Consider the following 72,089-nt stretch of genomic DNA (forward strand, 5'->3'; position numbering starts at 1 on the left):
TTTATCCATTTGTTGATGGACATTCAGTGTGTTTCTACCTTTTGTCAACTGTGAATAGTGCTTCTTTTCAGGGTACAAGTGAATAATGTTTGTGTATAAGTATTTGTTTGAGTACCTGTTATCAGTTCTTTTGGATATTTATGAATTTTAACATTATCAAGTGTCTTTCCTCCCTCTGTTTAATTCCCTATAGGTACACTTGTTTGACCAGTGTCAGGATTGCAACCTACCGTATACTTCCTTATTGTTTCTACTTGCCTCAGAAATCGTTGTTCATCACTTTACTTTTAGCACTCTATTACTTTCCTGAGTTTGATCAACTCCTGATTGATTTCTGCCTTTTTTTAAATTTTGCATCTCTGTTCTTTTCATGACTCTATGAGGGTATCTAAATTAACGTGCAGTTCTATACGACAGTTTTCTTCAGCGTTGTGGTTGTTTCCTCTTTTAGGTGCATGACTTTCCTTAGGTAGAAAGTATTCTATTCACATTCTTGAACTGTTAAAAAGAGGTTTTTTATAAATGTAGTCTTTTTTTAAAAAAACGATGATTTATTTGTTGGCTGAGATTCCCGGTCAGAGAGCTTCCTCTTCTGTCACATCTGCCCTGTTCTGTGCAGTTTCCTCTATGGAGGTGCTGGTATGGAGCTGGGGAAGGAAAAGAAACACCTTTTTTCTCTTTTATGACTTTAGGATTCTTAAGTCCTCCAAATTATTTATTGGCTTTTACACTCACATCGCTAAGATGCAACACTCCTTTCTTACATGCTTCTCCTACAGAGAAAAATTTTTTTTCCAGTTTCTCACTTCTTATCTTACATTGCAAACCCTTCCTCACTTATACTACCAAATTTCAAATTATGTTAAGTATTTTGGGATTTATTGCAGTTTTATCTTCCTGACTGGATTACATCTGGGCTTCATCTATGTCCTTTGCTTCTCTTTGTAATAGGATATTTTAAGAACTACCCATTACCCCACAGCATAGACATTCAGTAGCAAGAGTTCAGTTAATCTGTTTTCTCTACTTACACATCATTTGTGGTGTTCTTTGTCACTGGAAGGCCTGAAAGGGCATGAGTCTTATGTAGTTTTCTTTGACTCCTTATTGATTTTATGGAATTGGGGGAGACAGGAAGGACATTTGGAATCAAGCAACAATATCTGCAATATGAAACTGGAGGTTTAGCTAGTACATTTATTAAAGTAACCTTTCTTTTAGATTCTTACTCTAAAATATATTTGCTACTCTTAACCAGTAAAATCTTGTATGGAAGACTCATAAGTTCTCAGTGAATTAGCATTCTAAAATATGAATCTGTGGGGACAGTGTTCGCCATGGACACATTTGCCTTATTGTTATTTATGTAGTGTTTTAACAAATAGCTATAGCCCATAATGGCTGAAAAAATGAAAGTCTAACCATTTTAATGCTGGACCAAGTAAAAGCATACAGAGAAAGAGTATCACATTGGATTTTACAGTATAAGTTGTATAGTAGCCAGAAGCATCCCAAAGAATGTGGTTCAGAAAATCTTGGCCGGTAATCAGAAAATATTGGAAGTGCTAGTTAGTGCTATATAGAGATGCTTTATGTTATTGTTTAAAATGCAATTGCTCTATCAGTCATATAATGGAACCTAGCCACAATTTCTTCCACTTACACATGGTAATATTTTGTCTTCACTAAAATTCAGTTAACATGAGTTTGATTGCCATCCAAATTCATTTTTATATAAATTAGAAATAGAGTAACTAAATATTTTTATGTTATATCCCTTAAGGATATAAATATATATATATATATGTTATGAATATGTAATATGCTTATTTATAATTGTACTTCTAAGAAAAATGAATTAGCAGAGTGATGCCAGCAAGATGGCAGATGAGGAAGCTCTTGAGCTCACTTCCAAGTAAAAAAATACTGATTCAACAATAATTCGTGGTCAAATTCCCCTTGTGAGAAATTCAGAAACCAGTTGAGAGGCTCCTGCACCTTGTATGAGTGCAAAGCTTCCACTTTAAAGCCAGTAGGGAAAATTGAGACATACTCTTGTCATAATCTCTACCCCCTGCAAAGCACCATGGAATCAGGAAGAAACTCCCAGCTCCCAACATTCTCTTGGGAGGGAAGACATAGCCTGAGTGTCCAATGCCCCACCTTTACAAAGGGCCACCCAAAAAGGTAACACTATATGTTGGCAAGGATATAGAACACATTCACATCAATTATGGTAAGATCATAAATAATTTATATATATATATATAGATACATATATATAATAGATAGATATAGATAGATGATAGATAGATAGATAGATAGATAGATAGATAGATAGATAGAGATAGATTTTTAAGCATCATCTACTATAACTAAACATATGCCAGCCTACAACTTAGAAATGTAACTCCTAGGCATATATTAAAGATAATTGCAGGCATGTTTCCAACAAAGAGATATACAAAAATGTCCATGGTAATTTTATTCATAATGGTCAAAAGTAGGAAAAAAAAAACAAATGTTGAACAGCATTAGAATATATAGTAAAATTGTGGCATAGTCTTATTAATTCTACATAACAATAAAAAACAATGAGCTACTTTTACACACACACACACACACACACACACACACAAATGAATAAATCTCACAGCCATAATGCCCTGTGAGAGAAGCCACAGATACATATAGTAAACTTCTGTTCATACTGAATTCAAGATTAGGCTAAACCAGTGATGGTGAACCTTTTGAGCTCGGTGTGTCAGCATTTTGAAAAACCCTAACTTAACTCTGGTGCCATGTCACATATAGAATTTTTTTGATATTTGCAACCATAGTAAAACAAAGATTTATATTTTTGATATTTGTTTTATATATTTAAATGCCATTTAACAAAGAAAAATCAGACTGACATACCTTGATGTGGGATTGGGGGGACTAGAAGAGATAAACCAAAAAAATTATATACTTATATGCCTATGGACATGGGCAACCGGGTAGTGAAGGTGGGGGGAGGTGGAAGGAGCCAATCAGTGATTGTCTCTCATCATCATTGTTGTTTCTATCTCTCTCTCCCTCTCCCTTCCTCTCTGAAATCAATAAATATATATATTTTTAAAAAAGCTTTTAATACTGTATTCTCCAATGTTGTTTTCCTTTTAAGTCCTTTGAACATGTCTTCAGACACTCTATTATCCTAATTTTTACTAGTATGTTAATTATCATACTTTTTACTGTGTTATTCAGATAACACACCAATAGTTGAATTTATACTTTTGTTCTTAGAAGAATAACTTTATTAGTATGGAATTAAAATATGGAACAGATAATCAGAATAAAATTCTTGAGAGTAGGGACCTTGATCTCTGATTAAGTATCTGGAAATACAATCTACCATTCATCCACATATAAGGTATGTCAGTCTGTTACATTCTTACATGCTTTGGGTCTTATTTTGTTGGTCAATTCATTTTGTTCATTAGATTCCACAAATAAGTGAGATCACCTGATACTTGTCTTTATCAGATTGGCTTATTTCATATAGTATAGTATTTTTCAGGTCCATCCATGATGTCCCAAAGGGTAACAGATCCCTCTTTTTTACAGCTGCATAGTATTCCACAACTTTTTTTATCCATTCATTTACTGATGGGCATTTGGGCTATTCCAAATTTTAGCTATCTATAATAATCTATATAAAGCAGACTCCCGAATAAGTTTTTCTTATTTATGTTGTTTATTTTTAAACATTGCAATATTACCATAGATGAACTTTCTTTGTTAAAGAAAGTCTTTTCAACCAAAAAAAAAAGGAAAAAGAAAAACAAAACACAAGGAATATGATTTTATTTTTCAGTTTCCATGAAAAGTTTTCCATCTTTTACGCAGAGTGTACATGGTTCTGATTTAAATTAACCACCCAAACTGATAAAATTTAAATTCTAACCAGAGAATGTAAACATAAAAATTCATTCTTCCAGACTTTATGTAAATCCATTCTGAGAGAGGTGATGGATCAATAATCATTTGCCAACTTGAAGTCTATTTGTTTTTAGCTTTCATGATGGACATCATTGAAGTAGCAAAAACTGCATAATTTTGCTTTTGTTGCCCCATGTAAAATTGCCTTAAGTAAATAGAATTTGCTCACAGACTTAGTTTTGAGATTATACAAATTTGTGACACAATACTTAACAGGACGGCTTTCGTTTGTAAGTTATTCAAAGTTTTCAGACTCATGTTTGGTGAGACTTATCTAAAACATTCTCTTCTTTTTTTAATCTTAGTTCACTGACTTAGAAATAAAAATTCATCAAGGAGTGTTCAATTCAAGAACCTTAGGCTCAAATCACAAAAAAAAAGATAACTAAACACACACATCTACAAACTCACAGAAAAGTTGTATATAAAATACTCCCTTTAATTCCTTCTGAACTGCCAACCTGGTTGGTTCTTTGAGTCCTTCTTGTACATAGGCACTTGGATAGTGTTTGTGCCAAGGTCCCTACCACTTATCTCCACTTGGAGCAGTGGTTATTATTGCCCTACCCACACCACTCATTATATGTGGTGAACTCTAGCCAACCAGTATCTGTGAATTTTTTTCTCCTAGAATAGCTGAAAGCTTTCCTGATCCCACACATGGCAGTTTGGACGTAATGACATATTATCATCTGGATGGGCTCCAACCAATAAGTCTCAGGATTTGGTGCAGTCAAGCCCTCAGCCCTTACAAAAGGCAAGTCTGAATATGGGAGTTTGTTCCATTCCCCACAGTCACTCAGCTGTGTGAACTTCCTGTTTCCTATGCTAGTAGCTACATTCAGAGAACAAGCTTTACTGCATTCCGCCTGCCCTTTCCTATATTAACACTCTCTTTCTGACCTTTATTCCCTGCACATCCAAATAAAATGTTCACTCAAAATCATTCTCAGGGTCTGCTGCCGAGGGAACCCAGACTGAAATTTCACTGAAATGTTCGGATTCAGTTATGTGTTTGGTTTTGGAATGTTCAGTATCCTTCCAGAAGATGCATCTCTCTGTGCAGGGTTTCCTCTCTCCCAGTGGCCATTGGAGGCAACCACACTTTTCTCCACTGTAATTTACTATAGTCCTTGTTCAAAGCAAAGAATGACTCCATTAACTACAACATTCAGACCAAAACAAGGAGGTAGGGAATATAAACTAATGTCATGTGAACAGTGAGGCCTTTTGTCTGCTTAGCAATTTCTAACTGAAATATTGCAGAACATATGTAATAGTATACATGCTAAGAGCCCCAAATTAGAAATTCATTTTGATCTCACTACTTTGAAAATGCATGCATTCTGAGTTGAAGGAAAATTGCTAGCATCAGGCTACAACTTATTCTCCTCAGAGGTGAGAGGGAAGACTCCCTGAGAAAGGCAGAAAAAAGGATTCTGGACTGACAAATTCTCCTGTGAACATGCTAGTGATAAAACTGCTAGAAAAGACTGGTGGGTTCCGCTTGTCCAAATCCTTATCTATTGACTATTTTATCAGGATGTATTAGAATGTCTAAAACTATTGATGGCCAAAACAAAAGGCAGGGTTAGAACCTATGGATCTCCAACTTCCTGGAAAATGTTGCATAAACTATATAGCCATCTCAGTATAAAATAGAGATGTATCCTGACCCCCAGGCACTGCCTTTTATGTACATGAGGCACTCACAACCTTCCATGAGAGACCTCATTTGGCATTCAGTGAGTCTGGAATAGAGTGTGTCCTAAGGTGGAAAGAAGGGCCTGGGAGGTGCATGCAGGCCTGGACCTCTCACTGCTTTGTCCGCACCTCACAAGCATTTATCAGTGAAATTTCTAGCAAAGGTTGACACTGAGTAAAATCTCCGAGAATGCTTGTGAGTTGGATTTAACAAGCTAATTCTTTGTGTTACTTTCTTGAGGAATTGGTAACTTCCGTCCACATAGGTCATGAGAAATATACATACTCTTTCATGTCCATAATCATACAGCCCATAGCACCCATCTTCACTTGCAGCTGAGTTATCATAGCCCTGGGAATGTCTGTTGTACCAGACAGATCTCTGCATCTCTGTGCCTGAAGCCTTCATCTCCCCCTAGATCTGTTAGAAGCTTAGCAGCCCTCACACCAATGAATCTCAAGACTTGATAGGTAAGTATCACAGCTCCTTTTGCCTCTCTAATATGCAGGGACTTTTGAAGATGCATGTTTTAAAAAAGAAACGTGTGAAAAAGGTATTCCTCTTTCTTAATATGAGGCTAAAAAAAAAACTCTCCTGCTGTGGAGAAAGACAAGTAGGCTAATGGGAATGATGGAGGAGGGTGAAAGATCAAAAAGAGAGGCCAGAGTGGCAGGACTGATGCTACTGAAGGGGGTTGGGGAGACATGCTGTGAGAAGAGAGAATGCTTTAGGTGACACTCAGGTAACACTCAAATCCCTATGTCCCTTCATCAGAGCCTTGAATCACAATGGGAAGAGACTAAACATCCCGGGGGGGGACCTCATCTTCCATGTGAGAGATTATCATGTACTTTCTACTCTCAAGGCATATTTTAGCTGTTCTTGTCATTATCTGGAGATAACTCCTGGTAGGAAGAGTTGGCATCATCCTGTTTAACACCACCAGACAACACTGTTTCTTGCAATCTCCAATAATCCTTGTAAGACCTCATGAAAAAAAGAATAATAGTAATTAGGAAATTAAAGAACAGGCTGGAACCTTGTGGTCAGGGAAAAGACTGTTTCCGAAACTTGGTCTGGTTAGACAAAAGAAGTCCAAGGTTCATCCTTGGCTGGAAATAATAAAACACCCTCTCTAGACTTTTACAGAGGAAGCTGATAAAAGTGGGAAACCCAGAATGAGAATTATTTGCCCTGTGGGGCCAACCAGGGTAAGAACAGTAGGAGAAAGAATCGTTGATTTTCAAAATAAGTACTTCTGTATTATGGATTTTTAAAGCATATGCATGGTTCCCTTTGGCAAAAAAAAAATAGATAATAAAATGAAATAAAAATCAAATCTCCAAGTATAATTTATGTTATTTTAGACTTTAAATATTTTGAAATATGGTCATATTCTGCATCTATTATCATATAACTTAATTTTATTTCTCTTATATATCACTTTATTCTAAAGTAAAATGGTTTTGGCTTGATGGTCACATTGTCCTTATACCTGAAAATATAAATGAAGGTGTTCCATTATCCTGTATTGATCCATTCCAAGGTAAAATAGTAAAATCAAATCATATGCACCTCAGTTTGGATTTTCAGTGTTTGAAAGATACAATTAAATGCAAAATAAGAATATCAATTCAATTTTCTTAAGATATATGTGCAACGTTATCATAAAAGTGAGTTTTACAACTCATGATATTTCGGGAACATATTTTCTGAATTAATCAGGAAAAAAAGGACAAGTGAGTAACTCCTTTACTGAGAAAAATAAGTAAAAAAAAAAAAAACACCCAAGAGAAAAAGTAAAAAAAATACTGAACAAAAGTGACCAGGGCACAGATTTTGTTTCTCTTGGGAAAATATGAAAACAATCACTTTGTGAACCATGGTTTCAAAGCAAGAGGTTCCAACTGCGTGTAATAAAATCAGAAGATTTAAAAAATAATTTTTCCTTTTTATTTAAAGTAGAAAACTAAATTGAATCATTACCAATATGAATGGTTTAAAATTTATTTATATGATATTTGTTACAATGAGATAAAATACACTTTGATGTGTTTCTCTGCCTCTAGTGGCAGATTAATGAGCATGGTTTGTTAAAATGTAAGAACTTCTGTTTTCAGTCATATAAGTATTGAGTTTTTCCTGAGAAAACAGCTAAATAAGCTATTTCTTTCAAATATAATTGTTTTGACTTCATCACTTTCTCCACTCCCTGCACTCTATAGGATAATGAAATAGAGATGTGTGTGTGTGTGTGTGTGTGTGTGTGTGTGTGTACACACCAGCCTACAAGTGAACAGAAGTTAAAACATATGGCACAAGAACACTTTCATCCTTTGAGCCTACTGGGGTAATCTGGATAGAGATAAATTATTATTGTTTCCTTTGTTTTCTTGTCTCGAATTTCACACCCTGAGATCTTACTGGTAGTGCAATTCTATGAAACTTGAATTGCTTGCTGAAACCTTTGCTTAAACTCAGAAAAAGCAGAGGAACAGTCAAACTATGAGACACTTAAATTATGCGAGAAAGCAGAGCCATCCTCCCAGACTTGGTTGCTGAGTGTCTGACCCAGTTCAGAAATGGTAGGGAGTTCCTAAAGTCCTGATTGGGGACAGAGTCAGACACAGGAAATGAATCCTTCTCCTTGCAGCCCTGATGACACAAGATTTGTTGATATACTTTTGCTTGTGAAACTCTAGGCACCTAGCATTTTAAATGAAGTGAATGTATTCCATCAGACTCAGCCGTTTATCCTCATGCACCAAATTAGAGTAAGTGAATAATCACATGGCTCACTTCTCTCTCTTTTTTTTCTTTATTTTTACTTTTTCACATTCAGTTATAGAGAACGAATAACTAGCAAACTGCACTTTTCTTAGGAGAGGTTAGAACTTAAATGTTTTAAGCCACACATCCTTCCTAAGTAATTAGAGATTCCATCTCAAGACATCTTTGTGGGTATGTGCTATAGTTTGTATAGTCAGCACAGGTTTTGAATGCAGCCATAGCAAGAACTTCCTTCTTAAAAGGATAGATTAATTTTTATTTTTATACCTCCCACATGTTATTTCAGAGACATAGAACAAGCTAATTAATTTAAACCAAATGAAAGTGATGAGTTAAAATTATTATGATTCAACTTTGTTGAATAAAGCAATGGAAACAAATGAAATTTTACTGTCTTGAATGAAGCTAGGTAATAGAGTTGTGATGGCTTATTTTATCTCTAATTACCTAAAGGACAAAACATGAACCCATTAAATTTATTTAAATGATGTACCAATGGTAAGACTACTGAATACATATATTTATTTATGATTTAGATGATTTCATTTTCACAGAAACACAGGCATCTATAGCTTAATATTTAATAAACTAGAGGCCCAGTGCATGAAATTCATGCTGGGGAGGGGGTCCTCTCAGCTCAGCCTGCACCCTCTCCAATCCGGGACCCCTCGGGGGATATCTGACTGCCAGTAAACTGGCAGTCGGACTTCCCTCTCGCTATCTGGGACTTCTGGCTCCTAAGTGCTCACCTGCCTGCCTGCCTGATTGCCCCTAAACGCCTCTTCCTGCAAGCCTGATGTCCCTAACTGCTCCCCTGCAAGTCTGATTGCACCTAACTGCCCTCCCCTGACAGCCTGATCGCCCCTAACCACCTCTGCCTTGGCACCTGCCACTGTGACTTTGTCTGGAAGGACGTCCAGAAGATGTCTGGTCTAATTAGCATATTACCCTTTTATTAGTATAGATGACTTATTTTTATTTCTTATATATTTACCCAAGTGTTTTATAACCTTTTTCCAAAAACTTCAATTTTATGCTATTCATATAATTTCTGAAGACACTTATGTCAGTTTTATAATGAGTATTTCAAAGAAAAGTAGTAACCAGATAATTTGTTCAAAAGTCCTTTCAATATCAAACAAATTAAAAGTGTTCAGCTTAGCCATGGCCAGTGTGCCTCAGTGGATAGAGCATCAGCCTACACACCAAAAGGTCATGAGGTTTAATTCCCGGTCAAGGGAACGAATCTGGGTTGCAAGTTTGATCCCAGGTGCCAGTAGGAGCATGTGAGGGAGGCAATCAATCAATGTGACTCTCTCACATTGATGTTTCTCTCTTCCCCTCCCTCCCTTTCTTTCACTCTTTCTAAAAACTAATGGACAAAATATCCTAAGGTTAGAATTAACAACAACAACAAAAAAAATGTGTTCAGCTTAATTTTGAAGTATTTTTCAATGTCCCCCAAAGGTGATATTGTGATACGTGGTTTGAGCAAATATTGACTCATCTCTGCTCTGTAGCTGAAATACACTGGAACTCTGACAATCACAGAGACCCCAGCTAATGATTAAAATTTGTGTATCATTAGAAATGAGGTAATACTTGAATCTGTCTCCAATCCACTCTGGAATAGAACAGAGTCACAGAGCAAGGAGATACATCCTCAGAAAGAAATGAAGAAAAAGGACTCATATTAAAATTAAAGTTTGAGCAAGGCTTGGAAATACACAACTCTGGTTACAATAAAGTGAGAAACAGCATCTGGTTACAATAAAGTGAGAAATGGATACCAGACCTGCCTCATTTCAAAACCTATTTGAGACCAAAAATATTCAACAAACATTGTCTCTTCTAACCCTTTTGAATAAAATATAATTTATATATTAAAAAGTAATAAAAACATACAGTTTAATGACCATCAGATTCAAAACCCATGCAACTAAAACCCATGAGCTGGAGAGCATTATGCTAAGTGAAATAAGCCAGTCAATGAAGGAAAAATACCACATGATCTCACTCATTCATGGATAATAGAGACCATTATAAACTTTTGAACAATAATGGTTACAGAGGCAGAGCTGCCTCACACAGATTGTCAAACTGCAGTGGGAAGGCCGGGGAGGGTTGGGGGGCAGGAGGGAGGCGAGTAAGAGATCAACTGAAGGACTTGTATGCATGCATATGAGAATAACCAATGAACATAAGACACTGGGGGGTAAGGGAAGCCAGGGTATTGTCAAGGGTGGGGAAAAAAAAGGACACATATGTAATACCCTTTGTAATGCTTTAAGCAATAAAAAAAATTAAAAAAAAAAAAGAAATAGAAAATTTCCAGGGTCACCAAGATCTTTCCTCCTATAAATTTCCAGTTACCATCTTCTTTCTCTTTCCATACATACCACCATCTTTACCTCTCATGTGATCTTCACGTCTAGTGTGAACTATAGTTTAGTTTTGCCTGGTTTTAAAATTTGTATAACAAGAACAATGTAATATAAACTCTTTTGTGTCTATCTTATCTTCCTTGTGTCTTGTGTATAACAAGAACAATGTAATATAAACTCTTTTGTGTCTATCTTATCTTTCTTGTGTTCTTGTAAAGGACATCCAAGGGCTCATCTTCATCTTCTTGACAACAACTAGGCTTGATGTAAATTGCTGTGGCTGATGAACAAGACAAATGATTGATGTGAATCAGTTGGGGCCCAATTTGGATACTGGAATGGGGCCAACTTTACTGAAAACAAAATGAAGAGTAATGACTATATAAAGGAAATTTTTAGGCATGTAACTTCTAGGAGGATGAACTTCAGGAAATTGTTGACTTCTTTCAATAATAATTTGTTTGCTTTTGTATGTTTCTTTTTACTTTTTTAAGATAGGTTTTTTTTAAAATATACATATTTTATTGATTTTTTTACAGAGAGGAAGGGAAAGGAATAAAGAGTTAGAAACATTGATGAGAGAGAAACATCAATCAGCTCCCTCCTGCACACTCCCTACTGGGGATGTGCCCGCAACCAAGGTACATGCCCTTGGCGGGAATCGAACCTGGGACCCTTGAGTCCGCAGGCTGACGCTCTATCCACTGAGCCAAACCAGCTAGTTCAGTATAGGTCTTTATGACCAAGAGTCTACCACTAGGTCCAACAAATAGCAGCTTCAAAGAACAAACACATTATATCGCACAGTTTCTGAGGGTTGGGAATCCTTGAACAACTTAGGATGGATGTGACTCGGGTTCTCTCATTAGGTGACTGTCAAGATAGCTGGGACTCTGTTATCTGAAGGCTTGAGTAGAGCTGGAAAATTGGCTTGCAAGACATACTCATTACACAGCTACTAAAAAAGACTATATTTCTTTTTAAATTGAATTTATTGGGGTGACCTTGGTTCACAAAACCATAAGGTTTCAAGTGTACAATTCAACAAAGAGGTTTTAGCTTCTTGTCACATGGTCCTTTCAACAGGGCTGCTCCTGACATGATGGCTGGCATTCCCATATCAAACGACCTGAAAGAGAAAAAGAAGGAAGAAGCCACACCACCGTTTATGAACTAGATGCAGAAGTGGCATACCATCATTTCCACTGTCTTTCACTGGTCACACATACCAACTGTGGGACAATGTGGAAGGAATTTATACAAAGTTACATGAATTTGAAAGTGGGAATCATTGGTGAATATCTAGCATTTGGCTATAATGCACACTTTATGGATTTTCACCTTTATAATAAGCAAAGACTGATAATATAAGACACACCTCTTTGAGGATTGTAAAATTTATAAGTACATTTACAATTGTTACTATGTGACCTAAGAAAGGATAAGGCAATGTAGAGAGTAGGGTTGGTGCCTATATATATAATCTCATTTCACACACCTTGACATGAATTGGCAAACTATGGCCTGTGGAGCAAATTTGTCCCACCATTTATTTTTCTAAATAAAATTCCCTTGTAACACAGCTAAACCATTCATTTGCATACTATCTATGTTTTCTTTTTGCAATGCAATGGCAGAGTTGAGTAGTTTCAACAGAGACTGGCCCACAAAGCTAAAAACATTTATGATTCTTATAAAATGCTTTGAGGATGTAAAGAGAAAAAATTCAAAAGCTCCAAAATTATGGAAATGTAAAGGGTGGGTAAATATTTCAAATATTTCCAAATATGTAAAGAAATGATAAGGCACCAATGAGTAAACTCATATAATGCTTTTAATAAGGGCAAATAGTCTGATACAGCAGGAAAAAGGGAAGTCAAATGAGTTGGGGACCGAGAAACATCCAGGAATAAACTTCCCAATGTTATTCTTATTTACACAAAGATAATTTTTCTCTGGATAAAACTGCTGATATTTGTTCTGATATTTATGTGATGAAATTTGGTTTTAGGAGAGCTGAGGCAGAAGTTTCCTGCAGAGTTTGGTCATATAATGGAGACAGGATGTCTAACCAGTTATCTCCACTGTAAGTTATCAATAAACAAATTGGCTCTTGAGACTTTTGAACTTAAAAAAAAACTTACCATAAATAACTAGTTAGTTAGTTAGTTGGTTAGTTCACTGTCCTTACCATGACCAAGAGGCAAAAACTGATGCTCAAATATCTCGAGATAAGCAGAAAGCTGTCCTGACCCAACTGTAAAATAACCCCATTGGGCAAATTTAGATGTCACTAATGGAGTAACTAAGAATGAATATATCGGGGTAACCATAAAACCACAATGAGATACCACCTCACTCCTCACAGCTTTCAGAGTGGCAATGGAGAGGGGTGGCCTCTGGGAGCTGAGGGCCTCAGTCTCACAACCACAAGGAACTAAATTATGCCAACAGCCCGAATGAGCTTGGAATAGAATGCTGAGTTTCAGATGAGAAGGCAGGCTGGTGAAGACCTTGGTTCTAGGCTTATGAAACCACAGATGAGGAAACAACTAAGCCATGCCCAATTCCTGATCTAAAGATAATACCAGGTAATAAACATGTACTGTTTTAAGTTCCTAAGCTTATCATAATTTTCCATGAACCTACACATAGCATGTAATATATATTCTAAGGCAGCAGTTCTCAATGTGTGGGTCACGACCCCTTTGGGAGTCGAATGACCCTTTCACAGGGGTCGCCTAAGACCATCGGAAAACACATATATAATTACATATTGTTTTTGTGATCAATCACTATGCTTTAATTATGTTCAATTTGTAACAATGAAAATACATCCTGCATATCAGATATTTACATTATGATTCATAACAGTGGCAAAATTACAGTTATGAAGTAGCAACGAAAATAATTTTATGGTTGGGGGTCACCACAACATGAGGAACTGTATTAAAGGGTTGAGGCATCAGGACGGTTGAGAACCACTGCTCTAAGGGTTACATATTTAGGGTTACAGGGTAAAATTAAGAAGTCTACACTGACTATTGCCATATTATTTTGTATGTTTCTTAGACATTTCCTCATCCTCTCCAATTTGTTTTACATCTAACACTTCGAAAGTCACTCAACTAAATCCTTCTATGTGCATAATCCCATTCCAAGAAAAAAAATAGAGAACAAAAGAAAAAATTAAAGTGTCTATCCCCAGAGAATATATTAGAAATCTCATGTCAGAGGGGAAAAAAATACTTAGTAGAAAGACCTTTATGTGAAAGAAGTCTCTCCCATCCCAAAGATTATAAAGATGTTTTCAGGATGAAGGAAAGCAGAATGCAGGTTAGGGTGGGAGGAATAATATTAAACATGAAATGGGTCACATGGTCAAAGCCTGAGTATGAATAATATAAGGGGACCATGCTGTGAGAGAGACACACTGCCATGGGTGACTAGAATCTTCCATTCAATCCAGAACTTTCCATTGGAATACTCAGAAATTATATGGAAGCTGAAAAACCTCAGAGCTATAATTGGGAGGCAACAGTAATTTTCTTCTCCCAGTGGAGACAAATTTTGACATAGATTAGTCTCTGAAATTAGACATCATCTACCATATTTATCATCTTGTGCTTCCTCATTGCTCCTGCAACTGGGATGAAAGTTCATGAGCTCTCAGAAAAAAAGGCAGGTTGGGCTCTGCACACCTCATAGGTGATGATGCGCAACTAGCAATTTAAACCTACATATGGATGCGGCTAAATGAAAGCAGTTGACATTCATCCAGACAGAAATTATGAAAATAGAATATCTTTGGTTCATTGCAGAGGAAATCACTCTAAACAAGAAAACAAACAAAAGAAACAAGAATCCCAAAGAAATTGCTTCATGGGAGGAGGACAGGGAGATGGGAGAGTTAGAACAGAAAACTACTCATTTAATTATAATCTTATCTATACTGTTTTTTAAATTGAATTTAAAATGTATTGCTTGGGAATCATGTGGACAATAAAGCCAAAACATAAAATATCCAGGAAGAACAATGTATGTTCACTTAGTTCCAGTTAAACATTTGAAAAATGTTTTAGTCTGTCCTGTGCTGTTGTTTTTTCATAATATAACTTAAGTGTATTTTTCCCAAGTCAATCTTTATACATGAAAGTCAAGAGTTCAGCTTTTAGTCTTACTATATTTATTTAATGACAAATAAAAGATCCTTTCTTATTCCTGGCTCATTATATATTAAAAATCAATTTGAGTTCTTAATTATTATTATTTAATTGAAATATAAAACTACTAAATACATAGACATGCCAATAAAAATTTCTAAATATATCTATACAACAATTAACCAAAAAGAAAGGAAATTGGATTCTGAAATCTGTAATACTGTAAAAACCTCTTCCAGATCTCAGGACTGGGACCTCATTGTGTTCCTAGCCCTTCTATGACACATTCAGAAACTCCTCTATAAAATGGTTCACTCCCTCTTCCACAAAAAAAAAGAGAATTGCTCATATTTTACACATAACTTTTAGGAAACGGTTCTTGGGATTGATTAAGGATTAAGATCTTCAATGCATGTGCAAATCTTTTATCGATTGATAAGAAAGAGTGAAGTAAAGAAAAAGGTATTGTTAATGTATGCGATCAGGACGTGGAGTCCCTTTGCCCTTGCACATTCTCAAAGCAATCAAACAGGAATCACATATTTGACCAAAGACTTAAAATCTTCTTACAGAACTCAGGAGCATCAAGAGAAAACACAAATGTGTGCCTCTGTGGAGCTGGAAGATACACCTGAGGAAACTTATATGGCACTTTCACCTCTACATTAACGCATGTAGAAGTGTAGGTATCCAGAAAGGACTACCAGAAACGTGAGATGAAGATGGGAATTCCCAATATAGTACTCCACAGAAAGGTCTGAGATGATGTTGGTGTATACTATTTAATGTAAATTGTTTTATTTAATTTTCTGCAGAGAAAATTTACCAGAATGTATACATGACAATATTGATCATATGCACTAAATCAAAATATTTATAAAATTATTTACCTGAGGTTTTATAATTTTATGTATACAATGCATGCCTTTCATCAATTTTAAAACACATGTTTTCAAATATATGAAAATTGCATGATAAGATGTAATATGAAAAATTTTACAGATCTCAGAAATAGATAATTCGTAATGATGTAAGAGGCAGACTTACCATTCTTAGTAATACTGGACCTTCATTGCCCACCCTTCTGCCCTAAGCAACACCTAAATAAGCCGTTGTTCACAGATATAATAATTTTCATCTGTGCAGGGTTCTCCCAAAACACTTTTGAGTGCATTATACACCATGCAGTTTCCTGCATTTTTTTGTTCAGTGGATTCAAATCTGTAATGAAAAATAAAATGTTATATAGAAAAAAGAAACGAAAATTTCCTATCTGAAATAAAATATATATTTGCTAATTTAGTCTAGGAAGACAAGTCAGAGCATAAAAGTGTCGTATGATGTTACAAATACCATGTGTGTGAGTGGAAGCAATATTCCAAGATTACAAATATACAGAAAATAAACTCAGATTATATAAAACATGGGAGGATGCTGAGAATATTGGGTTCCACCAGAAAAAATGAAAAGAATGGCTATCCTGCTTTCCCTGAACAGTTTATGTGTGAGAGGGCAGCTTTTTATCTCTTAGGTTGTTGCTAATTATCTGCTCATACAAGTCCTGGCACCAAGGTAAAAAGAAAGTCAAAACCTATTTTATGGTCTAAAGTCCAGTAACTTCATGTCACTTGAGCATTCACTTGGATGTTCTAGATAAGGGTAATGCTGTTGTTCTCTTGTACCTAATCTCTTTTCTGTATTCTCATGCTCCAAACAGGTTTATCTTAGGTACAGTGTTCTTGGAATTTATATTCTCTGAGTACTAAGGATAAACTCATAAAGAACAGGAAAGGCTTGACCATCAGAAACTTACAGATCTTTGGAGAAAGCAGAGCCATCCTCCCACAACCAGGCATGATGTTGGCCAGAATAAGAGAGTCCAATCCAGTAAAATTTTCTAATGTATTTTATAAACTGCTGCTTTAAAACAGAGACAAATATATTAATCTAATTTGAATCTACTCTACAAATAAAGTACTTTCAAGAAAGTTAGTGTCCAGAATCATATCCAGACTCTAAATCAATCAAACTGAAATCATTTTTAAAAGTCTAGTACAGGAAGTATGGTCATGTCTTATCATGTTCTCACATATGAAGTCCATTCATTTACGGAGAAAGAAAATATCACAAATCTCAATTCTTGAAGGAATGGAAAACTTTATAAAGGGGTTAGATTTTCATGGAACAGTTTCTTCACAGATGATCAACCATAAAATTTGATCCCAAATCAAAAGCATCTTGAGGAATAATTTTTCAAATATAGCCTTTTCGTCCTATACTCCCCACAAGTTCCTCATGCAACTGGAGAACTATTTTACTTTTCTTAAGAGTTGGGTAACTATTATAATCATGCTCTCATATTCATTCCTTCTTATATCTCAGAATAATCGCAATGGCTATATAATTACAAAAATTATATATTCAATTAAAAATTGCAAACTTGCTTAATTGGTTCTTTGAATAAAAATAATGACCTATTAGTCATTTCTTCTTTGATTTATCTCTAAAATGCCTCTTGTACTTTATGTGGCATCTATCTTAATTTTTATTCCTATAATTTAAATTTTTGAGAAATTTTGTGTTGGTTTTATAATGATTGTTATCTAAGGAATAAAAAATTAATAAGTCATTATTAGGTCAAATATAACCATCCATTTACTATGTAAAAGGCTTGAATCAAAGTAATCAGCTTATTTAGATAATATGTTATCCTAGGCCAAAGACAATATAAAAAAAAAAAAAATTAAACACATGCCAGCTCATCTTTGGTTTTCAACTGAAGTAGACTGGAATTTTGAGAAGCACAGAAATCCCTACTTTCTGCCCAAGTTTTTTTTTCATTGGAAATGAAGTAACAGTTGCAGCGATGCCCAATCCACTTTTCTTGGCAAAAATAGCAGCCAGAGCCTAAAAGAAAAAAATAAAACTTTATTGATGACATTGGAGATTCAATTTTTTAAGCGCTATTTACTCATTAAAAAATCATTTTATTTTTTTCTACAAATATTTTTTGAGAGACTACTTCAGAGGATAGTCATGTGAATGAATCATGGGCATTATATTCTAGAGATAGCATCAGAATTATCAATCTGTTATTAATCATATTTAATGCTAGTTTGGATAAATATACATGAGAAATTAAAACATCCTATAGTAGAGTGTAGGAAGTGATCCAAAGTTCAGCTCTGCTGTATGGATAGGATTAATTAGATGGAAGAGATATTTAAGGGAGAAAGACATTTTAACATATTTCCTGAGTCAGAAATAAATATGGTACATTGGGAGAATTATAATATATATTTTAGATATTTTATTTTCAAATTGAAGATTAATAAAACAATTAGTTTGAAGACCAATCATACAGTTAACTGGTAATAGTGCCTTGAACATTTTATCCTCAGAGATAGGTGTAATGATACATGGTATGTACTCAAATCTTTGCCAAGTGAATGGTGCTCAAATTACAGAGTAGAATGGTCATTACATGGGGAGGGGAGGGGGGAGGAAATGGAGAGAAGTTGGAAATAAACTTCCAGTTAGAAGGTCAGTGTTCTGAGGGTCTACTGAATAACATTGGGATTAGTTAACAATACTGTATTGTACACTTGTAAGTTGCTAAAGGGTAGATGTTAAATGTCCTCAGGACAAAAAAAGAAATGCAATTATGTGATATGATGGAGGTATTAGCTAGTGCTAGAGTCGTCATCATATTATAATATATAAGTGTATCAATAATGTGTATCAACACATTGTATATTTTAAACTTACTAGTACAATGTTATATATCAATTATATTGCAATAAAGCTGGAAAATACCTCAAGAAGAAAAAGATAAATAAAGTACTATTTGATCATAGAAGATGATGAGACAACTTGGAGAGAATTTGGAAAAATGCATTAAAAAAATTGGACTCAGAGTTGGCTTACAATGGAAAAGTAGGTTCAGATTTGTAGAAATCTCTGCACTATATTCTGAGTCATGTAAGAAATGAAGCAAAGCTAAAGAGATATATAAATATAAGTTATGAGCAAACACTGGTAGATAATAAGGATTAGCTGTAATATGTACTATAATTTTTTTTGATTTGTTATTTAAATATTAGCACTCATACAGGAAAACCATGTCATTTCAGGCCAATATTTTCCTTATTCCTTAAATATATAAATGATGCACAGTCAATGTACTAGTATTTTAATAATTCTTACATTAGAGAACAAGGAAATGAGACTATTCTACAATTAGTAGATAAACTTCTATTTTACTAAGTGTAATATTCCATCACACTTCTGTGTGAGAAAAACAAGAAACTATTTCATGCTCTATCAAAACTAATATTTTCCAAATTGTGGAACCTACCTTTCTGAGGTTCCATGGTGGTGGGTCCTGGAGATGATGTTGGCTGAATACTTTGTTTAGTAAATGCTTTAAGAAATAATTAGGAATTTACTTAATTAGGTACAGGTTTGTAAAATAGAACAATATCATACATTAGTAAAATGAAATATTTCTTATTGAATGGCTTCATTCCAGTCTTGATCTTTATATCTACTTGCCTAGAGAAGCTTACCATTTTTCAACATAATTCCCAAAGTAGCCATCAGCACAAGGCACATTACTCCTAAGATCCCAGAAATCAACCTCCATGGAGTTCTCTGAAAAGCTGTTGAGAAAGGGAGGTAGGGGAATGAGTTTAATAACAAACGCAGAAGCTAAAGTGCTTATAATGCAGAAACTAGAGAGAGAATCCAAAAATTTATTTGATTTGAAACCCCAACTATCTTGCCAATGAAACATTGAAAAATGAAGACATTCCATTGAGAATTCCACCCAAAAGTAAAAATTTTATGTGATGTACTTTATTCTTTAGGAAGGTTACCCATATCTTTTCTTCTTTACCAGCTCTTTCTCAGAAAGCGGATTCAACATTTATTTTTAATTTGGCAAAGAAGCCCAGAGATCTGGAGTAAGAAGAAATGAACAGGCACCCAGCTCTGTTTTATGGGCTTACAAAACAAACATTTACTTTAATTTTCTCAACAAAAATCACAAAATAGTAGTATGATTCTCATTAGGTAGATGAGAAAATTTGGAACTTATTATTAATATTATTTTCTCAAGATATCAAAACTAGTAAGTACCCAAGTCAGAAATCAAACGAAAGTTTGTCTAGGACCAGAGTCTTTATTTAATATATTCTGTCATTATCACAACATACTTGGGAGCGTGTCCTTTTGAGACTACTCTGAGAAAGTCAGGTCTCCTAGATTTGTAGAGATTTTACAGGGAAGAAAAGACATTGGAGTGTCTGGATCAAAGCATGTTCAATACATGGAGAGCTGGGTTTATATCACACTGGATTATGATACATAAGCAACAATTTTTTACAAGAACATTATATTACCTAATTCCTCATATTCCTTGCTTATAACCATTTTCCCTACAACAATTCAACATTAGGAGATTCTGCATTAACATCAACACACTCCTAAAATGTCATTAACAACTGACCAATGTGTCAAACTGTCAATCTGGCTGGTGTTTGGACTTCACAACCCAAATGCAAAATTTTAAAACAGCACTTGTAAGCACTGTATCTTAAATATTTGGCATTCTCTATTTTACTAGAGAATGTTGCTCATCATTTAACCTGGAAAATTCAGTTCTCATTTAGAATTTAGAGCTTTCCCTGCCATTAGTCGCTTTTTAAACCTGTTGGGAAAGCTTCACGAAATCATTTCTAAGTTACAGAATGAAGAATCAGAGAAGTAAAATTAAATGGGAAAGGCTGATACACGGGAAGCCTAACATTTTCCATATTATTTTCTTACAGCATGCCCTGACATGAGCTATACCCACAAGACACCGCTTCCATTTATATTTACTTTTAAATTTTTGAATCAGGCCGACATACCTGCCATGAGAAATGCTGTTCCAGTGTGGACACAGATAAGTCACGATGTTTGTTTGTTTAAGAAGGGTGTTGAATCACAGAATTGAGCTGAAGGCTAAGAACCTGAAAGTTGTATATGAAGAAATTCAAAAGGAAAAGGAAAAGGAAAAAAAATTGTGTATTTTTAGTGATATTCTTGATGTTCCGGAAACCACAATACAGGAAATTGTCACTACACTTGTGTAATGCAAATTCTCTGACAATCAGAAGGAAAAAAAAGTAAAAGGTTTTTTTAGCGTTTGAACAGGGATCATCTTTTAAAAATATTGGGAAAATGGGAAAAAAGATGGGCAAACCAAAGGTAAATTTGCTTAGTATAATAAAGTGCCACAAGAATTTTCTCCTTTAAATAATGATAAACATTTATAATTTACCTGTGTTGAACATAGATTCAATTACTTGGCATATATTAGCACATTTGTTTCTGAATATTGCTTAATAATAAAGATACATAAATATACTTATTTTTCTGATGAGAAAATGAAGGCAGAACTAAATATATGACCAAGGTCATTAAGTTTGAGACTATCTTTCTCCAGAGCACACATGCAATGTATTTCAAGTCAGACCTATCCCTCTGTGTCTATGTTTTGAGATTTTGATTTCTTTTCTTTACCACAGAGTGGTTGCTATTTCCATCTCTCATTGTGTGCTTCTGATCCCTGCTTCATTAACCCCCGTATGGAAAGCGAAGGTCAAAAAGGTAGAACCAGAGTGATTTCCCATTACTGTTCCATCCATACACACACACACACACACACACACACCTGTGCTCTACAACAGCCTCAGTTGGTCTAGGCCCACCCTTCAGTGGCTCATTCAGGTAGCCCCAAAGTTTTTTTCAACATTTAACTCTCCATTGTTCAGTTCCATTCAAGTCCTTTGAACTGCAGCTGCTTTATTACCCTTATTTGTACTATATTTAAGTATTATATTTTTACTGGGTTCTCTCTCACTCAGATAATATACTGATAGCTCAATTTACAAGTTTTTCTCTTCAGAAGAATAACCTTACTAGTGGGAAATTCAAATGTGGGACAAATGGGTGAATAAAAATCTGAAGAGTAGAGACTTTTGAGAGTAGGTGGGTGGGTGGCTGAGAAGAGATCAGCCAAACATGGACACAGATAATAGTGTGGTAAAGGCCTGGGGAGGGGAGTGGAGGCAGGCTAGACGGGGTCAATGAGGATCCTATATAATAAAAGGCTAATATGCAAATCGACCGAACAGCTGAATGACCGGTCACTATGATGTGCACTGACCATCAAGGGCAGATGCCCAATGCGAAGCTGACCTCTGGTGGTCAGTGTACTCCCACAAGGGGAGTACTGTTCAGCCAGAAGCCAGGCTCACAACTGGCAAGGGCAGTGGTGAATGCACTGGCGGTGGCAGGAGCCTCTCCCAGCTCTGCGGCAACTCTAGGTTGTCTGACTGACAGCTTAGGCCTGCCTAAGTCGGCAGTTGGACATCTCCCCAAGAGCTCCCAGACTGCAAGAGGGCAGAGGCCGGGCTGAGGGGACCCTCCCCCCCCACAGTGCACAAATTTTGTGCACCAGGCCTCTAGTATATAATTACAACAATAAAGATTTTTTAAAAAATAGTAGAGACCTTGATCTGTAATTAAATATTTGGAAATACAATCTAACATTTACCCCCAAATGAAGCAGACTCTCATATAAGTTTCTTGTTGTTTATAATATTTATTTCAAACATTATAGTAGTAGCATAGATGAAACTCATTGTAAGAGATGAGCTACTCAACAACCAAAAAACAAACAAAACAAAAAACAAGAAATGTGATTTTATTTTTCAGTATCCATGAGTTAAGTTTTCTGTCTGTTTAATTTGCATTGCGCCCATAGAACCACAAAATTGTTAAAATTTTAATTCTTGCCTGAGATTGTAAGCATGAAAATTCTTCATTCACATTTTATGCAGATTCAAGTTAAGAAAGGTAATTTAAAAGTGATCCTTTGTCTACTTGAAGTCTATTCAATTTTACTTTTAATTAAATTTATTGGAGTGACATTGGTAAATAAAATTATGTAGACTTCAAGAGTAAAATCCTATGATACAGCATCTGTATATTACATGGTGTTTATCACCCAAAGTCAAAATTTCTCTGTCACCATATATTTGATCCCCTTCGCTACCTCCTCACACCCTTCCCCTCTGGTAACCACAATACTGTTATTTATGTCTATGAAGTTTAGTTTGTGTTTTTTGTTTTTTCATATGTTACTTTCAGTTTTATGTTCCACATCTGGGTGAAATCGTATGCTTCTTAACTTTTTCTATCTGACTAATTTCACTTAGCATGGTATTCTCAAGATCCATCCATGTTGTCACAAATAGTAGTATTTCATCTTTCTTTTGACTGAGTAGTATTCAAGAGTAAAAATGATTTTTACTTGATAGTTACACTTGCCCTTGTACTCTAAGAAATAAACAAACGTGTTTCATTGGTCTGTACTGGCCCATTGTATGATACAATGGTGAAATCAAGTCATATGCATCTCAAATGTATTTTTAGTGCTTGAAATATACAATTACATGCAAATTAAGAATATCTCTCCAAGCCCTGGCCTGTTTGGCTCAGTGAATAGAGTGTTGGCCTACAGACCAAAGGGTCCCAGGTGCAATTCTGGTCAAGGGCACAAACCTCGGTTGCAGGCTCCCCCTTGGCCTGGGCGTGCAGAATGTGTTTCTCTCACATTGATATTTCTCTCTTCCACTCTCTCTAAAAATCAATGGAAGAATATCTCCAGGTATGATTTAAAAAAATATATTTCTCCAAGTCTTTTTAATATATCTGTATAACATTATCATAAAAGTGAGTTTTATATGACACATGATGTTTAGAGAAAGTGTTTTCTGGATTAATCAGGGCAAATGAGTGATTCCTTTACTGAGATTTATAAGCAAAAATACCCAAGAAAAAGTAAAAAGTGATGAATTAAAGTAACCAGAGTATCGATTATGTTTCTTTGGGGAAAATCTAGAAGCAATCACTGTGTAAACATGGTTTCAAAGCAAAAGGTTCAAATTATATTTAATAAAATATAATAAAATCTGAAATTTTAAAAATATGTTTTATTCTTTATATTTCAAGTATGGACACAAATTTAATCAGTAATAATGTAAGTGGTTTAAACTTGATTTGTGTAATGTTTATTACAATAAGATAAAACACAACAATACATTTAAACATACTTTCTCCTGTTAACCTCTTTTTTCACTTTTTATTTGGAAATGAATATAGATTGACAGAAAGTTGCAAAAATAATGCAGCATAGAGAGCTACCTTGTACCTTTCACTTAGTCTTCCCCAATCATGATATCATACTTAAAGTACAATATCAAATCCAAGACATTGACATTAGTTTAATTCACACACTTTATTCAGATTTTACCAGTTTTATAAGCACCCATTTGCTTTTAAGTTCTTGTAACCACTGCCACATGAACTCTGTTTCTATATTCTAGAAAATAATTACCAACAATTATTTTGTTACTCAGAAGTATGGTTGTTAAGGAAAAGGCAAGATATATAACGAAACTTTTTCTGTGTTTACCAACTTTCATTTTGTTGCGTTGGTTCCGAAGAGGAGAATTTTAACCTTTATTGAGTACATCATTACATGCCTATTGTAGTGCTTACTGTAAATATCTTACTAAGTACATGAGCACACAACAAGTGTATCAGTACATTTAATCCTAGTGAAGTATTTTGGCATTTCACTACTTTGCTGACAAAGAAATCTATTAATGCACAGAAATTCTCTTATGTGCAATACTTTAATTTGCAGATGACAAAGGTATACCTAGCAACAGGAAATCCTTACATGTCTCCCACATCTGAATATCCTTGTCCTAGAAACAAAAATTCTGACATTCTCTTAAATTGAGTAACCAGTGTCTTATTGGTCATTCAGTTCCACGAATGGGCTTTTTCTAGGACTTGACTAGGATTTTTCTTGATGGGTCTTGCTCTGGCTCTCTAAGGAATAGAGATAATCACCTTGCAGCTCTAGTCAAGTGAGGAAATACTTGCTATTGGTAGGTGCTGATTTTCAGTTCTTTTTCAACACATTATCTTAATTGATCTCAGACATGTTACCCAATATCTTTGCAAGTATAATATGGGATTTAGATACTACATTGTTTGTTTTACAAGTATGGTAGCATTTCACAGTTGCAGTTTTAACTGACATTTACAAATTCACTCATGGATATTGACCAGAGACATCACACAAAAAGCATGAAATGGACCAAGAGAACTGCTTTCCATTGAACGAAATAAGCAGACAAACAAGAAATAAAACAAAAGCAGCACCAATTCTGACTGTGGTTCAGGAACAGCTTAATCAGAATCAAGTGAAAGAAACAACTGTGAAAGTTTTGGGTGAATTTAGATCTTTCTCAGCACTTGACTCTGCCTAATAGCTACTTTATAAAATGAAATGTCTACACAGAAAAAGAAGCATCAAATAAGGGTGATCTAATTGGTGATGCACATTTTGGAAAAAACACTGGCATTCTCAGATTGTTTAGGGCAGCGATTTTCAACCTTTTTCATCTCGTGACACACACAAGCTAATTACTAAAATTCTGTGGCATGCCAAAAAATATATATTTTGGCAATCTGACAAAAAAAGGGTATCATTTTGATTCATTCACACCAGACAACTGTTGTGTTGGCTGTTGCCATTTTTTTTTAATTTGACAATCCTAAGGGAAAGGAGGTCAGTGCACCCTAATAGTCCGGTATTGCATATTTTTAAAAGTCTTGTGGCACACAGGTTGAACATCGCTGGTTTCGGGTAAGGAGAAGTTTATAAAACCAGAGTGAAGAAAACGCACAATTTGTTTCAAAATTTCTTAATTTCAGCCCTTAAAGCTCATCTCCTATTTAATAAGTCCCAGCATGTGAGACTTAGGTGTAGACATCTCACCTCGGAGCTGCAAAGAGCTGGCTGCCTGCAGCTGCGGCTTGTCAGTCCTCATGTAACTGGAAACAGAGTCTCTGTGGTGAGCTGTTGGGTTCTCACTCTCAAACTGTGACAACTTGGTCACTCCTTGAACTTTAAAGCTCAACTATTTTTACTAAATATCCTTAAAATGGCACTGAGCCCCTTTCTTGGCCTGTATGCAAAAACAGCTACAGTGTAAAGCTCAACGGTCAGCATCTGTTGATGAAATTTGGGCATAAAGAAGAAGAAACAAGGGAAGTAAAAGGATTCTGTAGGAAGAATAAGTCCAATCAGTACCCAAGAAGCAGGTTACTCAGATCAGTAAAAATCTTTCAGTCCAGAGTACTCACCTTTTAACTCTTGTACTTAACTCTTATCTGGTGAGTGTCAATCAAATTCACACATTACCAAGTTCCCATATCCTGAAATAAATCTGAGAAAAAAAGAATCATAAAGGATTATTGTTCAAATTTTATATGTTTTCTCATTATTTAGTAGAAAAGTAGTCTATAATTTATTATACTCAATCATTATGTATAAAACAGTAAGACAATTTTGGGGGGATTACTATATACCGGTGTTGTGTTATTAATACTATTGTTTCTTAAATTTCATAGTTGAAGACACAGAATATTATAGAGGAAATGGGATTAAAGTTAAGTAGCTAACAGTGGCTGAGCTGAGCTTCACTAAGGTTGTCTGCCTCTATAGAACAATATGTAGGGAGATGCTTAACATAATTATATGCTTAACATAATATATCATTTTGCCTCAATTATCTTGGTAATTTTTAGTACTTGTTTATAAATATACTAGAGGCCCAGTGCACAAAATTCGTGCATGGGGGGTCCCTCAGCCCAGCCTGCACCCTCTCCTCTCTAGCACCCCTCGGGGGATGTCCAACTGCCGGCAGTCAGACATCCCTCTTCCAATCCCTGACCGCTGGCTCCATAACCACAGATGTATTAGACCAAGCATGTCAAACTCAAAGGCTAACATAGGCCAAATAAACAAGGTTTAAGTTTATGCGGGCTGCAAAAAAACAAAAGCTTCAATTTTCATAGAAATGTAGGTTTATTTTGATAGAGACATGCTGAATACACAGGGCTGAAATAAATGAGCAATTGTTAACATAAAATAATAGAACATTTTTTAAAAAATTAATATTTTTTCTTGAACATTAACTTACCAGACACTGATTAACTACAAATTAATAAGCATAACACAGATAAACCTATTTTTCTTGTTCTCCAAAAGCGAAATATTTCTTGTTGCACTCACCAAACAAGTCAGTCCAAGATTAATGATGTGGCAATCAGCTGCTAAAATATTCCTGCTAGTATTAGTGGAGAGAAATAGTGTGCTTGTATGTAACGTGTATAAGGGAAATGAATGCAACACAATTATAGTTATCAGTTATTAGTGAATGTTGTAGTTATTAATAATTATGCATAAGAGGATATTGTAAAAACTAAGTTATGAAATTTTTATTAAAACATTTCTTACATACTGTTTTATTGGCTGGGCCACAAAAATTTTTATTGTGGGCTGCATGTAGCCCACCGGCGGTGAGTTTGACATGCTTGTATTAAATGCATATTATATGACAGTTACATATGTCCAGAAATATACCTATGTCAATGCATACACATCTGATTAGGTACTGCCGGATTGTCTTATGGAGGTAAGACACAGATCTGGATAATTAAACCAAGTTGTCACCATAATGTTATATAAGAGTGGCTTTTTTACATCTTAGCAAGCTTTTAGTTATATGCTGTATTTTTGGTTTCCTTGTTTTCATGTCTCCTGGCTTCAATGAATTATACTATAATTTTTAAATATCTATTTATAAACACTAACATCAATTTATGAATTTTATGATGCTTTCAGATATAACATAATGATTGTGAAAAGGATATTGACAGCAAGGTTGCTTATCCTTTTTAGAATTTATTTGGATTTCTTTGAAGTTAGATTTGAGAAGGGGGAGATTTTATCTTTCTACCTCCTTCTGCTGTTTGTGTGCTTATATGTGTGTGAGGGTGTGTGTGATGTGTGTGGTGGGAGAGGTGAGAAATCTTTGACCAGAGAGACGTAAGTGCAAAAAAACATTATAATTTGGCCGTAGCAATGAAAAGATATTTACTATTCACTGTAAGTGAGCATTATTGTTAAGTAGGTAGGACAAGGGTCTCAAGGTCCCAACAATTCTTACTAAATGCTATTTTGCAATGTTAAAATGTAGCATTGTATTTTACAGATCAGATGTAAACAAGATGAACCCAAACTGGGATAAATGTGGCCAGCTGCAAACTTTCTATTGTAATGATGTTTGTAATTAAATTATTAAGATTTCCCCCCACTACTATGGTAACAAACATCAATACTGGCTTTGAAAGTATTTCAGACTAAAATTAATCTATTTAAGAAATGATTGCTGGTTACCTACTAAATGCCAGACACAAAAAAAAAGAAGCAAAACCCCTGTTTTGTGGTGGTTTTATTCTATTACCAGAGCCCAGTATTAAGACCATGCATGTGTACAAGAGTTTATCAGAAGGAGAAACATAAAAAAGGAGGATTTGAAAGACTGGGAAAGTATGATGTGTGATAAAATGTTAAATCTGATGGTGAAGCCTCACTGTGAAAAAGAGAACCGCATGCGGACGTGAAGGGTGACGGGCGGGAAGAGAAGCACCAAGTACTCAGTGGCTCCCACGCTGAGGACAAGACTCATTTGGCTTCTTTTGAAACAGACCTCAAATGTTACTGAGAATTGCATACGCCAACCCTAGACGGGCTTTCTTACACTAAACCTGGCTAAACCGAGACCAAATGGCCCAAACTCAGTCAAGAATCCTGAAATATTTTATTTTTGTTAGAGATTGTAATGTAGATTTTTACTTGGTTTCCAAATCAAATGAACCTACTTTTAATGAGAAGTATCCAACATCTGTACACTATTACAGATGTCGCCATTTCCCACGCTTTGCTCCCCTCCACCCAGTCCTCTCTGTACTTTCCCTCTGGTCATCACCACACTGTTGTCTGTGTCTATGAGTTACATATACATGTTTTTTGGCAAATTCACCTTCTTTCATCCAGTCCTCCATCCACCGTCCCCTCTGTCAACAGTGCTGGTGAGGATGTGGAGAAAAGGGAGCCCTAGTGCGCTGTTGGTGGGAAAGCAGACTGGTGCAACCACTGTAAAAAACAGTATGGAGTGTCCTCAAAAAATTAAAAATAGGACTGCTTTTGGCCCAGCGATCCCACTTCTGGGAATATATCCTAAGAATCCCGAAACACTAATTCAAAAGAATAAATGCACCCCTGTGTTGACAGCAGTGTTATTAAAAATAATCAAGATCTGGAAATAGCCCAAGTGCCCATCAACAGATGAGTGGATAAAAAAAATCTGTGGTACATTTACACAATGGAATTCTACACGGCCATACAGAAGAAGGAACTCTTCCCTTTTACAATAGCATGGATGGACCTGAAGATTATTATGCAAAGTGAAATGAGCCAGAGAAGGACAAATACCATATTAGTTCACTCATGTGAAATCTAATGAACAAAATAAACTGTACTCAAATATTTTGACAGGAAACACATCCAACAACTTTCTAGTAACAAAATATCACAAAAAAAATAAAAATGAATGATTGTGGTGGAGGGGTGAACTACAATTGATATATTTCTAAACTTTTTTTAATTTTTGTGAGTTTATTTGAGCCAAACTGATGACAGTTGCCAGAAAGCAAAATCTCAATGGATTGGGATACTGCTCTGGAGAATGGTGGGTTTGTACCTTGTTTTCATAAATTACCATCAACGGGGAAGATGTAAGTGGGTTACATGAAATCCATTGGTGATAGATTAGGAAGGTGGGACAAAGCAAAATGGGGGAACCTCTGGGATTGGATAAAAATGAAATGATGGACATATGCTTCTTTTATGTAGATTGATAGAGGATAGTTAACATAGTTAACAGTTATGATTAACATGATAACAATAACAATGAAGGAATACCCAGACATTTCACAGGTATGTTATCTTAGATGCAAAAAGACAATAGGCTCAGTAAAGATCAAAGTTGATCTTTGTCAGGAAAAATACTGGCCTAGGACATGACTGGCCACTATAAACTGATTTTAGTCAAATATTTAACTTCAGACCATCCTTTGTGGTTACTTTAGGTCTTTGAGTTTGTGTACAACCACCATGCAGGCCTTCCCTGAACTAGTCAGGTTAGCATGTGGCCTTTTTTTTTCCATCTATATATCCCCCTTTTGGTCATAAATCAATCCATAGGATGCATTGATGACCAAACTTTTGGTTGAATAATGGAGTCACATGGTACAAGGAAGGCTCATTCCTAGGAAGTCTCTGTGTCAGTTGCTGAACAGGGTAGACCACTGGGGATGGGGCAAGACCATAACCTTCAATGAGATTCAAGATCAATTTTTTTTTTAAAGGCAGGTAAATGGGAGGCAGTCAGAGCCTATATGTCCTTGTTAAAAAGTATTTTGGATCATTTCTAATTTTTGAGCCACCATGATCCGAGTCTTTTTGCTGTTTGTCTTAAGTTTTGCCTTTCTGCATCTAGTATAACATTTACATATCAGGAACAAAGGTAATAATACTAAACCAATAACACCGATTAGGAACAGAAAATGTCAAATATTAGACAAGGAAAGGTCTGAGGGGAACAAGCATCCCAGCCAACCAAAAACCCCTTTACATGTATCATCCTAATTATTTCTAAACTTTTGTCAATTTTTACTTCACATTAAGCTAAACATACAGATACAATATCCTTATAAGAACAAAAGTTCATAGCCACAGGATGATAAAGTTTCACTCAGGAGTACTGCCTACAAAAGTGGTAAAGGACGGATTGGGGCAGCCTATCCATACCTGAAATACAAGGAAAGGCAAGTTTATTCCCGTGTTAACCCCCTTCCCGCTTCCCAGATGAGATATTTTCAGATATTCCTGACGGAGGTCCGACATGCCTCTCGGGGAGGTCTGGGCTACTTGTCCTTTGCCCTGACTGAAGAGCTCACCAGGAACCTAGGAGTCACTGTTCTAGCACTAACGGAAATTCCAAGAGATATGAGAGTGGCTGCCCATGAACAAGAACTGGGTCAGTGTCCTCTAATTTCAGGGCTGGAATATGATGAAAACACAGCTGCACATGAACAAAGGTAAGAGTGGCCTTCCTGGTATGAACACCCCATGCCATGTTGAAGCACAAAAGTGAATCCAAATTAGAGCCCATAAAGTTGCGTGCCGTGTCCATCCACCTTGGCGAGCTCGGGAAGTATTCTGTGAAACACAAGCAATGCTGTAGTGGCCACTATTAAATGCATCTGCATGCTGGCAGGGACAGCAATGCACTGGGCTCGATGACAATGTCCAGCGGAACTGGAGCTACGCTGGCTCCTTTCTCATTAAGGACACGGTGTCTTTAGTCAGGCGCCAACTGGAATCTTGAAATAAATTTTCAGGGTCTCCTTTGTTCTACTTCTTCCTTTAAAACATAACATTTTGGAAGGACTAATCTTTCCTCTTGTGGATATGGTATTGGCTCTTCTGTTTCAATAGCTGAGATTTCAAACAAATTTATTACCTCAAATTTCTATTTTTCAGAGATCCTCTGGTCCATGATTCTGTAGTCCCAAGATATGATTCCTATGATCACCTATCACTGACCATCCCATTCTGCTGAATGCTCGCCCAAAAGGAAATGCCTCCCATTTTCAAACAGGATGCCAAAAAAACACATTGGTTTCACTTCCAAAAGGCCACACCTCAGGAAAGAGTAGCTTCTGTCTTATGTTTGGCATTAACTGTTCAGTAAGGAAATAGGATAAACACCACAAATGGTATACAATGCTACTCAGAGAGAAACTCAGGGATAATAGGATGCACGTGGTGCCTTTGACCCTGGCCATCTAGCATGCGTGGCGAGGCACAGCTAAAGCCACTGTAGACAGTGCTGTAGGAATGCAACCCTGATGCCTATGTTTATAGAGAAGTTGAAAGTGTCAGGAAGCATCTAACCTGAACCACATCCACCAGGGCATACAGTAGGCTGTCGCTCAAAAAAAGTAATAGCTGAAAAAAGAGTGGACAATAAAAAAATAATCTTTTGTCTCAGATATAAAAGATATGCATTACCAAATATTAGAGAAACATCAAGAAGTTACATTAAAACTTTTGAGGTGACAAATTAGAGTTCATTATAAATTTCTTCTCACATATCAGTTTATATCATTTTGAATATTTTTCAGCTCCAAATTTAACCTTTGATATATAAAATCACTGTTTTGCGTTTTGCTCTTTGAAAACTCCTAAGTTATGGAAAAATAATCTATTATGATTTATACATTAAGATGTTTATTCTTAGGGTAAGAATAACTTGTTAGACAATAATCATGCACCTATGGATGAGGACAGTGGGTGGGGAGTGAGGGCGGAGGGTGGGGTGGGAACTGGGTGGAGGGGAGTTATGGTGGGAAAAAAGAGTAACTAATGTAATAATCTGAACAATAAAGATTTAATTTTAAAAAAATAAAAATAAAAAAAGAATAAAAAAAGAATAACTTGTGAGACTAGTATAATGTACAAACATGCAAAGTATATAATACCTAATAAGTTCTCAGAAAATCTATAGTATATATATATATATATATATATATATATATATATATATATGTGTGTGTGTGTATATGCACATATATGATATATATGCAAAGAAGTATATATACATATATGTATATATGTATACAGATTTATGATATATATTAGATGTGTTTATATATGCACACAAACATGACTTCATGTGTTGGAGACTATTAATTATAGTATTTCTGAAGATTAAACTTTACTGGAAATGATGTCTGAATTCTGATATGGCCCTGACTCTTTTGGTCAGACCTCATCAACAGCTCAATGTACTCTGTGTGGGTAAAAGGTCTACTGCACAGGACAAAATATTTCCAACCACAGGCCTACTCAGTGCTGCTTGAAATAACTTTAACACCTACAGTAGCCTAGATATGACCATTCGATTTGAAGGATGAGGTGAATGGGTATTGGGCAGAGAAAATAGCATGCGTGATAAAAAGGGAAAAAAAAGACCAAGAAGCTACAGCCAAGCAATTTACCTGGTCAAGGAATGAAAGATAAAGATTAAGAAAGAGAAAGACCAAAAGGGAGGTGTACACCCTAGCTGTGGGTGGTCATTATCGCTTTAACAATCATTGTCGGCATCATTATTGTTCAGACAAACATGACCACAGGAAATCACACTAAATTCAAAGTCACAACAGCTTTTACCCCTGAGAGAGGAAAAGCAAAGAGAAAAGCTAGTCAAACAAAGAAAAACAACACGAGGATCATAAATCATTAGCTAGACTGTAAAGACTGGAGTTATATTCATATGAGGACTTCTTTTACCCTCAAATCTACAATGCGGCCTTACATCTCACAGCTTTGGCACCATTTGTACAGCTTCTGCCCCCAAATATTTTAGAGTCTGGTTCGTTCATTTCATTCAGGTCTCCAAATGTCACCTCTGTGACTACATTTTTGATCACTCTTTCTAAATGTGAAATGATGGCCACATCATTCCATATGACCTTCAATATTTCCTACAACAGATAAGCCAAAGTTCCCTTATAAAACCAACAACTAAAACTCAAAATCTAAAGTGACACAATATTGTAAATGTACTGCTATATGTGAACTTTATATTAAGTGTATTTTTATTTGATATTTTTGACTTTATGGAGAACATATTGTTTATTACATAATGCTGAGATTTACCAGGATTATAGACAATGTTAAAAGAACCAGAAAATTAGATTTTAATAAATACAGTGACCAGAATAGTGACATATAATCATCAGAGGACTTGATTCTCAAATCAACAAGAATACTAGATAGATAACCAAAAAGATTAAAACTAAAAGAGATTATATATTATTGATATTTTTAAGAGAATTCAGATAAAATAGATATATTTGTATGCTAATAATTGTTACTCAGGATTCCAAAATCCTATTCATAGAACCAAAACAATTTAGATTCAAGGTTTTATTAATTTAGTTTCAAGGTTTCTCTGAATTTCCCTTTAAACCTGAATGTAATTTTGTCCTTTACCTGCTTTCCTTGTATCTATAATAATATATGCAATTTCCATATAATTCTATTTTTCAGTCATATTCAGTCACAAGAACATGTCATTTCAGCAATTCAAATTTCCAATTTGACTATATTTCAAGGCCACGTGGAAAATCCAACCTATTCTCTTTACCTCAAGATTCTTACCTTCGTCACTTCTGCAAAGTCCTTTTTGCCATACGAGGCACTATTTACAGTATCTAATGATTGTGACCTGGATATTTGCGGGGCATTATCCAGCCTACCACAGAATCCAGGATGCCTCCAGGTGCTCCCTGCCCTTGGGGGCCCCTTTTAGCCCACAAGAAATACTCACACATAGTTGATCCCAGGATTGCAGACATGTGATATGTTCCCAGTGGAGCTTCCTCTACTCTGTCACCATAGGCTACTCTGGTGGGCATGATCGTGGTATCTTTTATTTATAAAGTCACTCCCACACCCATCCTCCATGCTTCTTGGCTACATTCTGTGGTCTTGGAAGCAAAACTCTAACTACGTCCCTCAGGCTTCCTTGCCCTCTGGCTTCTGGCTGGTGTCAGCCATTGGAAGGCATTGGCAGGAGATCAGAAGGTAAAAGCAGCCAGTTTACTTCTCCAGATCCCAGCAGTGACTGGAATCTCTCCTATGAGTTCTTGGCATCTTCTGACGCTTGCGGTGGATCACAATGTGATCATTGTCCTATGATGTCCTTACAACATTGCCCAGAGTATATGTAGCTTAAAATCTATTTGATTTATTGCATTTCATAAGAAATAAAAAAAAGAGTCCTGAGAAAGTTCTCTGTGGTATGTTTCTAGAATATTGGCTGCCAAAACTATATTTGCTCCACTATTACTAAATAAATAAACAAACCATCTATCTTTTGACATGGCCAAAGTTGTTTTTTGGTTTTGTTTTTGTTTTCAGAAAGAATACTAAATTTTCTTCTGCACTTAATCCAGTGGTTATTTTTAATTTAAGCATCATGCATCTGGTCAACACATTAAGTAAGCAAAGGTGTTGCTGACGTATCCACTCACTGTGCACTCCTCTGCGCAGGATATTTCCAACCACAGTGTTGCCACCACTTAAAATGGCTTTTAGCACCTAGACCACTTGATATTATTGTAATAATTCTTGGGAATGTAGGAAGAGGTGAGGTGTTATTGGAAAGGAGAATTAAATTTCTGATGAAAAAAAAATAAGTTCCTACTGTAGAAGATATTGGAAGCAAAACCTGTGTAACTGGCTAAGAAACAGTAGGTTTAGTTTAAAGGAAGAGAATGAAATAAAAACTGAGAATTACAAACGTGGATGTGGGGATTACTACCACTTTAACTGTGACATTAGTGTCATTTGTCAGTTGGACATGCAGGGTCACAGCTAATAGAAACACATAACAATGTGGGATAACATGAGGCTGGAGAATCTTTGATGTAATAAGAACAAGAAATAAGATGAGGATGAAAAATTCACTGATGCAAGTCATTCATATAACTATATAAATATCAGAGTCCCGTTGCAAACATGTATTTCTTGGAGCCTTTTCTCTTGCTCAGGTATTTTTAAGTGACATATTTTGTAAACAGAAATAATGGGCCAGTAAGTGCATATATGAACCTTAGTCATACTGCCTTTATATGTAAAACAGAATCTTTTAAAATCTTGAACTTTTAAAAAAATAAAATATGATGGGATGAGAAACTCTACAGAAAACACATTCAGGCACTCATATTAAAGGAACAGAAATATAGTCCACAATAAAAAATAATTTCTGATGTAATAAGTGAATATACCAATATTTGCAGAACATATTTAAAAAGCAATTTATTTTTAGCATTCAGTAGCAAAAACTCTATCCTTTTAGTGGCCATTTTAGTAAGAATATAATTTAAAACTAATGAATTATTTTTCAAATAGTACCAAGGGTTATTAAATCTACAATTATAATGAAACACAGCCTATATGGAATGCACAAGAGAAGCAACAATGTCAGAAAATGAAGAGAAATCAAGATAGCTCCAATTCAGGGATTGTTTATATATATATATAATGGACAAAAAGAATCCAGTCAGAGAAAGACAAATACCAAACGATTTTACCTATATGTGGAATCTAATGAACAAAACAAACAAAATAGAAACAGATTCAAAGATACAGATTGATAATTGTTAGAGGGGAAGGTTGTTGGGGTGCTGAGTGAAAAAAGGTGAAGGGATTAGGCCAAAATAAACACACACCAAAAAAAAAACACCCAAAAACTCATAGTCACAGACAACAGTATGGTGATTACCAGAGGTAAAAGGGTGGTGGTGGCAGGTAGAAAAGGACAAAGGGGAGATAAATAGTAACGGAAGGAGACTTAACTTTGGATGATGAACACACAATACAATGTACAGATGATGTATTATAGAACATCTGAAACTTATGTATTTTCATTAACTAATGTCACCTCAATAAATTCAATAAAAATTATAAATAAATAAATAAATAAATAAATAAATGAGGAAGTAAGCAAGATAGAGTCAGACATTTATTTTGTGTGTTTTTGAGAAGACCATACCAAAGCTCAACAATACCAATACCTGTGGATAGTAGGGAGCATGGAGATCCATCAAATGCCTTAATTTTAGCCATTTTGAGTGGTTTTACAATAAAATGTGCACCATTATTAGACTGAAAATGGTCTGGAAAGCTCACAACCTGACACTGATCATTTTTAGGGGCCAAAATATTGTGGCCAGGGTTGGTTAATCAGACTGGAATAGTTAACACTATTGCCTGGGAAAGTGCTGACAACAATGAAGCACTATTGTTAACTCCAATAAGAGATAATATGTCTGGTGTAGTTAATCTTCCAGGAATGGATGGGGCCATGCCTCCAACAGTAAACAGCAGGATCAACTTAGACAGGAGTCACATGTGTGGCATGCAGTGGTAGCTTCTAAATCAGGACTCCTATATCACAGGACTCCTGTGATGGCATGGTATTGTCATGTCCAGTATCATAATGGATCCAGGCAGCAATGGTAGCAAGCAGACAGTGCAGACTCAATCAATAACTTTATTCTGATCATTCTCATCAGCGAATGTGGACATCTACATGAGAGACACAGACAGTTAAATCAGTAGCTTTCTAGCTTTTGGCTCAGAAGAGAAATATCTTATATCTGCCAAAGTAGGTGTCCCAATTTAGGCATCATGGGTAGGCCACTGGCAACAATCTACCTATAAGTCAATAAAGAAAAAACATGAGATTTATCCAAAGGAATATTGGCTAAAGCTGTGAGGATGGCTTTGAGTTCTGCCAACTGAATGTAGTGACCATGTGGATTTTTGGTTCTGCACAGCTGGCAGTGTGCCAAAACAGTACATCTGTATCAGATTTCAAATAGCCAAGTTATCAGTAAACCAGACCCAAGTATTTAAGGGGCCTCTGAAACTCAAGAGACTGACTGAGCCCATCACTTTTCTGCAGGTGATGGAGTTGGGGATAAAACTTCTGCCAAAGGGAAGGGTGCTACTTTTTCAAGTAAAGAAAAGACATTGCTAGAAGCAGGCCGTCTCTGCTCTTGGAAAAACAATCCCATTTAACCAAGAAAGCTTGTTGTGTCCTCCTCACGCTGCTGTTGATTCCAAGTTATGTCACCTCGTAATGGAAATGTCAAGGAGTAACAAGGCCCCACTGTTCATGTTCTGTTCTTTAGAGAAAACTTGATTTAGGGCCAATTAGTAACTGTCTATCCAAAGAAATGTCATAGGTTGCAATTTAAGGAGACAACCAATTTCTATCCTTAAGGGACACTTTCAGGTGAAGGCTTCCTTCCTTTGTTAGAAGACTCCTTCATAAAATCAATTGTAGAAAGTTGTATTCCCAGAGGATATTAAGATTATTAAGCCACAAAGGTGAAAAGCATGCTACAACTTGCCAGACTATTACCAACAACCACTAAAAGTACTCTGATTTGCAGGTTAATCCATCAAATAGTACACCCAATATTTTCTCCAGCACCCAGTAAGATTCTAGGCTTTCTTGTTGGAGATGGGAGTGAAGGTGAAGAGACGGCAGTATTTCTTTGACTTCTGGGGAAGTTAATTATTATGAATCAACCCATGTACTAATAGTCCCAGGAAACTTTACTTGGAGAGCAAACTCCTGAATTCTGTAGGGGTTAATCTCCCCCTGCCCTTACTGGCTGAGGTATAATACCATTGTTAGCCAGGCCTGATGAGACCAAGGGTTCTGACTTTCCAAGTAATAGAGCATTATCTATATAGTGAATGCTTTGGACATGGGTTACTGTATCAAACAGAGCCTTCCTATATACTAAAGGCCTGGTGCACGAATTTGTGCATGGGTGGGGTCCAGCCAGCCCACCCTGATGGGGGCCCATTGGTCTGTGCTGGCAGGGAGAAAGGGCCACGGGTGGTTGGCCGACCAGCCCCGCCCCCAGTCAGGGTGTTGGGGGCCAATTGGGACCTGGATCAGGCTGGTTGGCTGCTGCAGTGTGCATCATAGCCACCAGTTGTTCTGATCGTTCTGCTGTTCTGGTCACTGGGTTTTTATATATATAGATAATTTACTAGGTAATAATTTATAAACAAAGAATATTTTATTTGGTTTCTGTGTTAGAGAATTTCATGAAGAGACTTTTTTTGGGAGAGGGAGGATATTTACTAATATGTCTTTCAAACTAAAGCCACTCATATTAAATGGACTCTGAATATTTGAAGATTCTGATTTTTTATACACATAGGAATCCACAATGAGTAGGCATTTGCTATGGTTATGCAGAGATATGTAAGTTTTGTGTTATTTAATTTACATTTTTGTCTATTTTTATTTGATTTTGGTTTTAGTATGGATAGACAGAAATTTGCTTAAATTAATATTGTAAATTTGGCAGAAAATGCTTCCAATTGGCATAATTTAACAAAAAGAAGAAATGGAAGAGTGAACATAAAAGTCAGAGTTAAAAGTCGAAAGCCATTATATTGAATATTTTTGTAAGGTATATTTTGATGCATCAAACTACGTTTCTGTCCATACTAAAGGACCTGAGATATGGCTAAGGAGTGCTTAGCAGTATTTCTGATGGTCTGGATTTGATGTACCATTGGCAAAGCTAAGGTGGTGGTCAAAGATATATGCTCTTGAATATAGAAATATCCTAATTAGTGTGAACTATGTAAAACCAATGAGTTGTGTGTCATAGACATCACCAAGAGAATAAGGATTAAAATTAACATCTATATGAAACTCTGGACAATTCCCTCTCTGTATCCCTAGCTTTCTTAGGGAGTGGTCAATAAAACACCTATCTCGGTTATCACCTATTGCACTTGCTTATGCTACAGGTCCCTTTACCTTTGCTCAGATTTAATTGATTCACAGTTTTTGTAGTGGAACATGGGAATCTGAATTTGGGGCATGTAACCCAGGAAATTCTTAAAAATAATTAAGATTGAGAAGCACTTTTCTGCTTCTGTAAACTTTCACTTACGTTCAATGAATGTTAACATGATTTTCTCACATGAGACCAGTCAACACAGATTAAGCACCATCCTTTTTTTTTTTTCAAATCGACATTTATTTTCTAAATCTGGCAACCCTAATTACTGTCTTAGGGTAGGGCAAATTTAAGCCAAATCAACTTCCTTCAGATTACTGAAAGGAAAATGTTCTTCCTGAAATAGCTTCCCTGAAGCCAGGCTTCATAGCAACTTTTCAGGCTGCGTTAACAACTGATCTCTGGTTAAAAAGATCACCAGTTGCCTAGCAGGCCTGGCTCAGTGGTTGAGTGTTAACCTATGAAGTAGGAGGTCATGGGTCGATTCCTGGTCAGAGCACATTTGTGGGTTCGATTCCGAGTGGGGGGCCTGCAGTAGGCAGTGGATCAATGATTCTCTATTATAATTGATGTTTCTATCTCTCCCTTTCCCTTCCTCTCTGAAATCAATAAAAATATATAGATTTTAAAAGAGATAGAGACAATAAATTAATTGGAAGACATTTTTGAAATATATAAAGACAGAAATTATTAGAAAGAAATTAAACATGAAGCAATTAACATAAATATCTAAAGGCAGCATTCCAGAAAGAGTGAAGAGATAAAGGGGTGGATGTGGTCTCTGTTAAATTAATAACAAAGACTTTTTTATGCCCTAACCAGTTTGGCTCAGTGGATAGAGCCTCAGCCAGCAGACTGAAGGGTCCCGGGTTTGATTCTGGTCAAGGGCATGTAGCTTGGTTGCGGGCACATCCCCAGTGGGGGTTGTGCAAGAGGCAGCTGATTGATGTTTCTCTCATCGATGTTTCTAACTCTCTATCCCTCTCCCTTCCTCTCTGTAAAAAATCAATAAAAAAATATATTTAAAAGAAGACTTTTTTAATCCAGTGGTAATGAGACATCAGCCCACAGATTTAGGAAGACTAATTAACATTAATCGGGGGTGGGGTGGAAAAGTACACATTATAGTCAAAACCAAAGAACACCAAGAACAATAATAAATTTCCAAAATCAGCACTAGGGAAATGGTAATTACTACAAAGAAGCATCTGATTTTTTTAATTAAATCTTTATTGTTCAGATTATTACATTTGTTCCTCTTTTTCACCCATAACTCCCCTCCACCCAGTTCCCAACCCACCCTCCGCCCTCACTCCCCACCCACTGTCCTCATCCATAGGTGCACGATTTTTGTTCAGTCTCTTCCCGAATCTCCCACACCTCTTTCCCCCTGAAAAATAGTCAGTCCACTCCCTTTCTATGTCCCTGATTATATTATAATCACCAGTTCATTCTGTTCATCAGATTATTTATTCACTTGATTTTTAGATTCACTTGTTGATAGATGTGTATTTGTTGTTCATAGTTTGTATCTTTACCTTTTTCTTCTTCTTCCTCTTCTTAAAGGATACCTTTCAGCATTTCATATAATACTGGTTTGGTGGTGATGAACTCCTTTAGCTTTTTCTTTTTTTTTTTTTTTTAATATATTTTATTGATTTTTTACAGAGAGGAAGGGAAAGAGATAGAGAGTTAGAAACATCGATGAGAGAGAAACATTGATCAGCTGCCTCCTGCACATCTCCTACTGGGGATGTGCCCGCAACCCAGGTACATACCCTTGACTGGAATCGAACCCAGAACCTTTCAGTCTGCAGGCCTACGCTCTATCCACTGAGCCAAACCGGTTTTGGCCCTTTAGCTTTTTCTTATCTGTGAAGCTCTTTATCTGACCTTTATCATTCAATTCTGAATGATAGCTTTGCTGGGTAGAGTAATCTTGGTTGTAGGTTCTTGCTATTCACCACTTTGAATATTTCTTGCCACTCCCTTCTGGCCTGCAAAGTTTCTGTTGAGAAATCAGCAGACAGTCGTATGGGTATTCCCTTGTAGGTAACTGACTGTCTTTCTCTTGCTGCTTTTAAGATTCTCTCTTTGTCTTTTGCTCTTGGCATTTTAATTATGATGTGTCTTGGTGTGGTCCTCTTTGGATTCCTTTTGTTTGGGATTCTCTGCGCTTCCTGGACTTGGAAGTCTATTTCTTTCACCATGTGGGGGAAGTTTTCTGTCATTATTTCTTCAAATAGGTTTTCAATATCTTGCTCTCTCTCATCTTCTAGCACCCCTATAATTCGGATGTTGGTACACTTGAAGCTGTCCCAGAGGCTCCTTACACTATCTTCGTATTTTTGGATTCTTTTTTCATTTTGCTTTTCTGGTTGGGTGTTTTTTGCTTCTCCATATTTCAAATCATTGACTTGATTCTTGCAATCCTCTAGTCTGCTGTTGGGAGTCTGTATAATATTCTTTATTTCAGTCAGTGTATGCTTAATTTCCAGTTGGTCCTTTATCATAACATTGAGGTCTGACTAGATTTCTTGAGGATCTCATTACATTTATTGGCGGTCTCACCAGTCTTTTTGAGGGTCTTACTAAATTTATCGGCGGCTTCTAGAAAGTTTTGAAAAACCTTAAAAATGTGGTTTTGAACTCTATATCCAGTAGTTTGCTTTCCTCCATTTCTGTCATTTGTGTCCTTTTTCTTTGTCTCTGCATTTTTTATGCTTCCCTGTGTTGATAAAGTGGTTTTCTGTGCTAAGTGTCCTCTAGGGCCCAGTGGTTCAACCTCCCCAATTACCTGAGGAGGACACTCTTGGTGCACCCTCTTGTGGGCTTTATGCACAGTCTTGTTGTAGTTAAGCCTTGATTGTTGTAGTTAACACTGGGAGGGAATGACCTCCAGGCCAAATGGCTGTGAGAATCAGCTGTGTCTGTAGTGGGAGAACTTCTGTGCTGGAGATACCCCTCCGGGGCAAGACTTGCTTCAATGGGGCTTTGGTGCTCACTGGGTCTGCCCCCTGAGTGTGTCCTTTAAGGGTCTGAGAAACTGCAAACTGGATGGTCTCACTCTGACCTCTGGGCTTCCTGGCTCCTGGATCTCTAGGGAGGTGTTAATCTAGACTTTGCCTGAGGCTACCCAGCAAAAGCCTTCGTGCAGGGCTTGGGTGGGGCGGGTCCCACGGGATCAACGGGCCAGAGCGAGCAGTTATGGTTGCTCTCAGTCCTGCCCTCAGAGGCTCTGCTTCTCAGTGTCCTGGTAATCGCTGCAAGCACCTTGGAGAGAAAGCTGCCCTCAAGTTCCGACCGATGCCAGACAGTCCTGCTTCTCCTGTATGAGTTTGGGTCCCCAGTGACTAGCCCAGAACTGGAGCTCAGAGCCTGAGACTCCCTTCCAATTGAAAAAGACAACCGTGCCCTCAGCCGCCAACCTGCTCCGCTCCACACCGCACCTCCTCTAAGTCTTGGTATGCTTTTCTCTTTCCTTCTAGTTGTAGAATTTCCACTCAGCCAGCCTTCCTGTGGTTCTGGATGATGTTCGTTCCATCTTTTAGTTGTATTTTTGAAGTGGTTGTGCGAGACAGCAAACTCCAGAGTTTACCTATGCTGCCATCTTGGTTTCTCAGCATCTGATTTTTTATTTTTTTTTTTAGTCTTTTTTTTTAAATTTAATATATCAGAGCTATGTTAAAATTTCCACACATAATTGAATTTTGTTATTGCTCCTTTCACATATACCATTTATAAGTTATATTAAAAGATCATATTAAAATTTTGATACATTCCTGTTGAATTGAAACCTTTATTATTAGTAGTAAACCCACCTAAATACTACATTTTATGTAAAAATGCATTTTCTCATATATTAAGACCTATGTTTTCTTTGATTTCATGTATTTGCATTATATTACATATTTTAATCTTTTATTTTAACCATTTCACATTCTTACCTATTAGATGTCACTTTGATAAATAACACATAACATTTAAATTGTTTTAATACAAACTGTGTAATAATTATCTTTTTACTGGTACATTTAGAGGATTCATATTTATTGTTGATATATTTTATTTCTAATCTGTATCATAATTTTGTGCTTTCTATTTGTCCTACCTATTCTTGGGTTTCCCTTCCTCCTTTCTTGTTTCTTTTGGATTTATTTATTTTTCTCAATTTATGTTTTCCTCTAAAATTTTTGAGGTTATACTCTTCACCTTTTAGCACTTACTTTTGAATTTAATACAGGTGTATTGAAATTATTGATGTCTGAAATTGACCAATGTCTTTATCCTTTTCCTAAACAATATGAGACCCAAGAGCACTACCATCTCTCACTCAAATTATACTGTATACTTTTGGTTTGAAGTTTATTCCTATTGATCAAAGGTGAAGGGAGGGGGCCCTGAGGTCACTGTGGTGTATATATCTCATAGCAAACATTAGATTGAAGATAAAATCTCACATCTGCTAACTTAATCCTTTCAATGGTAATAAATTATGGTCATTAAAATAGTAATACAAAAATATGTAAACCACATATGTAAAGTAAAAATTTATCAAGTTAGTCACTTAACCATTTTTACATTGCAATCTTAAAATACCAGATTAGATGCATATTATACCACAAGTACATGCATAACAACATTTTTCTACCAAATATAATGTAAAATCATAGTATGCAATAACTTGTACCCTAATATACTATGAAAAATTATCCATCAAAACTTGCTGAACTCTCTCATCTATATTTAATGACTATATAAGTTTTATTTTTAAGGACCCATTATAATTTATTTCATCAACTAATTTTTTGATAGTTGAATTGTTTCTTTTACTTTTTTATAGAAAACATTCATTGGTCACTTGGATAACTAAAAAAAGTTATGAATAATTATGTTTAACAGTAGCTATATTGAGGAAAAAGGTTGTATGTCATTTTTATTTTCTATAGGACATGTTATCATATTGTTTGAATTTATAATGGTCAGGGATATTTAAAACAACAAAAATATTTCTAAGAATTAGTATCTGTTATAATCTTATAATTTATAATCTTATAATAAGTATATCATTTCTTTGCATAAAAATATTTCAGTCTTCATTGATTGTTTATTGTTTTTGAAAAATGACAAGGCAGAGAAGAAGTCATGAGTATAATTTTAAAGTATAACTTTGGAAATAAAGAAGCATTTCATTACGCATAGAAGACTAACATTAAATCTGTAGGTGATAAGTTACATTGCCTTTTATTTTCTTAAGTGGAAACAGTAGTTTACAAATTAAACTCAGGGGGAACATCCTGTCTGATGTTGCAATATTAAGATGTCTGCTTCCTTTGTCCTGTCTCATTCTGGCCCTCTGCTCATAACCTGGTCCATGCAGTCTAACCTACTAGTAAACTATGGAACCAAAGTCGCCGGCACAGAGCAGCTCCAACCTTGACTTTCATCCTTCGCCAGTGGAATTTCATGAAATAACCACAGGTAAGATCAAATACTGCTATTATTACTAATTCCTTTATGTGATGGAAAAATAAGATTATAAACAACAAAGTTCATGGCCAGATACTTTTAGGAGATGAAAACATTTTGTCTCCATAGATGAATTTAAGATTTTCATTAAGAAATTGAAGGGGATTTAAATTTCAGACAATCATTATTTGGTGCAAAAATATTTACAATGGGCTTGGATTTACCATTTTGGGGGGAAATGGTATGGACTGGGTGGACTGGGTGGCTGTGACTTCTGCTTCACTTTCACTGAAGGAATGCATGCACTATGTTGTAAAGAGAATTCATCTACCTATTGAGAATTAGATTATTTTTTACCATGCTTCTTTAAGGTTAAATTCAACTTTAGAAGAAACAAAGATAGGTGTTTAAGATAATTTTTATATCTCTACTCTTGCTTCTGCAACTGTTACTTCTGATGCTATTAGCCTTTATATTTTTACAATTACTACTTCACACTGCTACTACTATTAATACTACAAAAATAACTTATTGCATAATTATTGTTTTAAGCACTATGTTCTTGACTTTATATACCTTAGTGTAATCTTCAGAGTATATCTATGAATGAATATGGTTGTTATCATTTTATAGATAAAAAAAACTAAGAATTATTTTTTTAAAACCTGGTACATTTTACAAAGCAACTACTTGATTGACCCAATCCTAAAACTTTCCTATAATCATAAAATAGGGCAATTTTTGTTCATTTCTAACATGATTTTCAATTATATATTTATTTGTCATGTACATATATATTAATTATAGTTATTGCCTGCATTTTTCTTACATATTTCTTAGAGCTTTGTGAGGAAGGAGTAACATACGCAGAACTCAAAACTGATCATTCTTCAAATATTCAGAGGAACAAAATAACTAGGAATTTGAAGACAAAAGGTAAAAAACCTTTAAAACTCTAGATTCCCTTTTTTTGCTTGAATATTTTAATGAACTAATCATAACAACAAATATTCCTGGACTAATCTCTGAATCAAAATTCATCTCTATTTTAAAAATATATTTTATTGATTTTTTACAGAAAGGAAGGGAGAGGGATAGAGAGTTAGAAACATCGATGAGAGAGAAACATAGATCAGTTGCCTCTTGCACACACCCTCCTGGTTATGTGCCCGCAACCAAGGTACATGCTCTTGACTGGAATCAAACCCGGGACCCTTCAGTCTGTAAGCCGACACTCCATCCACTGAGCCAAACCGGTTAGGGCCAAAGTTCATCTTTTATACCTGCACTATTTAACTGGTCATACTGACCTAAAGTGCTGTGTTAATAACAAATGAGAATGAACAACAAACTACAGATGGCCAGAGTGGCTTAGAATTATGTACCATGGACATAGAACAAAGACTGTTTCATATCTAATTTCACTGTTTGATATTTTAGTCTTACAAAATGTAAATGTTCCTTGAATGCCTTCGTATTTCTAAAAACAACATGGAGCTAATGAGGTATTTCATGGTAAATGGACTTTTATCAAGACTGTCACAGAATATCTGTCTGGGCCAATAGTTAATATAGGTGTTTTATTTTTACATAATTCTGTTACAAAATGGAAGAAATCATTCCTTAAAATTTGGGGGAGGGTTATAAATTAAATTCCTAGTAAGATTTCTGAAGTGCTTTTTTAAAATATATTTCTTTATTGATTTCAGAGAGGAAGGGAGAAGGAGAGAGATAGAAACATCAATGATGAGAGAGAATCATTGATTGGCTGCCTCCTGCACACCCCACACGGGATGGAGCCCGCAACCCAGGCATGTGCCCTTGGCTGGAATCGAACCTGGGACCCTTTAGTCCACAGGTCGGCGCTCTATCCACTGAGCCAAGCCAGCTTTTTTGTAGTATTTGAAAGATTTATTTAATACTACCAGTTGATAGTTTACAAATAACCCATCTACACTAATAAAAGACAAAGATGCTAATTGACTGTACCTTCGCTACACCCACCAGCCAATCAGAAGAGTATGTAAATTAACCCAACAAAGATGGCCATTAAATTTGCATACTGTGGGGGGCGGGGGGCAGCACCAGATGCCACCCAGGGAGGCAGAGCCAGCCATCACCCCAGCCAGAAGCCTGAGGCCTGGGCAGGGGCAGAGCGGGCCATTGGAGTGGGCTGGGGGTCCCCTGCCCAGGTCTAATGCCCAGCCAGAGACCTGAGACCTGGGAAGGGGCAGAGCAGGCAATAGTCCAGGGCTGGGGGTCCCCTGCCAAGGCCTAAGGCTGGGGCCAGAGGTCTTGGGCCTGGGCAGGTGATTGGAGCGGCCTGGGAGTCCCCTGCCCAGGCCTAATGCCCTTCTGGCCTGGGCAGGGGTGGAGCCTGCTATCAGAGTGGGCTGGGGGTCCCCTGTCCAGGCCTAATGCCCTGGCCAGAGGCCTGAGACCTGGGCAGGGGCAGAGCTTGTGATCGGAGCAGGCTGCAGGTCCCTTGCCCAGGCCTAAGGCCCAGGCCAGAGGTCTTAGGCCTAGGCAGGCAATCAGAGTGGACTGGGGGTCCCCTGCCCAGGCCTAATGCCCCGGCCAGAAGCCTGAGGCCTGGGCAGAGTGGGGGGAGCCAGTGATCGCACGGGGCTGGGGGTCCCTTGCCCAGGCTTAACGCTCGGCCTAAGGCCTTAGGCCTGGGCAGGGGCCGAGCCGGGGATCGGTGTGAACTACAGAGGAAACACATTTTCTGACCTCTCATTGGCTAAGCTCCCTGTATGCCACTGGTAATATTCTTAGTAACTTGGGTAATAAGAATCCAAGAAGGAGATGTAGGGTTTTTCCACCTCACTCCTGGAGAAAAAAATGAAGGTCTGCTGCTGGAGGGGCTAAAAAATATCATATCCTGCCCTAGCCGGTTTGGCTCAGTAGATAATGCCTCGGCCTGCCTACCACAGGGTCTGAGTTCAATTCTGACCAAGGGCATGTACCTAGGTTACAGGCTCTTCCCTGGCTGGGGCCCAGGTCAGCGCTCATGCTGGAGGCAACCAATCAAAGTGTTCCTCTCGCTTTGATGTTTCTCTCTGTCTTTCCCTTTCTCTTCCACATTCTATAAAAATCAATGGAAACATATCCTCAGGTGAAGATAAAAAAATAGTAAAGAAATGTCATATCTTATGAAAGACACATCTTGAAAATACCTAAAGAAAGTTGTCATTTTTTTATGGTGAAGGGACTGGAGTCCTTGTTGATGTAAACACCTTGGTGGCTTTGGTGACTGGCAGTGGCTGCAGCAGCGGGGTGATGGGGCTGGTGCCTTCCTCTGATCAGCCCGGTCGCCTCTCACAAAAGGAGGCCAGACTGCGGCTTAGGCCCGCTCCCCAAGCAGAGCAGGGGACGGGTCTAAGCCATCAGTAGGGCATCCCCTGAGGGCTCCCAGTATGTGAGAGGGGGCAGGCTGGGCTGAGGGACCACCCCACCACACAGTGCATGAATTTCGTGCACCAGGCCCCTAGTTCTCACATAAAAATATTTGTATCTTCCCTAGCTATTGCCAAATCTGCAAAATAATTGTTAGAGTTCCCCTCATAGGCAAGGGTATATTTCCCCACAATGTGTTGTTTCCATAAGCTTAGATTTCAGCCCAATTCAAGTGGGTTGAAAATTCCTGGCCAAAGTTTGTTCTAATTCCAACTCCTAAATCTTGCTTCCATTGATCATTTTAGCAGCCACTTCTCTCTCTTTGAACAGAGTCTCCATGCTGCCTTGCTGCAATGATATTTGCCTTCCTTTATTTAATTGTTCTGGTGTTAGCTGCGGTTATGATAGCTAAGGGTAAGTATTTTTTAGAGCTATTAAATTCATTTGTTTTAAATTACTAGATTATAATTTTTAAAAGCCTTCCAAATTTATGCTAGGAATTTTCTCAAGGTATTTTTTTCTCATTTGTTATTTTAATAATATAAGAGTAATTTTATCAGAAGGAACCTGGAAGGGGTTAATGGGGGGAAAATGAGGAGCTATGTAATACTTTCAACAATAAAGATTTTTTTTTTAAGGAGTAATTTTATCAATACAATTTTTTAGCTTGAATTTTCAATAATAGCTTTGGCCCAGGTCTTATCAAAGAAATCAGTAGATAAATGGATGTTTTGATAAAAAATGGAAAATAGCCCAACCGGTTTGGCTCAGTAGATAGATCGTTGGCCTGAGGACTGAAGGGTCCCAAGATCGATTCCGGTCAAGGGCATGTACCTTGGTTGCGGGCACATCCCCAGTGGGGGGTGTGCAGGAAGCAGCTGATGGTTGTTTCTAACTCTCTATCCTTCTCCCTTCCTCTCTGTAAAAGAATCAATAAAATATATTTTTTAAAAGAAAATAATAGCAGCATTCTATATTTTAGCATAGTGTTATTGATATTAGATTCACCAGCTTTGAGATGTAATAAAACATGAAAGTATTTATAGAATTCATGATGGGACAAATAAAAATTAAGTGTTTGAGGATTAAGTCAAATAATTTGAAAGATAATTTAATAGAGGATAGAAAACCTGGAAAGATGGTGGGCATGTGTTTATCAAAAATTAAACAAAATTATCAGGATTTAGAATGAGTATATACATTGCTTGAACTATATTCTATAGAAAAATAACTAATAAAAAATGTTCACCTAAATAGATACTTGACTAATCATTTTTAATATGTTTTTATTGAATTTTAGAGAGAGGAAGGGAGAAAGAAGCATTAATGTGGGAAAGCATAGATCAATTGCCTTCTATATCTCGACCAGGAATTGAACCCACAATCTGGGTATGTACTCCAACCAGGAATTGAACCAATGACTTTTTGGTGCAGGGGACAATGCTCAACCAACTGAGCCACACCAGCCAGGACTTGACAGATAATTTTTTAAGGATGAACTTTAAAGTGTCTTAGTAACAAAAATTGACCCCTAGATAAATTGTTAAGTAGCTAGAAAAAGATTGAAGATTCCTACCCAAATCAGTAAGATGAGCATAGCATTATTCCAAATTATTTCCCTATACAGGAAAACATTTTAGGGCAATATCACTTACAAACATAGAAGCAAAAATCCTTTAGAAAAGAGGTAACATATTATACTACTGTACTAAAAGAATGTTACATAATGATCAAATTCTGATTAAAATTGGGGATGGTTTTGGACGTTTATCAAGAGATTTGTCAATATAGAGGACAGAAAGAAATAGCTATAAGTAAAAGAAAACATTTAACCTGACTAAGATTATTTGTGAGAACTTTCAGCAAATATTATCTTTCATAGTGAAAACGTAGGATCATTTTCAATTGAATCAGGAAGACAAAAATAATTGATGTAACTCCTCTTATTCAACATTTCTTTGGATGTTCTAGCCAAAGAAATAATATAAGAAAACCTATTTAGATATAACATAAATATAAAAAAAATATTAAAAAATATTTAAAAAAAACAATAAATAAATATTTTAATTTTAATAAATATTTTTAAAAAAACACACACTGAAGTTATCCCTAGATGGTTTGCTTTCTTATCCAGATATTATAAGAAAATATGCTGGGGAAAAAAACAATTATAATAAAAAAACACTTTAATAAGGAAGCTGAATAAAAAACTGACAGTTATAATATACACCAGTGAGTTATATATTAACATTCAATATTTAGGTCCATATTTAAGCCTCTTATTGACAGTTCTGCTTAGATAGCTTAAAAAAACACCTAGCACACAACATTTCCAAACAGATTCTATCTTCTCAACCCTAATCCTTACCAATATCAAGAAAAAATCAGATACTTTAATATGGTTGTCTTTCTTGGCACTTGATGTCTAGTGAAATGAACCAAGGAGTCATCTGTGATATCTGCCGCTGACTATCTCAACTTAGTGAATTACTACACTTCTCTATATTTGCATTGCAACCCATCTAATACAAGACAATAAATTCTCTCACCTTTATTCACTATCTTAACTACATTCACCTTTGACTTCTTCAAATCAATTTTCAGAGTAACCTCTTCAAAATATAAATTCGATAAACTCACCAAACCTTTACTGTCAGCTTCTTAATACTCTAAATCCAATATATTTAAAAAATCCTTAGCATGGCTTATGAGGTCCTTCCTTACTTGGTGCATGGCTTTCTACCCAGCTAGTACCACATACTTTCTCACTCTCTATGGCCCCATCACAGTTGTTGTCTAGTTCCCTGAATGGCTCATGATTAGAGTCACCATATAACATCATAAAAAAACAAGGATAACTTTCAGAATGAGAGCAGATGGTGTTAATAATTATTCTGGGTCAACTAGCACAGGCCTGGACTCCTCTGGGCAGGTTGGTATGAACTGTCACTTGCTGCAGATCCTCCTTGCTGCAGAGCAAATGCATAGACTGTTCCTTTTTCCTGAGGCATCTTCCCTTCTACTTTCCCCAGGTGACTATGTCCTAGAGTAATCATTAAACATGGGATAATTAATATTATGCTATGACTAGGTCAAATTTCTCTGTTACAATGGCTTGTGTACTCCTCATTTGTAGCACTTGTCAGTGTCATCTGTTTCATTATTTGGTGGTTATTTACTCAATATTGTTTTTCCCACTAGGTTGTTAGCTTCAGTAGAACAGAGCACATGTCTGTGTTTGCTCTACATTTTATCTTTTCCCTTTGAATACTATACTGACACGTTATGGGTACTTAGTGAATTTTTTTGATTAAACAAATTCATATACCTAATAATATGCCTAATAATGTTTATGGCTTATCTGAAAGAGATTATAATATACTAGTGGCCTGGGGCAAGAAAATTCATGCACTAGAAGGGGGCCCCTCAGCCCAGCCTGCCCCCTCTCACAGTCCGGGAGCCCTCAGGGGTGGGAGGCGACCTGGCGATCAGGGGAAGGCAATGCCCCATCACACCTCTGCTGCTGCCACTGCCGTCAGCGCAAGCCTCAGCCAGCCCTGGTTACCTGAGCCTCAGGCGGCTGGGGGGCTGAGGGGGCTGGGGGACTCTGGAAGCAGGCATGTGGAGCTGCCCCAGTGGATCTGAGGGAACTGGGCACCACCATCTTGTGGCTATGAGCACCACCATCTTTGAGGGCGGAGCAGTCCATTAGCATATTCCCTCCTTATTGGCTGTGGGCACCTCTATATTTGTGATGGTGTGAGGGTCAATTAGCCTATTCCCTCTTTATTATATAGGATACTTTGTTAAAAGGCACAGAGAAGAGCATCAATACAAAAAAAAAGAACATTAAGGAATTAAATATATATTAGATGTGCCTTGATGGAAAGACTAATACTTTGAAGATGATAACACTATTCTGAATTCATCAAAGATTTACGTGATAACCAAAACAAGTGTATTTCATAATAAATAAGTTCATTATAAATTATACTTAAAAGTATAATTATAAGATTAACAAAATACATATGAAAATATATTAACAAGAGAAGTAGGGATCTAGCCTTTCCAGGTATCTAAATAGTCTATAAAACTACAAGTTATTTCTCATTATAGTACTGGTGTAATATCAACAAAAATAAAACAGACTGGCTGGCATGGTTTAATTGGTTTAGTGTCACCCCATCCACAGAGGTCACTGGTTTGATTCCCAGTCAGGGCACATGCCTGGGTTTCAGGCACAATCCCCAGTAGGGGGCATGCAGGAGGGAGCCTATCAGTGATTCTCTATCATCATTGATGTTTCTATCTCTAATTGGTGTTTCTCTCTCCCTTCCTCTCTCTCTAAAAATCAACAAAAACATATTTTAAAAAATAATAAAAATAAAACAGACTAATAATAACAGTATATGCATGTGTGTATCCATGGTGTATATATACTTAGTATATAATATAGTAGTCTCCTTAAAATGACAGATATTTAGCAATAGATTTGGATTAAAATGTGGAAATTGGGCACTCATATAAAATTGATGTATGAAATTATTAAATTTATTTTTAAAATATATATATACACATACAAATACATACACATATATAAAACCACACAAAGAAGTAATAAAAAAAAAAAACCACAATACTGTGTTCATGTGTAAACAAGTGTTAATAATCTGTTAATGTGGAAGACAGTGGAAATAAGAGAATTTACACAAGCATATAATAATTTGAAAACAATCAAAAAGTGCTTAATAGTAATTTTCTTTGCTGAAGTAAGTGGTATTAAAGGGACCGTGAATGGGAGTGGGAGTCTTTTCTACCTTTTATATATATCTATAATAATAAAAGTGTAATATGCTAATTAGACCAGACATCACTCCGGACAAAGCCGGGGCCAGAGGGAAGCCCAGGTCCCAGGTGTCTGCCAGCGGCCAGAGTAAAGCTAGGTCCTGGATGCCTGCTGGTGGCCAGAGGGAAGCCAGTGCCGGCAGCCAGGGAAAGGAAGGCCTATTCTTGCATGAATTTTGTGCATCGAGCCTCTAAAATATATATATATTTGTATTCATGTTTTTACTAAAATAAGCAAATTTATGTATTAGTTGTTTAAAATAAAGTAATTAAAAGAAGACAGCATTATATTCTAGAAATAAAGAGGTTATATTTGGATATGACACATACGATAGTAATATCAAAATCAAATATAGCCTTAGCTGGTTTGGCTAAGTGGATAGAGCATCAGCCTGTGGACTGAAAGGTCCCAGGTTCCATTCTGGTCAAGGGCACATGCCTGGGTTGCTGGCTAGATCCCCAGTAGTGGGTGTGCAGAAGGCAGCTAATCAGTGATTCTTTATCATTGATGTTTCTATCTCTCTTTCCCTTTCCCTTCTTCTCTAAAATCAATAAAAATATATTTTTAAAAATTTTATTAAAAAAATAAAATATAGCCTAGAATTCTAATGGATACTCCTCTATGATTTTGTGCTGTTACAACCTATTTTAAAATTATTACTAAGTAGAGAAGACTATTTTTATTGTGAAGAACAAGCTGTGTTGTAGTGCTGCCCATATTATTTTTATTAGCACACCTTGATAAAGTCTTGCGCACACCAATATAACTTAAAGTGTCAAACACTTACTTGTTAATAAAATAAATTAGTGCAATATCCTAATAAACTGTTAGCAAACTTTGTCTTAATAAGTGAGAGAGGAAAGAGAAACGATTGAACAAACGGAAGTATTTCCCTGTGTCAAGTAAGCTAACCTTATTGTAAATTAACAGTTAGAGGAGAGATCTTCCTGGGTAGTATGGCCATAGTATAAATGAACCAGGGATGAGTAAGCAAGTGGCAGAAAAGGAGGGGAAATTCTGTAAACAAACAAGACAGTTTTGGGGTAATCATTTTAGTCAAACATGACTTGCTTATCTAATAATGCTTTAAGATTTAGCTGGATTATTTGGCTTCCCATTTTAAGGACAAGGCACTGTGAACATCACTCATTCATAGGGTTGCCAGAAGAACTTAATGTCATGGTGAGAGGTGTATACACTTGACCAAATTGAAATCCTTTGTCCAACAACAAATTACATGACTTTGTAGCTGGACTGGGATCAGGTCCTGATAAAGCAGGCATGCAGACAGATTTTCTCTTCAATTTGTGTAAAGTCTCTAAAATCCCTTAGGGGTAACCACAGACCATTCAGATTAAAATAAATGCATGCTAGGAACATCCCATTCCCTCTTTATTTGAAAATTCAACTTGTGCCATCTGGAATTCCAGATCCTTACAAATAAAACAGAACACATCCATGTGAAGTGATGTGGGTTAAAGGTTTCATATTTGAAGATAGTTAGAAATAGAGCTGTTAAGAAAAAAATGGTAATTTTGTAATCTTTCCACTTTAATGAATTTGAATGTTAGCATATAGATAGCTTATTGTCTCTGAAGATAGTTGAAATGGTAGCATTATTCAAGCTGTGCACTGGAGGTATTAGCTCTAGAGGCATTTTGAAGAAAATGTTGGCAAGTAAGAACTAGTGACAGAGAGCTTGTAGAATATTATAACAGCTCAATATAAAAATAATAAAATCTTAATAGGGAAAAGTTATGTTATTGTGAAGAAGCGAACAGATATAGGGAGTATCGCAGTGATAGAATAAATACTTTGTGATTGATTGGATGTGTGCTATGTCAAAGGTGTTTGTGTCAATGGTATATTTGGTCATTATGTCCTGACTTTCCTGGTTTACTAATTGCTTCGATTGGCATCAATCAGATATGAAAACTTGAAATGATTAAAGCACCAGATTTAAATTCATAAATATCCATCATCAATAAAAGCTAAGTACTTTAATATCAGTTAGATGCAAATGAAACTTACAATTCATTCCCCAGTTAATAATAAAAATGATGAATAAATTTGTATTTCAGAAATTTTAGATTTCTATTTTATTTACACTCCCGAGTGTTTGAAAGAGCTAATATCCTTAAAATATATTTTCTCTTGCAAATTTTATTTGACTTTCAGTTAATTATCTAAAAGGGATTCTGAAAGAAATCTGTGAGCAAAATGAGACTACACATTGCTAAATGCTATAGCAAAACAGAGGTATGTATTGAATTGCAATGGGAATCTTATATCATATGTAAGCTATTTAAATACAGATGTATATATGCAATTAATAGATATGAGATCAAAGTTACATAACTATGGTTTACTTATCAGAAACATTTACTTAGAAAAATTCTCATGTATAAGGCCTTCTCTTGAAGTTATGGAGGATAATTGAAAATAATAATGCAAAAATTATAATACACTGAGTAACCATGGGTGATAGATTATCTTCATGCATATACTTTTCAAAATGTTTCTTATTAAAGTACTAGTGGCCCGGTGAATGAAATTTGTGCATGGTGGGGGAGGGGGGGAGTGGTCCCTCAGCCCAGCCTGCGCCCTCTCCAATCTGGGACCCCACAGGAATCGGGCCTAAACTGGCAGTAGGACATCCCTCTTACAATCTGGGACCACTGGCTCCTAACCACTCACCTGCCTCCCTGCCTGCCTGATTGCCCCTAACCACTCTGCCTGTTAGCCTGATCACCCCTAACTTCTCCCCCAATTGCTGGCCTGCTCACCCCCAACTTCCCCCTCTGCTGGCCTGCTTACCCCCAACTGCCCCTCCCACCAGCCTGATTGCCCCAACTGCGCCCCCCCCCCCGCCAGCCTAATCGTCCCCCAACTGCCCCCCAATGCCGGCCTGCTCACTCTCAACTGCCCCCCTGCCAGCCTAATCACCCCACAACTGCCCCCTACTGCTGGTCTGCTTGCCCCCAACTGGCCCCCCTGCTGGCCTGATGACCTCCAACTGCCCTCCCCTCCTGTCCTGATTACCTCCAACTGCCCTCCCCTCCTGGCCTGATTGCCCCTAACCACCTCTGCCTTGGCCCTGCCACTATGGTTTTGTCTGGAAGGTCTCCTGGAAGGTCTTCCGGTCTAATTAGCATATTACCCTTTTATTAGTATAGATGGCTCACATACAATATTATATACGTTTCAAGTGCACAACATAGTGATTTGACATTTATATATCTTATGTGTGATCCCCATATGTCTACTAACCATCTGTCACCATACAAAGTCATTACAATATTATTGACTATATTTCCCATGCTGTACATTCTGCCCTCATGGCTTATTTATTTTATAACCAGAAGTTTGAAACTCCTCTTCCCCTTTAATTTTTTCACTCACCCCCACTCTCCTCCCCTCTGGCAATCATTCACTTTTGTCTGATTCTAAGTCTGTTTCTGTTATGTTTTATTTGTTTACTTGTTTAGTTTGTTCCACATGTAAGTTAAATCATATGGCATTTTTTATTTGTCAAGGTAACTGGTTCTTCTTTGAAGAAAATTGATATATTGCTTCTGCTGAAAATAAAATCTTGGCAACAATAAAATTCTTCTGAGGCACTGAGCTCCAGTCTTATCAAGACAAATAGAAAGGAAGAATTGGAAGCATATGGCATGATATTCATTTCTATCTTTTCTTGTACAGAAGATAATCATAGAGATGTTTTAATATCTTGTGTGCATTCAATCATGTAAAGCTCAACATATAACTGGAGATCTCTTAATAAAACACAAAATATCAAAATATAGACTTAAAATGATTTTAAATATATTTATATATAGATATAAATACCAAAACATAAAAATTTCAGACCTTGGTAAATAAATGGAGGAAGATATCACATAGGACATACATATGAAGGGGAATCTGGTCCTATTCGGCACCTAAGATATAGTTAATGTTTATTAATTGATTCTAATATTGGTGGCACCAGTACTTCAGTGATTGCATGTATTAAAGCATGTACTGCACCAATTAGCCTATGAGACAGTACTATCATTATTGCTGTCATAATAATAAAGAAACTAAGGCCCAGAGAGGTTGAGAAATTTTGCCAAGGTTGTATGGCTAGTAAGAATTACAATCAAGATTTAAGCCAAGATAGTCTTTCTCTAGAGACCATGAGCATAACCATTATGCTATGCTGAGCCCAGAACAATAAATTGTATCAAACCCTGTTGTAAGAATATTGCTTCTTTGGAAACAGTCAGGGTTGTTCATACAAACAGATCTACATTTTTCTCCCCTGGATGTATCTTTTAGAGAAGAACACATGAGAAGAAACTTTAGAGACTCAAATTTCATAACAGCTCTGAATAAGGCGTTACTATTTTTATGCTAGTTATTCTTTGGAATATGTAGAAAAGAGATTAATGGAAATGCTGCTTTGCCCCTATTAGACTCTAGCAATCACAAAGAATACATGTTTCCTTTATTGTTTAGTTCTCCACTACATGGCTGTTGCCTCTATATTGTGTCTCTTTCTTCATTGCACTCAAGTTCTGTTATTCCTTTCAATAAAGACTTCAAACTGTATCTGCGATGGTAAATTTATGGCATATATTCCAGCAATTTCCCTTTGGTGCTCTTAAAAGGCATTCCTCGTAATTACAACATTCTTCCCTGCTGAGTCCAGACTCCACTTTGAATAATTTTCAACAAAGCACATCTGAAAGTCATCCCCAATTGCATTGCTGTCTACATGCTATGCTTCAAACTGAAGCTGAATTACAGATCATCAGTGAATGCATTCAGAAAGCGCAAGTCAAAATTAAAACATATAAAAATAAAGTTTAAAATATCATATAGTCACACTCTTTATTTAAAGAAATAGAACTAGAAATGGGTGCCAAATGCCTGCTATATATTATTTTAAAATTAAATGTATTGGGTAGCATTGGTTAATCACATTATAATAATTCACTTTTCTAGTGCCCTAACTTGGAATTGACCCATGACCTCCTGGTTCGTAGGTCAATGCTCAACCACTGAGCCATGTCAGTCAGGCAACAATTGAGTTTTAAAGCGAAGTTTTTTGCACTGCATGTGGACCTGTGAGTCTAAGTAGTTGTCTCAGAATCACCGTGTTATGGAATAAGTGGGACTTTTGAAAAGTAATCAAGTTGAAAATTAATTTTCAAAACTTTAAGGAACAATTGTATTTCTTGTGTGGTCACAGAGAGCCTCACCACATTGGCCAGCACTCCCCTAATGTTCTCCAGTAATTTTTTACTAGCTCACCCCAGCTCTTAAAACCTTGTCCGCCTTGTTTTTCCAGAGTTGAGTTCAATATCTCTCCCTTATTGCAATCATTTTGAAAAAAGCCTTTCTGGCCTGTTTAATTCTGTCCAGTTAAAATTGGAGGTATCTGGGTTAAGATACCTCTAGGACTATCCATTAATTCTTTGCACCATTCTTTCAACTTTTTCTATAAGTCTGAAATTATTTTTTATGAGCTTACTCATTAATTTAAGAACTAGAAAAGAATCAGGAATTTCTCCAGCAAACAATTTCCTGTATAAACTATAGCATAGAGTTACCTAATAATTGGTGTTAACTAGTTATAAAAATATTTCAGCAAATAAATGAAAAGAGAATGCTTGAATTAAAATACCACTATTTTTCCATGTGTTATGAGTTAATGGATGTCATTAATGATCATCAATTGCTGCTAAAATTATAAAAATGAAGCACTAAAAAAAAAAAAAAATTAAGCACTAGATATTAAACATCTCTGAATGCAAGTACACAACCCTTGTTATAAAACAATAGGGATTTATTTCCCAAAATAAATCCAATTTGTATCTTATTAAGTATCTATCTTAGTATCAATATACAATATAAAAAACAGAAGAACATGTCCAACGGAGGTGCCATTAGCAACCCAGGACCACAGAAAACCCTAAGGACAAACAATCGAGCTCACAATCAGGGAATGTGAACACTGATCAAATAGCTGATGGTATTAAGGAATGATTATTGACATAGAGATTATGTTATAAAAATGCATTTGCCTTGCAGAGATTTACACTGAAAGTTCACAGAAGAAATCTTATGATATCTGGAATTCCAAACTCATCTGGACTTGAGAAATTATGTTTGTTAAGCTGGGTGATGGGCACAGGGTAATTCATTAAACTGTTGTCTTAATGTTTTAAATTTTTCCATTAACAGAAAGTTAATGAATATAAAAACACTTTTCTCTCCATTTATCGCTGGGTACAATGGGATTGAAGAGTTGTTCTACTGAGCTAGTCATGGTAAGAAATAAGATCATGACATGAAGATAAACAATAAACATGGAAGAAAAAAGAGATATTTATAAAGTATAAGCATCCCAGAACATGTTGATGGTCCACTGTACTTTTTCTCCTAAAGAAGATTACTATGGTGAAGGCAAGCAAGGAATTTAGCACTAGGCATTATGTTTTAAGAAAGAGAAGAGGGACAAAGAGATCCAATTGAAAATGAAATACTATATATATAAAAGCCTAAGCGACCGAATGACCAAACGACCAATCGACCAGTCACTATGATGCACACTGACCACCAGGGGGCAGACACTCAACACAGGAGCTACCTCCTGGTAATCAGTGAGCTTCCACAGTGGGAGCACCACTGAGCTGATCAACCTGTCCCAGCTGCCCACCAGCCCAGGGGCAGCCACTCACTCCCTCAGTAGTCCTGCAGGTCCAATCTCCGGAGAATAGCCCAGGCACCGATGGACCCTGCTGCCAGCACAATCCTGACAGTGCCACCGGCCTTCTGGAAGTCAGCCTCAGGCACCATGGCCGCATCCCCTCCCTAGAAGCTCTGCAAGGAAGAAATGAGATAAAAGCAGCTGCCATGTGGCGCCCAACAGTTGGCGCGAACGTCAACAGGATGGATCCAGATCCCGGGCTGGCAAGGGTATCCCACTGCCCACCGGAGGGCCCATCACATCCCTCCCCTCCACTCCCTCCCCCTCGGGATGGGCACCAGAGGCAGGGCTCACAAGTCTCTCCCAATTGGGACTGACTAGGTGCGAGCCTGCAGCTGGCTCAGCAGGACCGGGATGAGCGGGAGCTGCAGGCAGGAGCAGCAGGTGGCATTAAACTGCTGGTTTTGGCCCGATCCCCACGAGGCATCCCGAGGGACCCCACCCATGCATGAATTTGTGCACCGAGCCTCTAGTATAAAATAAAAAGTGACATTTATGGTGTATTTTTCACGTGCCAAGCACTTTTCATGCGTTAAGAATTTAATACCCACAACTACCCTCTGAAGTTATCCCCATTTGTCAGACGGACCACCTGACTGCCGAGAGCATATATATTTTGCACAAAGTTTAACAGCTGGTAACTGGAGGAGCTGGAATTTGAACATCGGTAGCCTGGCTTTGGAACCTACAGGCACAAACCCAGCGATACCAGCCAATCGCAATCACAGAAGAGGTTGGGCCCAGCCGGCGGATCCCTTAGTAGTTAAACACTCCTTTCCGACCCTGTGTAATTACTATGCCAGTGCCTTGGATCAGGGTGTCTAACTGCATGTACATACTCAATGTTAAGTCAAAGTGCCCTCAATGATCATTTTCTAGGATGGATAGATGATGCATAAGAAACACACAGTATGCCGCTTACCTGATTACGTAGTTTCATGATGTTAGTGGGAGCAAATTAATTCACTTGAACTTGGCCAAACTGAAAGTTTTATTAAAGAAGCTGCATTATAGTAATGCTAGAAGGGAAGGGAGATGGTAGATGACTATTAACATCAGAACCCATGATCACACTACCAAATAGACAAGAAATAGTGGATCTGAACTGGTATCAGCCTCGGAAAGCATCTGGTAACTTTAGAGCCTTTTGACTGAACAAAGCAATTTTCCTGCCATCTTCATGGTACCTGGGCTTCTTAGAACTCATACTCCTAGAGATAAGCTATATATGGGTCCACTTTTAGTATCAAGCTTGCCTTCTATATAATAGATGTTCTCACTTTGATTATATTATCTGCCTTTTATTCCCTTCCCTGTGCTTGTTCTTTGGCCCAGTAGAAGCTTACTCTAGTCCCATGAGACTGAATCATTATCTGGACCTTTCTTGTTAAATCATGCTAAAACAGTTAAGGGCCTAGCTACAGCAAAAACGAGAATGAGATAACAGGAAAAACTGGTGATGGCTTGCTGCCTTAATCAGGTCTTCCAGAATTCCTGAGCTTCTTGAACAATCTATAATAATGAAAAGGTAATATGCTAATTAGACTGGAAGTCTTCCAGACGTCCTTCCTGACAAAGCCAGGGCCCAAGGGAAGCCAGCCCGGGTCCTGGGTGCCTGTAGGTAGCCTGAGGAAGGAAGCAGCCCGGTTCCCGGGTGCTGGAGGGAAGCCGGTGCCGGCAGCTGGGGGAAGGAAGGCCTACTCTTGCATGAATTTTTGTGCATCGGGCCTCTAGTCTATATATATAAAAGGCTAAGTGACTGGCCAACTGGCCGGTAGGTATGATGCACACTGACCACCAGGGGCCTGTCGCTCAATGCAGGAGCTGCTGAGCAACAGCAACTTTGCAGTGCACCTTCCTGCACTTTGGGACCTCTTAGGGCAGGGGTCCTCAAACTACGGCCCACGGGCCACATGCAGCCCGCTGAAAACATTTATCCGGCCTGCCGGGTGTTTTTGCCACTGCTGCCTGTTGCTTAGCAGCCAACTAGTTTTTTTTAAAACTATAGTCTGGCCCTCCAATGGTCTGAGGGACAGTGAATTGGCCCCCTCTTTAAATAAAGTTTGAGGACCCCTGCCTTAGGGGATGTTGGCCTGCCGGTTTCGGCCCGATCTCCACAGGCCAGACTGAGGGACCCCACCTGCAAGAGGGACCCCACTCACTCCGCAGATGCCCTTTGAGCCCCGGCGCCACCCCAGGTGTGGCCAGCTGGGGAGGGACCATGGGAGGTTGGCTCCAGGGTGTGTCCAGCCCATCTCACCCAGTCCTGCCCCACCGGCCATCTTCTAATTTACTTCCTTTCAATGTGCATGAATCTGTGTACCAGGCCTCTAGGTTAATAATAATTAGGTGAGTATACAAGACTTACTTTCAAAGTTTTGAAGGCCTGAATACGTGGGTGAACTAAAAAACTCAATCTTCAACCTCCAATCTTCATACATGCTAATGTAAGGAAAGGTCACTGTAATAAAATATTAAGTTTAAACTGCCCCCCCCCCCCCAGTTTAGACTCCAAATGGGCTAGCTTTGTCTCATTCATCAAATTTCAACTCATGTTCTTATTTTTTCACATATTTTTTTACTTACTAGGCTTATCTAACATATTTCTTTCTCATTGAGATTCAAATGAAATTATCTACTTTGGATAAATTCAAGAGTGTGAACTTTTACTATTTGCTTCTCTCTATATAAAAAATTTAAAAAAGGAGAGATTTCTTCTAAAGAGATACTATTATTTATTTAATAGACATTTATTGTGTGCCTAATTGCATAGTACCTGACACATAGAAGGCACAAATCAAATATTCAAGTGACACAATTATTGAATGAATGAAAAGTAGACATGGTCTTTGGCTTCATGGAGTATACATTCTTCCTAATAAAAGAAACTGCAAAATCTAAGTAAAAAGGCAAATAAAAAATACAAGTTCCAATTAGTGTTATAAATAAAACAAAAAAACAGTTTGAGATTCAGAATGATAGTGCAGGGAACCTGTAATATCTAACTGGGTGGTTAGAGATTGTAATAATGTAAGCCAAGACAAAGTATAAGAATGAGTTGGACACGAAGAGCTAAGGGAGGAGCAATGTAGTAGAACACGCCAGCGTGTGCACAGCCCCCACATAGGAAATTGCTTAATGTAGTTTCAGAAACAGATATAAGACCAGTGTGGGTCACAATTAATTAGTGAGAGGGCAACTGACATGGGATGCAGGAGGTTGGAGAAAGAGAGGACTACTGTATATGTGTAATCTCTTTAGTAGCTGCAAAGGTTTTTTATTTTCTACTTTTTTTCTTTTTAAAGCAATAACAAAATGGAGAATGTAGTTCTACTCTTTTTATTTTTATTTGAAAAATTAAACTCCTAAACAAACAAGGAGTAGAGCTAGTTTGACAAAAGATGCTCAAAAAGTGTTCATTTCCTTTTCCTTTTCCCACTTCAGCCTCCTGCATCCACCTGCACATGAGGAAGTTCTTCATTGACAACCTAAAGACTGGGGCTATGAGGATAAATTCAATTCTGGGATATACTTAAAGGAATTTATCATTGATGTGTACTTTTTTTTTCCTTAGAAAGAGAGAGAAATATTGATTTGTTGTTCCACTTGCTTATGGAACAAACAAGTGGAACAACAAATCAATATTTGTTGATTCATTGATTGATTCTTGTATGTGACCTGACAGGTGATTGAACCTGAAACCTTGGCATATTGGGACAACACTCTAGCCAACTGAGCTACCCAGCTTGCTTTTTGGATTGCAGTGATAGTCGATCAACAAACTTCACCTTTCATAGAAACAAACACTCTCAGAGATGTAAAGACTGAGATAAAACACCAAGAATTTTCCTTTTTCCTTCTTATAATTTTTATTTGGTCTCCCTCCTCCTTTTTTCTTAAAACCCTCACCTGGGAATATTCTTCTCATGGATTTTTTAGAGAGAGTGAGAGGGAGGAGGGGATAGAGAGAGAAAAACATCCCTGAGAGACATTAGTCATGTGTTGCCTCCCGCACACGCCCTGACACCGATGGGCTCGAATCTGCAACCAAGGTACATGCCCTTGACCAGAAATTGAACCCACGACCCTTTGGCCCATGGGGCCATCTCTCTAACCACTGAGCAACTGGCCAGGGCTTCTTTTTTTTTTTTTTTACCTGTTAGGTAATTAAAATCAAATGAGGAAATAGATCTGCCTTATTCTTTTTTAAATATGCTTTTATTTCCTTTTTTGGATATGCATTACTGTTAATTTTTTAACAGAAGGATTTCCATGTGTCTGAGATAAGTGTGATAGAATTTTATCTAGATTCTGAGACACTAGAAAATCAGACAATTAAAAATATGGAATGCATCTCCCCTCTTTTAGAAGATAAAAAAAGTTGACAATCAATGAAGGTGATCTCTGGTATTTCCCACTAGTTGTAAGATTCTGTGGTCTTTGTTTACAGAAAGGTGACACCTTTATTAGTGACAAATGGGAAAATGATAGTTGCAGCCAGTAATGAAGTTGCATTGTTATTAAATGGATTGGCCCGCCACCTTGTGGCCATAAGTGCAATGAACATAATTGCTTGAAAAACCTAGCTGTGATGGAGTCGGAGGGAAGAGTCAGGTCTGAGGTCTACCTTGTACTAAGTAAATTAGCTCAACAAAGTCTTTCAGTCAGATTAAAATAGCACAAAAGTCATTTTGGACAGAAGATAGGTGGCTATTAAACATGTGCAAGATGCTGGTCTAGCAGAAATCTAATCCAGCGACCGGGATTATTTTAGATTCCACAGCAGAGCAACAATTGATGAAGAGAGAACTGTGGATCTGGCAAGAATTATTCTAGGTCTGTTATGTTATAGGAAAAAAAATGCAGTAAATTCAGAAGAGAAGCTCCTATTTCCAGCATTGCAACAATGAGCATATAAGGGAGTTCTTCACAACCCTGACTCCAGAAACCACTTGAGAAGTTTGTAAAAAAGTAAAGATGCTTAGCCCCTCCCCCATGTCCTTCCCAGGAGTGATTCTGTGGTTTTTAAAGGCTAGCCACTGATGCTAATGAGCAGCCGGTATTAGAAACACCACATAGCTGAATACCATTCCATAGGATTGATGGTGACTGGACGTGACTGTAGTTATAAAGACCCAGGCTATCTTGTTCAAGAATAAACAAACAGAACCCCCTACATTACAGTAGTAATACGCAGAGTATAACGCACCAATATTTACCCAAGTTTAAAAATGATTAGAAGATTAAGAGAAACCCAAAAGATCATTTTGAATTTTTTCCTTGGATAAGCCCCAATAAATGTGCTGTCCAAAATTATCCCAAATGAGTTTCCTGGTCTTTATTTCTTCTTGGGACTAGATACATTCTATTGTAGACATTGTTAAACTTGTGAATTTCTTTCATTCTTTGGAAAATGTAAAACGTTACTTAGTGGTTCTCAAGAACCCATCTGCATACATTAATCCTGTTTAAAATGCAATTTTCTGTATTTGCCCCCAGAAATCCACATAATGAAGTCTGGAGTGGTGAGTAGAAATGGCCCTTATTTTACAAGCGATCCAGATCAGTCTGATGCAGTTGGTTTTGTGTATCTCAGAGAAGTACTGCTGAGTCAGAGTTCAATTTGCTAGTTTGCTGAGGGTGCAGGGATGCATTTAAGAAAAGAAATATTCTAATGTTTTTCTATTACAGTGGTTTTTATAGTGTGCTCCTTGGATCACAAAGTGTGGTCCTAACATTGGCATCACCAGGGGACCTCTTGGAAATGTAAATTCAGCCCCACTCTAGACCTATGGAATCAGAAATGCTGGGGGTGGGGCTCCAAAAGTATTTTAACCAGCATTCCAGGTGATTCTGATGCACTCTTACATTTGAGAACCACTGGTCTCCTCAAACCCACCGCCCTCCCCACACCCATCTGCCTTGATGACCCTTTGATGTAGCTTCTCCTTGATCTTAGAATTTTTAACTCACCCTCCTAACAACATGTCCTTAGGAAGGAACCATGCAGGTTCAGTCTTTTGCCTTGAAGGATAGGCTCGAACAACCAATAGTTACAGAGAACAGTCTTTGGTTCTCAGATGAGCCTGGCTGATGAGAATCCTGCAGCTATTTTAAGGAGCTTTAAAAAAGAGAGAGACAAAGCCGTCCCTGCCCTACTGCCCTCTCAGCAGAAGGTCATGGCACAGTCTGAGGCGCATGAGCAGTAGGCAGGCCGGCCCTGCCTGCAGGAATGTGGGCATCTGTGTCCACCAGGACTGCATTCATCCCTGGGAGGAATGCTTGCAGATGTCTGTCACCAGATAAAGCCAAACGTCTTTTCTAGCATTTTAGGTGGGACTGCAAAAGCTTCTGCCTACACTACAGCAAGTGCTACTTTTTCCTTTGTCCTCCTATTGGATGTTCCCTGATACACTTCTTTGCCAAACAAATGACTGCATTTCTAATTTTATGTTTCCAATAGAAGCCAAGGGAGTAAAACCTAAAGATCAAGCCGTGGTTAGTATTTTGATTGTCCGTGTTTTGTCTGTCTGAGGGGCAGGTTATGAAGAAGCAGGATTAGAGCAGGTACTTCCATCTTCTACAGAAATACGGGGGCAGGCAAAAGTAGGTTTACAGTTGTGGGTGACATTCTTTTGGGTTACGACAGCTATTGTAAGAATAGTAAATGGTGCGTCTTTTTCCATATGAACTGTAAACCTACTTTTGCCCACCCCTGTATTTATGTCCCTATAATTTCATTGGTTCTCTGTTTCTTTGGAGAATCTTGACTAATATAGAGGGACAAATATTCTAGATAAATTTTTATAAAGCCTTGAGTGTATAAAAGTCTTGGTGAGTTGGAGGAACTTAGCCATGAAACTACAAGAGAGCGAAGGGCACAGTGACATTAATTGAAGCTGCATAGATTATTGTTTTTTTTAATATATTTTTATTGATTTCAGAGAAGAAGGGAAAGGGAGAGATAGAAACATCTATGATGAGAGAGAATCATTGATTGGCTGCTTCCTGCAGGCCCCCTACTGGGGATCAAGCCCACAACCCAGGCATGTGCTCTTGACTGGAATGGAACCTGGGACCCTTCAGTCCACAGACCGATGCTCTATCCACTGAGCCAAACCGGCTAGGGCTGAAGCTGCGTAGATTATGAAAGCAGGCAGGAAACAATGAGGAAGTCACTTATCAAGTTACACTCTATTCTAGTTGACTTTGAAGGCTCAATTTTGCTTCCAAGGATGCCTTACTGCTGGCTAGAGAAGCTTGAGATTTGCATTGAATATGACAGGTCTGAAAAATGCCCGGTCTGCTTTAGTCTTTATTGCTGCATTGTAGTGCACAGTCATTTTAGAGTCAATAAAAATGTACTGAGAGCTGGACCCTGGGATACAAGTATGAATTAAACATAATCTTGGTCTTACGGAATTCGTGATAATGTAGAGAAATGTCTAAATGAAAAGTTATAGTATTTTAGGATTAATATGCACTCTAATAGAATTATGTATAAAATGATGTCATTCTGAGAGGCAGACATTATTATTTGTAATGTACCAATGAGGAAACTGAAATTCATAGAAGTTAAGAAACTGGTATATTGATACAGAGCTGCAAGTAGAGCAGGGAAATCTAGTGTTTGTTTTGGATGGCCGTGTGCCTGGTTATTACAACGGGGAAGAAAAAACTGGGTTCTGGGGAACAAGCCATCTCTACCACATCTCGCAAGACTCAACTCTTAAGATAATAAATAGTTGTAAGATCCTTTCAAACTTTTAAGTTTCTTCCAAACACCTTAACCTTTAATTACTTGTGCTAGTCCCTGTGGTAGTTTTCTAAAAAATAATAAATATAATTGCCTTTTTAAGAGAACTATTACAAATGTGCTCACAAAGTATAAATATACCAATAATTAACTTTCCAAAATAGGTTGAAAATTAAAATTGGGAGCATTGTGCAGATCACTTAACCTCTATCTCAAACTCCTTAGAAGCAAAAGAAAGGGTCAAGATTGAGATTCAAACTACTAATTATACTTAACTAGAGGCCCGATACACAAAAATTCACGCAAGAGTAGGCCTTCCTTCCCCCGGCTGCCAGCACTGGCTTCCCTCCAGCACCCGGGACTCGGGCTACCCTCCTCCCAGGCCGCCCCCAGGCACCTGGGACCCCAGCTGTCTTTGCCCCACCCCCAGCTTCCTCAGGAAGGACATCCGGAATGATGTCCGGTCTAATTAGCATATTACCTTTTTATTAGTACAGAGACCCACCCATCTCAGGTCCATTGTGACTCTTTCTGGTTGAAGTGGAAAATGAGAGTAGGGCAATTAGCCTTATATTCATTAAAACAACTCAATCTCTTCTTATTCTAGTAATAAAATTGGCCCTGGGAATTTAAGAATGTTAATGGTGTTTTATTACTGTGCAATTAGTACATTAAACACACTCATTAATTTATAATTACATCACAAATACATTTTAAATTTATTTTATAGTAATATCTCCCATATCACTTTACTGAAAATCATATCATTAATGAGATAAAAGGATTCCTAGTTGCTTAGTTAAGCAATTAATGTCAGAAATGTCTAGATTAAGCTAAAGAGCTTAGGTTCTAAGAGTTAATAGTGTCTATTAAAAAATAATATCAACTAAGCATTTTGTCACCAAAAAGGATTTATTTGGGGAAAAACAAAGGATTGCAACTCAATGAATGCAGAAATCTCAAGCCAAGTGCATACCCTGGCCTGGGTGCCAAGATGAAGGAGTGTTTATATAAGGCAGGGGCGGGGACCCTTTTTCTGCCAAGGGCCATTTGGATATTTTTAACATCATTCACTTAATATAGTTCATCTACATATATAAAAAGCCAGCCACCAGGATGACAGGAACGACCCATGACAGGTCGCTATGATGCCCACTGTGGCCAGCGAACCTGACGGATCATGGGTTGGGCCCACCAGCCAACCTCCCGAAGCCCCTCCCCCTGGCCAGCCTGCCCCTGATCGGACTCTCCCACTCTGATCAAGGGTGGGGCTGGCCAGCCAAATGCCCCCCTACTCCCTGCCCTTCCCCCCAGCCAACCCCGCCCCCAATTGGCCCACCCCACCACAATAGGCTGCAGCCCCTCCCCCTGGCTGGCCCGCCCCTGATCTCACCCCCAACTCCAATAGGGGACGGGGCTGGCCAGTCAACCTCCCACAGCCCCTCCCCCCAGCCGCCCCACCCCTCATTGCCCTCTCACCTCAATAGGGTGCGGGGCTGCCTGGCCAACCTCCTGCAGCCCCTCCCTCCACCCGTCCCCACCCCCAATCGGCCCCCCAACCCCAATCTGGGGTGGAGCCCGCCAGCCAATCATCCACAGCCCCTCCCCCAAGCTGGCCCAACCCTTATTGGGCCCCGATCAGGAAAGGACAGCTGGCTAACCTCCCGCCATCTCTTCCTTCAGACAGGCCCAGCCCCAATCCGGCCTGATTGGGATAGGGCCGGCTGGCACGAATTCATGCACCGGGCCTCTAGTTTAATATAAATTTATGTTGCTATGAAAAAAGCTCCTAGATTTATTGAATTTCAAGTTCTGACTATGGTTGCCTTGGCAGGGCCAGACCAAATGATTTCTCGGGCCTTATACAGCTCCCTGGCTGGACTTTCCCCACCCTGATATAAGGAAAAGGAAGTTAATGGAAGGGGAAGTTAGAACCATAGAGCTTTATTATAAACGTAGGGTTCTTCCTGTAAGGTTCTAGTGTGTAGTGTTCTCATGATTACTTAGAGTACAAGAATTTCCATAAGCCCTAGCTCCTCCCATAGACCCTCACAACTGATTGTTTCTTAAAGTTCCAGGGAGTCTTCATCAATAGATAAATCCCATGTTTTAGTATAAGATCCAGATGCTTATTTCTTCATTCCTTCATTTAGCAATCATTTGCTCCTAATCACCTGCTGGCTACCAGGGATACAGAGACAATTAAAATATGGTTCCAGCACTTGAGGGGCCTAAAATATAATTTGGGAAGCAAGATATGTTTAAAACAAAATAAACAATACAAAAAGTAATAATGAAATGTATGGATGTTTTAACAGAAGCACAGAGATATAGAATATAGTACTTGCACTGAGAATTATGTTGCCAAATTTCCAAGAGTGTTAAAGGAGTTATTAGGAGCTGGTTCACAGAAGAGTATCTTTTTATGTTCTGCTTCCATAGCAATAGTTTTAAGCCAGGCGATGCCCATCTAGGATAAAGACTAAATTTCACAATTTCATTTAAAATGAGGCATGGCCAGGTTATTAACCTGCAGTCAGTAAAAATAAGTGGAACTGTCCTGCGTGCCTAAAGGAACCTTCCTTAAGAGAGAGCTGAACTTAAACGTAAAAAATAAAATAAAATAAAATAAAAACAGAAAGTGAGCTAACTTGTATGTCCTCTTCTGAGTCTCTTCCTCCATCAGATTACAGGAACAGATGATGCCTTTAACTTGAAGGATGACGACCACACCCAGTGTGGGAGCAGCCTGGGCCTGGGGAGACTGAGCCATTATACCAAACCTGAACATTTTAAATGAGAATGGAATGAATATCTTCTTTAAGCCACTGTTGTTTTACAGTTACTGGTTCTTGTACCTAATCCTCACAAAGGTGCTATTCCTGGAGAGAGCTCAGCCAGGCAGGTAGGACAGGGAAGGGCATTACAAATAAATAATGTAAGGTGAAGGCTTGAGATGTAAAATTAGCTAGTACATTTGTAAGTAACAAGCAGAAACAACTCAGTTATAGGACAGGGGACTATTACAAAGAGAAACTGAAATATTTTGCAGCTTCAGCTTTTAGTCTGATTCATATGGAATCCCCAAAGTTTCTGATCTGCTTTTGTTATGGTACTAGAGGCCTGGTGCACAAATTCGTGCATGGGTGGTCCCTCGGGGTGGCCTGCAGGGATCAGGCCCCAGCTCACACCCCCAGCCTCGCAGCCCTGCAGCCCCTCCTGGCAACTCGTGACCTGGCGCCACCCCCTCACCTGCTGCACCATCCCACCTGTGAGGCGATGGATCAGGGCCTGGGAGCCAGTGGTGCCCCCCGCCCCCACTGCTGCTGGTCGCTGTCTGTGGGACGATCTGCAGGTCAATAGGGCCCCCACTCACACCCGCCTTGGCCTGGTGTCACCGGCTCACCTGCTTTACCATCCCATCGCAGTCCCACTCTCTTTGGGGCCCATCAGGGCCAGCAGTGCCTCCACAGCTGCCCACTGCCAACGCTGCATTGCCAATGCCCACCATGTTCCGCACCACCCCTTGGTGGTCAGCGCACATGATAGCGAGTGGTCAAACTCCTGAGGGGACAATTTGCATGTGAGGCTTTTATTATATAGGACTAGAGGCCTGGTGCACAAAATTCATGCATGGGGGGAGGGTTGTCCCTCAGCCCAGCCTGCACCCTCTCCAATCTGGGACCCCTCGGAGGATGTCCGACTGCCGGTTTAGGCCTGATCGCGACTGCTGGCTCCTAACTGCTCGCCTGCCTGCCTGTCTGATCACCCTTAACCACCTCTACCTGCTGGCCAAATAGCCCTTAACTTCTCCCCTGCTGGCCTGATCACCGCCTAACTACCCTCCTCTGCCAGCCTGATAACCCTCTAACTGCCCTTCCCTGCTGGCCTGATAGCCCCTTACTGCTCTCCCCTGCCGGCCTGATCACTCCCTAACTGCTTGCTCCCCCACACTGGCTTAATTGTGCCCCTAACTTCTTGCTCGCTGCACTGGCCTGATCTTGCCCCTAACTGCTTGCTCCCCTGCCGGCCTGATCACCCCTAACTGCTTGCTCCCCTGCTGGCCTGATTGCTCCTAACTGCTTGCTCCCCTGCTGGCCTGATTGTCCCTAACTGCCTCTGCCTCTGTCCCCACAACTGTGGCTTTGTCCGGAAGGAAGTTGGACGTCCAGAAGATGTCCGGTCGACCTGGTCTGATTAGCATATTACCCTTTTATTAGTATAGATAGTAAAATCTAGAAAAACTACAGGACAAGCTGCACAAAGTTTGCAGCCACCTAGTAATTCCTATCTTCCCTAAACCAAGGATACTTAAAAGGTTGCACTTCTCCCCAACCAGAGGGTAAATAGCTTAAATCACCCTACTCAGGGAGACAGATA

The 72,089-nt window shown here is 37.7% G+C and overlaps 1 protein-coding gene and 1 long non-coding RNA gene across 6 annotated transcripts; one reads left to right on the plus strand and one right to left on the minus strand.

Moving 5' to 3' along the window:
• Window positions 1–11,862: 11,862 nt before the first annotated feature.
• On the minus strand, window positions 11,863–34,492 carry KLRD1 (killer cell lectin like receptor D1). Of its 5 annotated transcripts, XM_070407878.1 has the most exons (9): window positions 34,463–34,492; window positions 26,301–26,383; window positions 20,939–21,040; window positions 19,595–19,687; window positions 19,384–19,449; window positions 17,782–17,933; window positions 16,840–16,946; window positions 16,074–16,247; window positions 11,863–11,992 (listed from the first exon to the last, which is right to left on the minus strand). In XM_070407878.1, the coding sequence occupies exons 3-8, from the start codon at window positions 20,943–20,945 to the stop codon at window positions 16,127–16,129; spliced, it is 546 nt and encodes a 181-aa protein (XP_070263979.1). In that variant the 5' UTR covers window positions 20,946–21,040; window positions 26,301–26,383; window positions 34,463–34,492; the 3' UTR covers window positions 11,863–11,992; window positions 16,074–16,126. The 5 variants fall into 5 exon arrangements, with proteins under 5 accessions (XP_070263979.1, XP_070263980.1, XP_070263977.1 ...); XM_070407879.1 differs by lacking the exons at window positions 26,301–26,383; window positions 34,463–34,492 and adding an exon at window positions 25,933–26,008 and having other exon boundaries at window positions 16,840–16,943; XM_070407876.1 differs by lacking the exons at window positions 26,301–26,383; window positions 34,463–34,492 and adding an exon at window positions 25,933–26,008.
• A 14,227-nt stretch (window positions 34,493–48,719) lies between these two features.
• Window positions 48,720–56,962, plus strand: LOC139005674 (uncharacterized). The gene is made up of 3 exons (XR_011470690.1): window positions 48,720–48,761; window positions 55,372–55,452; window positions 56,730–56,962. It is a non-coding gene; the product is annotated as an uncharacterized lncRNA (long non-coding RNA).
• The last annotated feature ends 15,127 nt before the right edge of the window (window positions 56,963–72,089 follow it).

Source organism: Myotis yumanensis, unplaced genomic scaffold, assembly GCF_028538775.1.
Source record: "Myotis yumanensis isolate MYYU_CA2020_CCGP unplaced genomic scaffold, mMyoYum1.0.hap1 SCAF_3, whole genome shotgun sequence".
Taxonomy (NCBI): domain Eukaryota; kingdom Metazoa; phylum Chordata; class Mammalia; order Chiroptera; family Vespertilionidae; genus Myotis; species Myotis yumanensis.

Bases quoted from the DNA above. Each gene is read 5' to 3' on its own strand.
- KLRD1 (XM_070407878.1), bottom strand. The intron at 19,450-19,594 runs GTAAGCTTCTCT...TATTTCTTAAAG, and splicing joins GGGAATTATGTTGAAAAATG to CATTTACTAAACAAAGTATT. The intron at 16,248-16,839 runs GTAAGTTTCTGA...TTTTCATTACAG, and splicing joins TCTGCTTTCTCCAAAGATCT to ATTTGAATCCACTGAACAAA.